This window comes from Dama dama, chromosome 31 (assembly GCF_033118175.1).
Source record: "Dama dama isolate Ldn47 chromosome 31, ASM3311817v1, whole genome shotgun sequence".
Taxonomy (NCBI): domain Eukaryota; kingdom Metazoa; phylum Chordata; class Mammalia; order Artiodactyla; family Cervidae; genus Dama; species Dama dama.
Genome location: NC_083711.1, coordinates 7128464 through 7200381, shown reverse-complemented (window position 1 = coordinate 7200381; position 71918 = coordinate 7128464). Strand labels below are relative to the sequence as shown.

Sequence of the window (71918 nt, the reverse complement as noted above, 5' to 3'; positions counted from 1 at the left end):
CTGGACATCAACATGACATCCCCCATGGGCACCAAGTCCATCCTGCTGAGCCACCGCACCTGAGACTACGACGCCAATGTGGGCTTAGACAAGTGGCCTTTCATGACCACCCACACTTGGGGGGAGGACTCCCAGGGCACCTGGACCCTGGAGCTGGGCTTCGTGGGGAGCGTGCCCCAGAAGGGGGTGCTGAAGGAGTGGACGCTGATGCTGTATTGCACACAGAGTGCCCCCTACATTGACCAGGTGATGCGGGATCACCAGTCCAAGCTGGCCATGTCCAAGAAGGAGGAGCTGGAGGAAGAGCTGGACAAGGCCATGCAGAGAAGCCTGAAGAGCATCCTTGGCAAGGACTAGCACCCAGCCCCCTCCGCTGTCCCCACCGCCTCTTCCAGGAGAGTAGCAGTGACCCTCCCCCCACACCAGCCATGCCCATGTCTAGATCTGAAGCTTCGCTCACTGTCAGTGATTCTTTTCATTCCTATGGAGGCAACCTTTTCTATTCTGTGCCCTAAATACAGTGCTCCCACCCACACCTCTGTCCTGTTTGTGACTTTAAGCCCTTCATTTCTGTCCTTCAGATAGGTGATATCATGCCAACCCCTCCATTTCTTTCATAAAAGAGCTATGCATTCTCTTAAGAGAATACATTTAAATAAGTCAGGCCTGGGGACTCCAAGGACGTTTTATTCATGATCTCAAGGGAGGACCCGTTATGTAAAAGGAGGAGCCAGGTTTATGACAGAGGTGAGCTCTGAGTCTCTTCAAGCCCAGATGCTGTAAATCCTTTGGGGAAAGATGTGTTGACTTTTAGGAAGCTTTTCCAGGGATGTAAATGAAGGTGGTGCTAATCGAAAGGTCCCCTAGTTACCAGATGGGTAGGAGAGAGTCCAAAAGCATGATCGCAGGAAATCTTACCACCATGGTCAGCGTTGTAGCTTGTCTGGCTCGTAATAGGCGTAAGATCTCAGTGGCCTGGCTGCCTTTTCATCAGCCGCTGCTCTGAGTTATGATAAACTCTGGGAGATGCCCCTGTCACTCTCCATGTGCCTAGCCTTTCTCCAACCCCATTTTTCTGGGACTCCTCCCATAGTTAGGCAGAGGAAAAAAGAAAGGAAGGCAGGATGGAGACACATCTAGGAAAGAGTAGTTTAGTAGTTCTTAGCACAGGGATGTTCCTTTCCGACGCTGCTCTGGGGCTGCTTAATCTGATGGAGGGGAGAGAAGGTGAGCATTTCGAGAGCTTTCCATACACGATTGGAGGAAAACAGCTTCTGCAGTTGATGAGTTGGGGAAATGGCCTCTCTTCTGGAAGAGGTGTGTGAGGGTGAGGGGTCAGGTTTGGAGAGGTGGGCAGCCACTTCACCGGAACCCCCATTTGTATGGAGCCCTTCCCACTGAAGGGGGAAAAGCTAGCTCGTCTCCCTGTAACTTGAGACCCAAAGGAGGCAGAAGCCCTTCGCACAGAAAGCGCTACAGTCAGCTACAGGTGTGGCAGCCAAGCAGTCCAGGAGGAGCTTTAACCTGCAACCCAAAGGTGACATGCCCCCTTCCCCCGGTCACCCCCAGAGACAGCATCTCATCACCAAGTAGAAAGGTGTTCCAAGAGGCTGTCACTTTGTTCTCCTACCCAAGGAATATCTCACCAGTGCCCACCCGACCCCCCAAAACTGATGTGCTGGTTTGATTTGATTCCCAAGAACTGATCCATCCCTTCTGACTACATTTCTCCCTTCCCGTGGGAGCAGCCTGGAGTTCCTCGCCTCTAAGTTGGCAACACAGAGCCAGAGGGCCCTTTCTTGAAGGCAGAAAAGCCTGGAAAACCCGTGTTCTTTCTCTTTTCTCCCATGTTGGCATGGATTTCTACCTTCTCTAACTCCATATGATCTTCTCTATAGAATGCTTTATGATGTGATATATTTATGATTTTTAAAAGAAATTTATTACATGTTGCAAAGGCCTTTTTAAGCCAGTTTAGACTTAAAGCAAAAATAAATGGAAATCATCAAAATTTCATTTCTCATTAACAGTCTGAAAATAAACCAAAAGACATTAAGTGTGCATGTGTGTTTAAGTGCACGCAGAAATATATATACATATGTAGACTAATACACGTGTGTATATATCTGTATATACACCTGTATAACTGTATATACACACATATACCTAAAATGTGTGTGTGTGTATTTACTGAAGAAATAGATACCACATTCATTTCTAAAAGCATATTCAGAGGATATCAAAATGATTCTGGCTGAAGAAAAAGGCCAGTGGAAATTCAGGTGAAATGTTCATGAGTTGTCATTACTTCATCTCTGTAATTTTGCACCTTTCTGTATAAACTTTAAGCATCTTATATAGCAGCACAGATACAAAATAGTCGTCCATATTTTCACAGTTGTAGTCTAATTTATGAAATTAGAGAGTAACTTATCAGCTTCTTAATAGAAATAGCAAGTTTTGATATGAGTATACAGTACATCAAATATATATAGTGCTATTTAAAAATATTTGGTCTCTATTTCATTTTTTGCACCAGTATTAACACTAAAATATGTTCAGCTAGTGAGGTTTTTGTGATATCCTGATTCTAATGCAAGAGATAGTTATTTATAGACATTCATTTTTAAAAAAAGAAAATAAGTGAATAATAATCACGTTAACATTGTTATTCCATGTGACAACATTTTATAAGTAAATTTAAAAATACATGATGTAAATTAGGAGATTCAACAATAAAACATTAACTTCCAGAAATTATGTGGGATGTGATATGTATTACATAAAAACACTTCCATCCATTCTGGGAGAGAAAATTAAAAGTTGCCAGAGGAAGAGCTAAAAAGCTTGCCTTCATAAATATGCATGAGAGATTTAGAATTAGCAAATAAATCATACACAAATTATGATCTACAGCAGCATTTTTCAGACTCAGGTCATACCCTATTGGCAGTTGTCATATAAATTTAGGAAGTTAAAACCAGCATTTTGGAGTAGAATAGGAGAGCAAAACAAGAAATCATGCATATTAATGATAACAATTGTTTCCCAATTTTTTTTTTTTTTTCCAGAAATGTGTGTGTATACGTGTCTGAGTGTGTTGGCTCACGACGTGTAATACATTTCTTACTGGAGTCATCATCAAAGATCTTTCAGAACACTCTTCTAGAATATATTCGCCAACTAGACAAGTTCTACTATAGTAAAACAGCCCCCAGATCGCAGAGGTTTCACAAAACAAAGGTGTGTTTATCATTTACACAAATTTCATGGAGGAACGGGGTAACTCCTCAAGACCATAGATTGCCATGCAGTGACTCAGAGATTCAGGCTGCTCCGACCTTCACCCTTAGGTCTGTCATCACAGCACGAGGCTGTGATGGTCGGTAGGCGAGAGAAAGAACGCGTGAAGACTCACACCCTCTTCTATGTTCAGTACGAAGGAGACACACGAGTCATTTGACCTACCGTGTGCTGGCCAGTCCTGGTCAATGACGCTGCTACTCAGGAAGCAACTGAGAGATAACAGGACCACTAGCAGAATCCTCGGTGAGCACCGGGGTCTCTGCCACAGAGAGGACTTGATAATCCCTTAAAACATATTCTTACATACTGACTTACATGGCAATCTGTTCATGAAAAGTGTCTCAAACTGGCTCCACCCATGTGACCACACACCATTCTAGCAAATCTGGAGAGTTATTCATAAAAATACAAATATCTTACATTTATCATATTTGTTGTAAAAATAATTTTCAGTTTTGTACTGTGATCCACTACTTACAAAACCCAACTAGTAAAATTATAAAACAAGCCTGTGGTTGAAAACACATACTTGAAAGGCATAAGGTCCAACCTGACCTTGTGACAGACTGAACGCTGCTTTTCAACACTTAAGTCCAAAGAATGATTTCCCAAAGATAAAGTTTAAAAACTGATAATTCTTGGGACTACCCTGGTGGTTCAGTGGTTAAGACTTCATTTTCCAGTGCAGGGGTTGAAGGTTTGATCTCCTGGTTGGGGAGCTAAGACCCCACATGACTCAGGGCCAAAAAACCAAAACATACAACAGAAGTGATATTGTAACAAATTCAGTTTAAAAATAGTCACATCATAAAATATTTTTTAAAAAACTGATAATTCTTATAGAGTCACTACCATGCGTCATTGTTGCCGTCACTTATAAATTACAAAGAGTGGTTTTCATGAGAGTATGCCTTCATGGGTTGGCATCACCTGAGAACCACACATTACAAAGCCTTTAGGAAACGCAGCCAAGCATTTCCTATTTAGAGAGAAAAGTGCATTGGGAGGATTGGTGAACTCATAACCAGAGTAAGTTTTTGGATGCCAAGAGTCTAATTTGATAGAAATTTCTAGAACTCAGAATGCCAAGATTAGAGACACTGGCTGTGCGAGAGGACAAGGGGATTGAAAAACGTGGGAGTTTGCAGTAAACATGAGCACAGGATGGGTCTTGGGCCAGCGAAGGTGATTTGATTGTGGCTGCCATGTGGTCTTCTGTCAAAGAAGGACCGAGTTGTGGGCGGGGGCAGGATGGCGGGGTGCGGGCATTCAGCACGTGGGAGCTTAGGAAATGCAGAGTCATGATGGAAGTTGGGGACAGTATCTGAGTGCTCAGTGTAGGGGAACACAGAGGCCTGTGTAAAGGGGGATTCTAGCCTCTGAAGAGCTGATGTCAGTTGAAGACCAGGCACAGGGAAGCCAGCCCCAGGCGCGCTCCTAGAAACCCCTCCACCTGCCAATGGTGAGTCCAAGCCCACGCACAGCCTCCCAGTACCTTATTCAGCTTCCGAAGGACACTGGCACGGGAGAGAGGGTGACCAGCACCTGGATGTCTAGGAGAGAGGCTCCCTCTCTGCTTTACAAATTAATCAACTCCTGCATGAGTTGGTCCACTATTCTCTCGTGTATTTAGTTGCCAAGAGGCCCTTTTCTTGGGTTCAAACACCTCTCTGTTGAATTTGGTTTTGAGCTTATAAGCCAGGAATCAAAATCTGACCTGAGGCAAATTTTCCAAGCCAGCCTGCCAGCTTCAGTTTTCTTTTAGAACTCTTTCAGTTTTAGTTTCTCCTCCTCATTTTTTGTTTTCTCCCATTTTCCCCTTCTTCTTCTCATTTTATCTTATTATTTTTTTTAATTAGTGTTGCTAGTATTGTATAGAGAGCACCATTGATATAGTTAGAAGAGTTGGTACGGCTAACAGTTTGCTAGCACAGATAGTACAGTCGGTGTGAGCGCTGTGAGTGTCCTCGGCGTGGTTAGTGTGGTAGGCACAGTTACCAGTCTCCTGGCACAGTCGGTGTTAGCGCTGTGGGTATCCTCGGCATGGTTAGTGCAGTAGGCACAGTTACCAGTCTCCTGGCACAGTCGGTGCTAGCGCTGTGAGTGTCCTTGGCGTGGTTAGTGCGATAGGCACAGTTACCAGTCTCCTGGCACAGTCGGTGTTAGCGCTGTGAGTGTCCTCGGCGTGGTTAGTGCAGTAGGCACAGTTACCAGTCTCCTGGCACTGTCGGTGTTAGCACTGTGAGTGTCCTCGGCATAGTTAGTGCAGTAGGCACAGTTACCAGTCTCCTGGCACAGTCGGTGTTAGCGCTGTGACTGTCCTTGGTGTGGTTAGTGCAGTAGGCAGAGTAACCAGTCTCCTGGCACAGTCGGTGTTAGCGCTGTGAGTGTCCTCGGCGTGGTTAGTGCAGTAGGCACAGTTACCAGTCTCCTGGCACAGTCGGTGTTAGCGCTGTGAGTGTCCTCAGCATGGTTAGTGCAGTAGGCACAGTTACCAGTCTCCTGGCACAGTCGGTGTTAGCGCTGTGGGTATCCTCGGCATAGTTAGTGCAGTAGGCACAGTTACCAGTCTCCTGGCACAGTCGGTGTTAGCGCTGTGGGTATCCTCGGCGTGGTTAGTGCAGTAGGCACAGTTACCAGTCTTCTGGCACAGTTGGTGTTAGCGCTGTGAGTGTCCTCGGCGTAGTTAGCGCAGTAGGAACAGTTACCAGTCTCCTGGCACAGTCGGTGTTAGTGCTGTGCGTGTCCTCAGCGTGGTTAGTGCGGTAGGCAGTTACCAGTCTCCTGGCACAGTCGGTGTTAGTGCTGTGCGTGTCCTCGACGTGGTTAGTGCAGTAGGCAGTTACCAGTCTCCTGGCACAGTCGGTGTTAGTGCTGTGCGTGTCCTCGGCGTGGTTAGTGCGGTAGGCAGTTACCAGTCTCCTGGCAGAGTCGGTGTTAGCGCTGTGAGTGTCCTCGGCGCGGTTAGCGCAGTAGGCACAGTTACCAGTCTCCTGGCACAGTCGGTGTTAGTGCTGTGAGTGTCCTCGGCGTGGTTAGTGCAGTGGGCACAGTTACCAGTCTCCTGGCACAGTCGGTGTTTGCGCTGTGAGTGTCCTCGGCGTGGTTAGCGCAGTAGGCACAGTTACCAGTCTCCTGGCACAGGCGGTGTTAGCGCTGTGAGTGTCCTCGGCGTGGTTAGTGCGGTAGGCACAGTTACCAGTCTCCTGGCACAGTCGGTGTTAGTGCTGTGCGTGTACTCGGCGTGGTTAGTGCAGTAGGCACAGTTACCAGTCTCCTGGCACAGTTGGTGTTAGCGCTGTGAGTGTCCTCGGCGTGGTTAGCGCAGTAGGCACAGTTACCAGTCTCCTGGCACAGGCGGTGTTAGCGCTGTGAGTGTCCTCGGCGTGGTTAGTGCGGTAGGCATAGTTACCAGTCTCCTGGCACAGTCGGTGTTAGTGCTGTGCGTGTACTCGGCGTGGTTAGTGCAGTAGGCACAGTTACCAGTCTCCTGGCACAGTTGGTGTTAGCGCTGTGAGTGTCCTCGGCGCGGTTAGCGCAGTAGGCACAGTTACCAGTCTCCTGGCACAGGCGGTGTTAGCGCTGTGAGTGTCCTCGGCGTACTTAGTGCAGTAGGCACAGTTACCAGTCTCCTGGCACAGTCGGTGTTAGCGCTGTGCGTGTCCTTGGCGTGGTTAGTGCGGTAGGCACAGTTACCAGTCTTCTGGCACAGGCGGTGTTAGTGCTGTCCATGTCCTCGGCGCGGTTAGTGCAGTAGGCACAGTTACCAGTCTCCTGGCACAGTCAGTGTTAGCGCTGTGAGGGTCCTCGGTGTGGTTTGCGCGGTAGGCACAGTTACCAGTCTCCTGGCACAGTCGGTGTTAGCGCTGTGAGTGTCCTCGGCGTAGTTAGTGCGGTAGGCACAGTTACCAGTCTCCTGGCACAGGCGGTGTTAGCTCTGTGAGTGTCCTCGGCGTAGTTAGCGCAGTAGGCACAGTTACCAGTCTCCTGCACAGTCGGTGTTAGTGCTGTGAGTGTCCTCGGCGTGGTTAGCGCAGTAGGCACAGTTACCAGTCTCCTGGCACAGTCGGTGTTAGTGCTGTGCGTGTCCTCAGCGTGGTTAGTGCAGTGGTCACAGTTACCAGTCTCCTGGCACAGTCGGTGTTAGCGCTGTGAGTGTCCTCGGCGTAGTTAGTGCGGTAGGCACAGTTACCAGTCTCCTGGCACAGGCGGTGTTAGCGCTGTGAGTGTCCTCGGCGTGGATAGTGCGGTGGGCACAGTTACCAGTCTCCTGGCACAGTCGGTATTAGCACTGTGAGTGTCCTCGGCGTCGTTAGTGCAGTGGGCACAGTTACCAGTCTCCTGGCACAGTCAGTGTTAGCGCTGTGAGTGTCCTCGGCGTGGTTAGTGCGGTGGGCACAGTTACCAGTCTCCTGGCACAGTCTGTGTTAGTGCTGTGAGTGTCCTCGGTGTGGTTAGCGCGGTAGGCACAGTTACCAGTCTCCTGGCACAGGCGGTGTTAGCGCTGTGAGTGTCCTCGGCGTGGTTAGTGCGGTGGGCACAGTTACCAGTCTCCTGGCACAGTCGGTGTTAGCGCTGTGAGTGTCCTCGGCGTGGTTAGCGCGGTAGGCACAGGTACCAGTCTCCTGGCACAGGCGGTGTTAGCGCTGTGAGTGTCCTCGGTGTACTTAGTGCAGTAGGCACAGTTACCAGTCTCCTGGCACAGTCGGTGTTAGCGCTGTGAGTGTCCTCGGCATGGTTAGTGCAGTAGGCAGAGTAACCAGTCTCCTGGCACAGTCGGTGTTAGCGCTGTGAGTGTCCTCGGCGTGGTTAGTGCAGTAGGCAGAGTAACCAGTCTCCTGGCACAGTCGGTGTTAGCGCTGTGAGTGTCCTCGGCGTGGTTAGTGCAGTAGGCACAATTACCAGTCTCCTGGCACAGTCAGTATTAGCGCTGTCAGTGTCCTCGGCGTAGTTAGCACAGTAGGCACAGGTACCAGTCTCCTGGCGCAGTCGGTGTTAGCGCTGTGAGTGTCCTCGGCGTAGTTAGTGCGGTAGGCACAGTTACCAGTCTCCTGGCACAGGCGGTGTTAGCTCTGTGAGTGTCCTCGGCGTAGTTAGCGCAGTAGGCACAGTTACCAGTCTCCTGCACAGTCGGTGTTAGTGCTGTGAGTGTCCTCGGCGTGGTTAGCGCAGTAGGCACAGTTACCAGTCTCCTGGCACAGTCGGTGTTAGTGCTGTGCGTGTCCTCAGCGTGGTTAGTGCAGTAGGCACAGTTACCAGTCTCCTGGCACAGTCGGTGTTAGCGCTGTGAGTGTCCTCGGCGCGGTTAGCGCAGTAGGCACAGTTACCAGTCTCCTGGCGCAGTCGGTGTTAGCGCTGTGAGTGTCCTCGGCGTACTTAGTGCAGTAGGCACAGTTACCAGTCTCCTGGCACAGTCGGTGTTAGCGCTGTGAGTGTCCTCGGCGTGGTTAGTGCAGTAGGCAGAGTAACCAGTCTCCTGGCACAGTCGGTGTTAGCGCTGTGAGTGTCCTCGGCGTGGTTAGTGCAGTAGGCACAGTTACCAGTCTCCTGGCACATTCGGTGTTAGCGCTGTGAGTGTCCTCGGCGTGGTTAGTGCAGTAGGCACAGTTACCAGTCTCCTGGCACAGGCGGTGTTAGCTCTGTGAGTGTCCTCGGTGTGGTTAGCGCAGTAGGCAGAGTAACCAGTCTCCTGGCACAGTCGGTGTTAGCGCTGTGAGTGTCCTCGGCGTAGTTAGTGCAGTAGGCACAGTTACCGTCTCCTGGCACAGTCGGTGTTAGCGCTGTGAGTGTCCTCAGCGCGGTTAGTGCGGTAGGCACAGTTACCGTCTCCTGGCACAGGCGGTGTTAGCGCTGTGAGTGTCCTCAGCGCGGTTAGTGCGGTAGGCACAGTTACCGTCTCCTGGCACAGGCGGTGTTAGCGCTGTTACCACAGCTGTTAGCAGGAACACTTGTGTAGCACTGTTAGCATGCGCAGTATTGTTAGAACAGTTAGCGTTCTTAGTGAGGGCTTCGTGGTAGTAGAGTTAGTGGTAGAGTTAGTATAGTTAGGTCATTAATATAGCTTAGTGGTGGTTAGTATAGTTAGGGATGCAGGACTTCGTAGCCATCTCTGCTAACAAGATGGCTCGTATCAAAAATTATGAGATCCTTCACACAATTGGTGAAGGCCACTTCGCCAAAGTGAAGTTGGCCCGGCATGTTCTGACGAAGGTAGCCGTCAAGGTCATTGAGAAGACACACCAGAGGTTCCCCAGCCTCCAGGAAGGATTTCCAGAGGCTAAGTGTACGGGAATCGTGAACCACCCGAATATCGTGAAACTCCTGGAGGTTATCGATACACCGGAGACTCTGTTTGCAGTAATGGAGTACCTCAGCGGGGGAGACTTACCCAGCTGCTTGGAGGCCCAAGGCCGCCTGGCGGAGGGGCGGCCCGAGGCGCGTCCCGCCAGCTGGTCTCGGCCCTGCGGCACTGCCCGCTGCGGGGCGTGGTGCACCGGGACGTGGAGCTGAGCAGCCTGCTCCTCGACGCCAACAACAACAGCAAGAGCTCGGACTTCGGCCTTCGCAACCCTTGGCACCCAAGAAAGAAGCTCGACGCTTTCTGCGGCAGCCCTGCGTTCACGGCCCCAGAACTCTTCCTGGGGCTGCCCTACACAGGCCCAGAGGTGGATGTGTGAGCCTCGGCGTCGGCCTGTACACCATGCTGACTGGATCCCTCCCCTCAGGGGACGAGATCTCTGGGAGCTGCGGGAGTGCGTCCGCACAGGGCAGTGCCGTGTGCCCAAACGCCTATCAAGGGAAATAACAGGTTTAATACAGAGGATGTTAACGCTCAACCCTACCAACAGAGCGACTTTAGATGAGGTTTGGCAGCATCCGTGGGTGAACATGGGCCAGGAGGAGCCACTCCCGCCAGCCTGTGGAGAGAACCCTGGGGTGACAGTGGGGATGATGCTGGGCTGGTGGAGGGACCAGATCCAGGGCGGGCTTACTAGCAGTGGCAGTGACACGAACGAACCCAAGGTGGGGGCCCGCACCATCATTGTGAGGCCGGCCGTTTCCTCCGACCTCAGCAGCCAAGAACACATGCCTCCCGCCAGCCCTGAAGTGTCCATGCTTATTCCCGACTGGCTTTGGGAGACCATGGAGCAGGAGAACCAGGAGTCAAGGAGAAGACCAGAGAGCCTGCCACTCCCTACCCTGCCCGGAGGCGAGGACCGTCACCCCCAGCTCAGCCCCCTCCACTCGCAACACCCGTGAGGACAGCAGCACCCGAGCCACCGATCACGGCGGTGACCCCCACGACACGTGCGGGACCACGGCCGCGGGGACTACGCTGAGGCAAGCGCTGCGCTCGCGGGCAGGACCGGCCCCGGCCCCCCGGCCCCCCGGCCCCGCCGCCTACCACAAGCAGGTGTCGCTGTCGCACGTGTAGGAGGGGGCGGCCAAGGGACCAGGAGCCGGCGGGAGTTGAGGGAGCTAGGTTGTTTTCCTTTGGTAGCTTTGCCAAGGTCACTTCCGTCTTACCTTAACGGTGCTGATGCCCCCTCCTGGGGCAACTTGGAGCGGAGGGGAAGGGGCTGCTTCCAGGGGGGCACCTGTCCCAGGACTTCTCAGAGGGGCTCAGCTGACGTCTGCTCTGTCTTCCTGCCTTGTTGAGGGGAACCATGTTTTTAATTTATATGTCGTTTTCTTAATTTTTAACTTTGTTGCATTTTGGCAACAAAACTTACCTTTGCTTTGGGGGGGCGGTTACAATCCTGAGGTTGGCATTATAATGAAGGTCCACTTGGTTCAGAGTTCTGTGAACTGTGTGGTCTCAATTGGGAAAATGTATTTCCTATACTTGTGTCTTTAAAAATAATGTGAACAGTGAAAGTTTAGGTCGCTGTGAGCGGGAAGTTTCCCGTGGGCTTCTCCAGCTTACCTCTCCTTCCACTGCTTAAAGTGTCCCAGATGCTTTAAGATGAGCTGCTTGGCCCTTTCCCTAACTTTGGGGACACCCTAAGTCATACTGAGGAGGGGGAGCATAATGGGTTTACGCCTCCGGAAAGTGACAAGGTTAGGAAGTGTTGAGAGTTTCTGTGTGCGTCCTAGCTTTGTTTAGCAAGGTTGAGTTTCTTTTCTGTAGTCCTTGTAATCATTCTCATTCCTAACGGTGCCAGCTTTGCTTGAATGACTTAGAGGTAGCATTGTAAGTGTCCAGAATAAATGTTTGGAATAGTGCTAACCTGAGGGATGGCGCTTGGTTGAACTTCAATTCCAGACTGTTAAGATGGCAGCTTTGTGCTGGAGGAGTGGGTGGTTCTTAACAGACTCTAGTGATCTTACTTAAAAAAAAAAAAAAAACAACTTGTGTTATATTTTGGTAAAAATGAGCCCACTTCCTTCTTCTGAAAGTACTTAGTGATAGTGTTGCAGGAAGGGGGACCCCTTCCAGGGCCCGAAACTGGGCTCTTGTCTAACACTCGGAAATGAATTGTCCGAGGAGACACATGCTGACAAAGCAAGAGATTTTATTGGGAAAGGGCACCCGGGTGGAGAGCAGTAGGTAAGGGAACCCAGGAGAACTGCTCTGCCGCGTGGCTCGCAGTCTTGGGTTTTATGGTGATGGGATTCGTTTCCAGGTAGTCTTTGGCCAATCATCCTAATTCAGAGTCTTTCCTGGTGGCGCACGCATCGCTCAGCCAAGATGGATGCTAGCAAGAGGGATTCTGGGAAGTGGACGGACAGGTAGTGTCTCCTCTCGATCTTTCCCGAACTCTTCCGGCTGGTGGTGGCCTATTAGTTCCGTATTCCTTATCAGGATCTCCTGCCATAAAACAACTCATGCAAATGGTTACTATGGTGCCTGGCCAGGGTGGGCGGTTTCAATCAATAGAGCTGAAGGGGTCTCCTTTTTACATTTAAGGACTAAACTGGATATACCTCCTGTAATTAAGTAAGTTTCCAACACTTCTCTTATCTGCTCCTCCCCCATCCCACGTCCTTTATCATGTTAAACAGTCCTTTTGCTTTTCTTATTCCTCCTCTCCTGGAGAGCTGTGATTAGAAACCACACCCATCCTTGAATGAGGTGCTTGAAAGGGAGGCTGGCTACCTGTGAACAAACATTGGCAGCAATGAGGGAAAATGACTGTCCCTGGACATTGGACTAGATTACAGCCAGATATTTCAAAAGCAGCGAGACACTGCTCTCTGCAGCCTCTGACAACAAATGAGACCCATAACACACTTGCTTAAGCTTTTGAAACGTGAATCAGTGTAGCAAAAGGAAAGCCGTTTTCCCCACCCCACCTCAATATATTTTTCTTTTCCTACTCTTCTGAGAAAGCCTGTATATTGGTGAGCACACCCTCACACACTTTGTAAGGCATAGTTCCGGCGAGGCAGAAAAGGAAAGGCGACCTCAACAGAAGTAGGTTACCTTTATTCAGGCAAGGAGGGGCGACAGTCGGCCTAACGACCAGGCTGAGCGCAGAAAGGGATCAGGGAGGCTTCATACTTATAGGGAGGTTTGTGGAAGCGATAAGGGAAACGTCAATCAGGCGGGATATTTTGAATATTCTTTTGTTGAGATGACACTTGTAGTTGGGCAGGGGGTGATAAGTCTTCTGGGCGGGTGTAAGGGGTGGTAGGTTTTTGGACAGGGGGTGATAAGTCCCCGATAGATGTAACCAGCCTGGAGCATCAGGGTGGAACTAAAGTTATACTTTGTTTTCTCCGAAGTTAGATGATTCAGCAAGGGGCCTTTAAGACTGTTGTTCTCTTTTCTAGGCCCAGAAGACTCCTTCATTCCAGACCCTGAAATCGTAAGAAAAAGGGGAAAAGGGCGCCGTATCTCTCTGGCTACTTCCTGCTGGATAGGGGCGCCGGTTTTGGGTCTGGAATGGAGGATCGTCCTAGGGCCCACAGTCTCCTTTTTCTGAGCTTGAGGTGAGGCTCTCGAGAAGAAGAATGGTCTTGACCTGATCTCGAGAGATGGCCCGAATCTGTTCTTGGAGAAACCTTTGAAAGAGATTAAAGAGACAGGGTCCAAATAAGAGGAATAGAATGATAAGCACCAATGGTCCCAGGAAAGGGAGCAACCAAGGGAGTATCTGTTGGAACAGGTTTTGGGGAATGTAAAGGTTTTGTAACTCTTTTCTGCGGCGTTCAATTCTGTCTCTAAGTTCTTTGACTCGGCCCTGGACTATGCCCGTTTCATTAACAAAATAGCAGCAGTTCTCCCTAGGAAAAGGCAGGTTTTTCCCTTTTCTGCGGTGAGAAGGTCCTGAGGGGAGACAGTTACTAGGCCTATGGCAAGGATTAAGATTAGGAGTGCAGTTATAGTTAGAGAGACAGGGAGAGGCCAGTCGCGGTGAGGGGCAGAAGGCCCCAAGTTGGTGGTCGTTTGAATCTGAGGAGGAACAGTGCTCATTAGGATGTAGAATGATGTAGAGAATGAGAGTAAAGAAATCAATTTCGTCTGGAGTCAGGTTGTAGAAGGTTCCCTGGAGCCACAGTTGAGACACCAGTGTAGTCAGGTCTTTGGAGGAGGTTTCTGTTGGGGCGCTGATCTAGAGGTCTTGTAGTAGTTGGGTCAGGAACAGTAGTAGGTTGAAGAGAGTCCAGGTCATTCAGTTTCCTCTCGGATGGTTGACAGGGGTGGTCGCCTGGTGAACTTTAAGGAGGTGGGTCCTGTGAGGGAGACCTGATAGGTGTCATTTAAGGAGGGCAGCGCAGGATTAGAGGTGACCTGTTTTAGACAAGAGAGGTGTACCCAGGAGGTGACCTTTTCGAGTTTAGCTGCAGTTGGGGTAAGGAGGATGACTTTGAATGGTCCCTGCCACTTTGGGGTTAGGTCACCCTGGGGATTATCAGACAGATAGACCATGTCCCCAGTTTGTAAAGGGGGCAGGGAGGCTTGGGGGTCAGGGGCAGGCAGATTGTGGTTGACGTATCTCCAGAGGGCATTGCGGAGTTGCGCCAGCAGAGGGGAGTGTAGGAAGCTTGGTATGGGAGGAGGTTCAGGGGGGAGTCCAGGAGGGAGCACGGGCCTTCCACACATCACCTCAAAGGGGCTCAGCCCCAGGGGCTTTCTGGGCAAAGCCCGTATTCTGAGGAGAACAATTGGTAAAAGTTTAGTCCAATCCAGATGTACCTTGAGGGTTAATTTGGTAAGGGTTTCTTTGATTATTCTATTCATCCTTTTTACCTTTCCTGAGGACTGGGGACGGTATGGAATGTGAAATTTCCAGGGTATCTGTAAGAATTGGACAAGTTGCTGGGTGACTTTGGATGTAAATTCTGGGCCATTATCAGACTGTAGGGATGAAGGCAGCCCAAACCTGGGGATAATTTCTGTGAGGAGGATTTGGGCCACTGTGTGGGCTCTTTTGTTTGTAGTGGGAAATGCTTCTACCCATCCCGAAAAGGTGTCTACAAGGACTAGTAGGTATCTGACTCTCCGGACCCGGGGCATATGAGTAAAGTCTATCTGCCAATCCTGTGCTGGGAGGCTGCCTCGCATTTGATGGATTGGAAAGGATGTCGGTTTAAGGTTGGAATTGGGGTTAGTACGTTGACATGTTTGACAGGAGCGGGTAAGGTTATCTAAATATTGTTGGTCAGCAGTGGATATGGGGAAGTGGTTACGGAGGAACTGCTGGAGTGTCTTGGATGAGGGATGAAAAAGTGAGTGTAGATAAGAGAGGATTTCTCTGGTGGTGGGAGGGTCGGGTGGAGTCAAAGATAAGATAACAGGGGACTGGAGGGAAGGATGGGACAGTGCTATCTCTTTTGCCTTCTGGTCTGCAGCATTGTTGTAGGCTGATATGAGACTTCCCTTTTGATGTCCCCTACAGTGGAGGACTGCGACTTTGTTTGGTAAGAGTGCTGCCTCTAGAAGTTTGTGAATCAGGTCTGAATTAATAATAGGGGATCTCTTTTGGGTTAGGAAACCTCTTTTTCTCCATATTAGGATGTTTGAGTGAAGTATGTTATAGGCATATTTGGAGTCTGTGTGGATGTTAACCCTTAGATTTTTAGCCAGAGTTAAAGCTCTGGTGAGAGCTATCAGTTCTGCCTGTTGGGAGGTGGTGTGAGGTGGCAGTGGTGAAGCTTCAATTGTCTGGGTTTTATGATTGTGACGAAGGTCCCCCTGGATGATGGCATATCCTGCTGCAAACGGTGGGGATTTTTGAGAGCTGCCATCAACGAACCAGTGTGGGGTGTCTGGGTCTAGGATGGGATGATCTGTTACATGTTGGAAGGGGTTTTGGGTAAGATCTACTGTTAGGCTGCAGCTATGTAAGAGGGAGTCTATTGTAGAGGACGTGGGTAATAAGCTGGCCGGGTTAAGGGGAGAGCAGGGGGAGAATGAGAGCTGAGGGTTGAGGAGAAAGGCATGTAGGACCTGTACCCTGGAAGGGGGAAGGGAGAGGAAAGCCCGATGTGACAGCAAGTCTCGGAAGGTGTGTGGAGAACAGACTGTTAAAGGGGCATGTCTAGAGAGTTTATTTGCTTCGGGTACGAGGGCTGCGATAGTAGCCATGTATGCAGTATGTAGTAGTATGCAGGGAGGCCACCCCTTGGTCACCATGTCCAGCTGTTTTGATAGATAGGCTATGGGAGCCCAGGTGTCTCCAGCCCGCTGACATAGAAGCCCCAGGGCCTGTCCTTGGTTGGAATGTGCAAAGAGAAAGAATGGTCTGGTGTGATCTGGCAGGTGGAGAGTTGGCACTCGGAGGAGGCTCTGGGTGAGTTGGTGAAGAGGATTGGCCAGCGAGGAACGATTAAAGAGGGGCTCATCTAGACATCCTTTAGTTGCCTCATAGAGCGGCTTTGCAATGAGGGAGAAGTTGGGGATCCAGATACGGAAAAAATTTAGGAGGCCGAGGATAGATAGGAGTTCCCTTTTTGTTTTTGGAAGTGGACAGTTAGTTAAGGCCTGGATTCTATCTGGGGGAATAGTTCTTTGTTGATGGGATATGGAAAGTCCCAGGTAGGTGACTTTTGTCTGGACTATTTGGGCCTTAGATTGGGATACCCGATAACCCCAGGATCCCAGGGCCCCAAGGAGTTTGGCAGGATGTTGGAGGCAGAGTTTTCGGGTTGAGCTACCAAGGAGGAGGTCATCTACGTATTGGAGGAGATGACTCGGGGCTAGGTTGAGAGTCTGTAGGTCCTTTTGTAAAGCCTGTCCAAAAAAGTGGGGACTGTCTCTAAACCCCTGGGGGAGAACTGTCCATGTTAGCTGTTGGGAAACGTGAATCTCGGGGTCTTGCCAGGTGAAGGCGAAAAGAGGTTGGGAGAGGGGGTGGAGGGGGATGGTGAAAAAAGCGTCTTTGAGATCTAATACTGTGAACTGGGTTGCAGTCGGGGGTATGGTAGACAGAAGGGTGTAAGGGTTAGGGACTACTGGGAATGTCGGCATAATAGCCTCATTGATTTTTTTCAGGTCCTGGACCAGTCTCCAAGAGTTTGGTCCCTTTCTTACTGCCAGAATAGGGGTGTTGTGTGGTGAATGGGTAGGAATTAGGATAGAGGCTTGAAGAAGACGGTCTATGATAGGCTTAAGTCCCTTGTGGGCCTCTGGGGTGAGAGAATACTGTTGTTGGGTGATTATAGTCGAGGGGTCTTTTAGGGTAATGTGGACTGGGGGATGATGTTTGGCTATTGATGGGTGATCAGTGTCCCAGACTTGGGGGTCTAAGGCAGGTAGATCTAAGGGAAGGTCAGGGGTGAGGGATAGGGACTGTCCAGGTGCCATTTGCATGCAGAATATAGAGACTGTATCGAGGGGGGGTATGGTAATAAAGACCCCCAATTTGGATAACAAATCTCTCCCTAGAAGTGCCATTGGGCACTGAGGCATTATGAGGAATGAGTGTATAACGGTTGATTTTCCAAATTGACAGAGTAATGGAGGGCTGATTTTTGGCCTTAGGGGAACTCCAGAGACGCCCTTGATTGTGATTTCTGAGTCTTGAGTTGGGCCAGAGTAGGAAGTTAAGAGAGAGAAAGTGGCTCCAGTGTCTATTATAAAAGAGGTCTCTTTTCCAGCCACTACCCCGTCTACCCTAAGTTCTGAGCTCGTGTTCAAGACACGGGCCGGGGGGCTGGAACCTGGGCCCCATCATTGGAACAATTCTTGTAGAGTTGGGCTGGGGTTCCCGGGAGAAGTGGGGATCTCCTCAGATGCGCCAGGGCATCCCTGTGGACATTCCACTCTCCAGGTCTGGGAGGTGGGGACCTCCCCAGGGGTGCCAGGGCACTCCCGGGGACAGTCTATCTTCCAGTGTCCCCATTGGCCACAGGTTGGGCATGCTTTTGTGGGGGGCCGCGGGTTTGGGCATGTCTTTGCCCAGTGTCCTGACTGGTTGCATCGGAAGCAGGGTCCGGGGGGAGTCTTAAGACCCGTTCTGGGATGACTTGGGCCAGGCTGATCTCTTTCTTTAATTGCTGCTGCCAAAAGAGCATATTTAGCTTTTCTCTCACGTTTTTTTTCTCTCTTAGCCTCCTCTTCTCTATTATTGAACACCTTGAAGGCTACTTCTAAAAGGTCTCTCTGGGGGGTCTCAGGGCCCTTTTCTAGTTGTCGAAGCTTGCGTCTGATGTCAGGGGCAGATTGACTGATGAACTGAACGTGAAGGTACAGTAATCCAGCAGGGGTAGTGATATCTAGGTTGGTATGTTTCTGGACTGCCTCTGTGAGGCGTGCCAAGAATAAGGCTGGATTTTCATCTGCCCCTTAGGTGACTTCCCTGACTCTATCATAATTGACATGGATATGAGTATTTTTCTGCATTCCTTTTAGAATGCAGGTGATCATATGATTGAGTCTCCTGATACCTGGGTCACCGGGCTGGTAAGTCCAGTGGGGATCTAACTGAGGCACCGCCTCATCTGCAACTGGGCTGTCCCGGTCTTGGTTATGTAAATGATCAGCGTGGGCTTTTGCCGCTTGCCAGATAGGGTCTTTTTCATCTGGGGTGAGAGTGGCATTTAGGATATAATATACGTCACTCCATGTGAGGTTATAGGCCTGGGAGAGTCTCAGGAATTCTTTTCTGTATCTGGTAGGATTTTCAGAAAATGATCCTAACTTTTCTTCTATCTGGCTCATATCTGACAATGAAAATGGCACATGGACTCGGGTGGGGCCCTCTGGTCCTGCGACCTCTCTTAGGGGAAACTTGTGCTGGGTACGTGACCGTGTGGCAGGGGGGGAAGGAAGGGGGGAGGGGGAGTCGGGGAGATGGGGTAGTGGGGCTGAGGGGGAGTCAGGAGAGGTTTCGGTGCCAGTAGGTGAGTTGGATGAAGGGGAAGGAGAGGGGCGGCGGGGTGGCGGGTAGGGAGGGGGCTCGTCCGCGGGGTCGAACTCTGGGGGTGCAGAAGGTTGCAGTCTGCGGTTAGTTGAGGAAGAAGAGCCCTTTTGCTTGGGAGGCAAGGTGCATAGAAGGACTTCGTGGGTGGAGCAGGCCTGGCATAGGGAGGGCCTGCTCCGAAGGGCCCAAAAGGCTTGGGCATAGGGGATCTCCGACCACTTGCCATTCCGTTTAAGGAAGTCAGTGAGATTTTGGAGAATGTTAAAGTCAAATGTGCCGACCTCAGGCCAGCGGTCTTGATTGTCTAATGGATATTGAGGCCAAATCTGTGTACAGAGTTGCTTTAAGCGGTTAGCTTTGAGTTCAGTGAGTGAGAGTGGTTTGAGCTTTTTGAGAACACAGGCCAGAGTGGCCAGACCCCATAATTGAAAGGCAAGCAGAGGCTCCTATTGGGAACTCGAGTCGTCACCCGCAGTCGCAATAGGAGTTATGAGAAGAGAGCTCTGTGTCGAGGTGGAGCGTCCCCCACCGTCGCCCACAGAGTGGCCCTGGGCCGGGGGTCCCGGGACCCGGAGAGGACTGAATTCTAGGGTGCCTCTAGAACTCTGTCCGGATCGGATCTTACCTTAATCTAGGGGCCGGCTGGAGTGGAGTGTTGCATGTGGAGTGGTCGAATGGCAAGAGGTCCCTATTCTGGAGGTCGTCAGAGAGAGAGAGAAAAGGGGGTAAAGCCGAGGCCTGGGGGTACGCAAATCATCAATAAAGCCTTAGCACAAGGCTTGCACCGCTCACGACAGCACAAGGCATCCCCGAGGGGAACTTAAGAGCCCTGGCAGAGAAGTGAGCTCGGAGGAAGTTTGCGCTCCCAGACTCCGGGGAAAAGGGGAAAACAGTGAGAGGGAGGGAGAGTGAGAGAGAGTGAGACGACTGCCTCGCCCCCTCCCGGGTTTCGGCACCAAAAATGTAAGGTACAGTTGCGGCGAGGCAGAAAAGGAAAGGCGACCTCAACAGAAGTAGGTTACCTTCATTCAGGCAAGGAGGGGCGACAGTCGGCCTAACGACCAGGCTGAGCGCAGAAAGGGATCAGGCAGGCTTCATGCTTATAGGGAGGTTTGTGGAAGCGATAAGGGAAACGTCAATCAGGCGGGATATTTTGAGTATTCTTTTGTTGAGATGACACTTGTAGTTGGGCAGGGGGTGATAAGTCTTCTGGGCGGGTGTAGGGGGTGGTAGGTTTCCGGACAGGGGGTGATAAGTTCCAGATAGATGCAGCTGGCCTGGAGCATCAGGATGGAACTAAAGTTATGCTTTGTTTTCTCCGAAGTTAGATGATTCAGCAAGGGGCCCTTGAGACTGTTGTTCTCTTTTCTAGGCCCAAAAGACTCCTTCACACTTTACTGTTAGAGAATTCTGTTTGCTTTTCTAATCTGTTGAACCATTCCCTCATTCTTATATGAAAGCCTGCGTATTGTTGAATACACACATACACACACTACACACACACACTTTACTATTAAAAATGCTGTTTGCTTTTCTAATCTGTTTAACCATTCATTCAAGAAGAGTGTGAGGCTATAGTTGGGGAAGGGAGTGACAGTGCATTTTCCGGTAAAATACTGGGGACTAGATTTAAGAAGCTAAAATGGCAAATGCAATTAAAATTTGGGAAGGCCTCTCTAGAAAAATGACAAGTATAACGATTTGCACTTCATTTATACCAAAGTTGGAAAAGTAAGATTTAAGCCCAGGTCAGCTTTTACTTTATGGATATTAAGTAAACAAGTGTGTATTTTCCACAATGGATTTAAGCACTATGCTGATGGAAAGAAGCATGATGTTAATAGTTTTCATGAACTTTCAAAGGCTGTTCATGTTTATAAAAATGCACTGCTCTTAAACACTCATCTAAATCAAAATTAAATTTCAGTATATTTGACAAAACCTGGTACACCGAGCTACAGAACTTTCTGCACATCTAATTCGTCTGCTTTTTCTGCAGCTGCTTAGAACCTTGAAATAGATCCCCTGCCTGAGGGCCAGTTCCTCTCCTGTTTTTCAAATGAGGACCTTTTCTGATCACCTTGACCTCTTCCCAGAAAGTACATAGATTATTCTGCTGCCTTCAGTCATTGTGTCTAATTTGGGTTGTTCCTTTTCCTTTTTTTTTTTGTGGAAGAGTGTAAAGATGATGCAGAATTTATCTACAAGTTGTGAGAGGATGTGGTTGAAGTGATTTAATTCCTACTTTTAAAACAATTATTTTTTTATTTCGGCAACATACCAAACCTAAAAAGAACAACCAATTTACTTTAAAAACAATTTAAGACAGTTAAGAGAAAGGATACTAAGGCAAAGAGCAGTAATAGAGGTAATGCACTGGAGGTTTTTTAGGTTCATCCCAGTTCTTAGCGTTGCCTGTTTTCAGTCTATCTCTCTCTCTCACCCCTGCTCTCCCTTCCCTCAAAGATTAAGCCCACTGCTTCCTGAAGTCTTGCATCAACCACCCCTCCCCCTACCCAGGCAGAGAAACCCATCTATTTATGCTCACCCCCTGCTTCCATCTCATACTCAGTTCTCTGCTGATTTTTATTTTCATTAGGCAGACCATCCATACTCATGAAAGCAATTATAAAATGAAAGGTTGTGAGGTAGTTTAGCAGCTTCTTTACAGCTAGCTCTGATTTTAGTGAGGATTTAAGGCCCAGCTTTTGGGCTGTCCCTTTCGTGGTTCAATTTTAAGCAATGTCTCTCAGCATAGACAGGAGGGTGAAGATTTAGAAGGAACTAATATGCGACCTATCAGTGAATCAGCTGACAAGAGCCTTAGGAAGTCTTTTTACTGTGTATTATTAACCTCACATTCTGAAGCTGTCTAAATTGACTGGAAGAAAGTTCTCTTGGTGCCTTATTGGTTTATCCTTGCAAACCTTTGTCATACTTTCTTGCCGTCGCTTTCAACGACAGGCCCATGTGTGTGCTGTGTGTCACTGTGCGCATGTACAGGCTTAAATAATGTGCCAGCAGCCCTGTTTCCAAGTTGGTATTCATTAGGCCCTTTCCTCCTGGGCTAGGGCTGCACTAATCCTGACACCGGCTGCCAGGAGAAAACCTCATGGATCCCACACCGAACCTTAGTAACAGCATCCGTGACCTGCAGTCTCAAGTACAGAATGGGAACCCCAGAGCTAGGAGACGAAATTGTATATTTTAATGAACTGCCACCCCTGCTAAAGAGGCTTCTTTCACTTTTGTGCTCTACAGAAAGACCAAGGGGGGTAGGAGGGACAAAGCTTTGAATCACTGCTTTCTAACACCGAATGGGGCCAACAGGACAGAGAACATCACAAATCTAGGCAGGTGTGAGGTACAGTGGCTGAGAATTGCCTGCTCCCTCTGCGTGCCCTTTCTTGCCTCCAAAGTCCAATCAAGTGATCCTGGGAAAGAAATCTGCCTGGGTTGAGGAGGGTGGTTCTGAAAGAAAAAGCTACCAGGACATGAAAGCAGGGTGAAGGGTAGGCAGGATGAAAGTAACTAAGTAACCCGACTCAGAACTCCCAGAACCTTCTAGCAGCTTGATGACCATTACAGGATTTATTTCAGCCAGGATAATGTCTGTGGTACATCATTTGAAGACAATATTACTTCATGTTCTTAAAAACTGTATCCATAGTATGTATGTGTTGTGGGTGTATATAAATAATTTATATATATGGGAGATTTAGTGACTTTTGATACGGGTTTGGTGCAGGTGAATTTATTACTGAGCCAAATGAGGCACATACCGAGTCAGTAGTTTGAGCCCAGGGCATTCACTACTTTTTCTGATTTCCACATATGTGTATTGCCTGTCCCATGAGGTATTGTCGATGTCATGTCAAATCCAGAACTCATAAAGCAATGCCAGTGGTATTTTATTTGTAGACAATTAACTCAAATCTATAAATTATTACTGGCAGATGATTACAATATTGAATCTCTTAACACTAACAAAAGGAAATCCAGAGCATCTTGATAAAGAGTTTTTTGTTTTGTTCCTGGAAGTCAGTAGAACAGCAGTTGTATGTGGTTATGTTAGTTTCAAGGTACTTAATTTGCTGACACTATTTCAGATAAAAAATCTGTATGTATTATATTTGTGGCAAGCTAAAATAATGGTTTGAGATTTTTATCAAATATGGAGAGTAGCTATTTATGAAAAACAAAGAAATGTCTGTTTTTGTTTCTTTGTTCCCAATTAACATAGATAAATTTTAAAGTGCATTAAAGCAATGGTAAAGTAAGTAAAAAGATGCTACACAAGTATTTTTCTCCTCATGCTTTTACAAAGAGACACACTGCTTTCTAAGTGATTCCCTGGAGTAGGAAATGGCAAACCACTCCAGTATTCTTGCCTGAAAAATTCCAAGGACAGAGGAGCCTGGTGGGCTACAGTTCACGGCATCTCACAGAGTTGGACATGAATGAGCATGCGCTGGCTGAAGGCCCTATGTGGATTCTAACTTAATTATCAGATTTTTCAGATATGAGTGGCAACCTTTTTATTGATAATGAAATTAAGCAAACTCCAATCACAGAAGCAGAACTAATGAAAACATGTTTTACTTGAATATACTTCTTAGGTTTCTCCTGCCAATCCTGTGATTGTTTTATGATTCACTGGAAGAAGGGAAATACACAAGAACAGAGGCACTGCCTGACATTGTGTTGTTTCGTCAGCTCTGTCTAGACTGCTGAAGCAATTCGGATGGAAGCGGTGCTGTTCTGTGTGTCTGCTTGGCAGTCATGAACTCCCCAAACTTGATCATTCAATTTACAACTTGGTATGAAGGCCTCCCAGGTGGCTCAGACGGTAAATTATGTGCCTGCAATGCTGGAGACCTGGGTTCAATCCCTGGGTCTGGAAGATCCCCTGGAGAAGGAAATGGCAACCTACTCCAGTATTCTTGCCTGGAGAATTCCATGGACAGAGGAGCCTGGCGGGCTATAGTCCATGGGGTCACAAAGAGTTGGACATGACTGAGCAACTAACACCTTCACTTTCATTAAGGTCTAAACACCAGTCAAGGAGCCCAGATAAGGAGATATATATTCTCCCTCTATATTTGTGGAGAACTGGTTCCAGGAACTTTCCCTCCTGCAAATACCAAAATCCACAGATGCTCAAGTCCTTTATGTAAAATGGTGCAATATTTCCATATAACCTACACACAGTCCTTCCGTCTTCCCCCTGCATCCTCCCATATACTTTAAATCATGACTAGATTACTTCTAATGTCTAAAACAAATCCTCAGTAAGGAGTTGTTTTAAGTATAATGCAAATGGTTGGTGGTATGCAGCAAATTAAAGTTTTGTTTTTCGGAACTTTCTTAAATTTTTTCCCCAAGTATTTCCAACCCATGGTGATTGAATCCACTGATCAGAACCTGTGGGTACAGAGGACCTATTGTAAGTTGATTTAAAGTTGCCACTTCCCTGACAATATGGACAGATGCTTAGCAAACCTGAGAGAATGTAGTGTCAAAGTAAGATGAGCATTGTTAGACTGGTACACATTAGGGCATTTGAGAGAATAGGAAATACAGCAGTTGAGCTGGATCCTGGTAGAAGAGCCACTGTGCCTTCCCCATACAGGTCGCCATAGTTGACACATCTTCCTGATGCTTTCTCATTGCTTATTCCCCACCAGTAGAAAAGGGGCCTGTTAGACTTGGGTGGCTAGAGAAACAGGTCATACTGCATTTTTAGTGCTTAGTTGCACAGCTCTTTAACTGGTCACATCCAGCAGGAGAGGCAGTGTGATTGTTCTATGCAGAGATTTGGGAGCTAGACTGACTAGGGACTCAAACTCCAGCTCCATCAGTCACGGGCTGCTTGATCCTAGACAGATTGTTTGACCTTTTAGTACTCTCATCTTAGTACTTTCTCATCTGTGAAAGGGCGATAATGATAGTATTTATATTTTAGAGTTGAGAGGATCTGAAGGATTAAACCAGGTTAAGGTAAGTATCAATAAAATGAGGAGGAAGCAGCCATTCAGGCATGGGATGGGAGAGAATTGAAAGACTAGTTTTCAAGTTTGTGTCTGTGTAAGAATCATTGGGGGTTCCTATTAGAAATGTAGATTTCCTGGCTTCGCTCCAGGAACTGAGATTCCTTTAGTCTAGGGTCCAAGAAGTGGTTCTTTTTGTTTTGTTTGCTTGTTTAAACTTTTAGAATTATTTTAGGTTTACACAGAAGTTGCAAAAATATATACATCTTGCCCTAACATCTTATCATAGCACTTTTGTTAAACTGAAGTCAAGATTATCATATTACTATTAACTCCAGACTTCATTTGGATCTCACCAGATTTTCTACCAATGTTTCTTTATCTGTTCCAGGATTCCACTCATTTCTTACAGGTTTTCAGCCCATGAGAGGCAGATGGTCTAGGGACCACATCTTGTGAAATACTGGGACACGTAAAAGACCAAGCAAGGTCAAACTGCCCTATCCTCATGTTGGGAAGATGAATGCAATTTTGAAGCAGAAGGGAATAAACTGGTGAGGCTCTGGAGGGGATGGGGGTGGATATAGCAGTTTGATTTTAAGCCTTGGGATGGAATTGCCTCCGTTGGATGAGAGGGGTTACCTGAAGAGTGAGGCATCGGTTCCTAACGCCAGGTGAGACAAGTTGTGGAGTCTGGAACGTGGGGTTGCTGCTTAGCCTGAGGTGATACGTCTAGAATTGTGGGCAGGTCAGGGGACTGAGTGCAGCAGATGGGGAACAAGCACCTTGAGGAGGGCCCAAGTAGTTGATTAAAGGGGATCACAGGGACCAGTTAGCCTGTGAGCCATATAAATCCTGTACTTCCTGGAACCTGCTAAGGCTTTGGAAGTGGATCACAGTAGTAACCAGCATCAAGCACTGCCACATTTGGCACCAGCAGAAAGTCAGAGGGTGAAGCTGAGATGATCCTCTTGAGAGAGGCCAGTGGGAGGTGACCAAACACTGAAACTTTGCCCTTGGAAGAGTCAGCTCCCACAGGGAGGAAATACAGGGCCACCGTCTGGGGAGCCAGAAGTAAAGGTTGGAAATGAGAATGCCAGGATGAAGGAATAGATGTTTTAAGAAAAAGTTAGGAGAACAATCTGAGTAGATATGGACACATTCTTGAGTACCTTAGGTTCTGAGGCTGTCGCTGAATTTTTCTAATATTCAAATCACTAGCTCCCTTCACATTTACCTGGGCCTTTTTTAAAGAATGTTAACCACTTTTCATTTGCCTCTGGATTCCTCTTAATTTCTATTTCACTTTCCTAGTTCTTTCTGCATCCCAGAGTTCCCTAAACCACAAACTGGTATTCTTAAAATTTGTTTCACACTAAGTAAATTGTTCTCTCATCTGCCAAACCCATTTAAAATAGACTAAATTGCCTCAGAAACCAGACTGCACCTGTGTACAAGGGACCAGACTTTGCTGAAGGGCTCCTGGATTTTATTTTTGCTGGCAGTGTCAGGCCGGCCAGGGTGGTAAGTGGCCAACAGTTGAGATCTTAGGTGATCTAATCCTTGGTAGATGCTAGGGATAATCAACAGATTCTGCACAGAAACTAGCGCTTGCCTGAGAGAGGCTCTGCCAGCCATCAGGTGCTTTACCTAGTAGCTCTGAACTCACAGACCACAGCTTCTGGGCGAGGAACAGTCCTAGTCACTCTACACGTGGTTAGAAGGCTTGTGTGATCAAAGAGTTCAGGTAACCTACATGCTGTATGGAAACACTTCCCAAAACATTGCATAACCTGAAATATAGAGGGAATGATTTTCCAGTAAATACTGACTTCATCAGCACTTTAAAAAAATCAAGTAATGGGATATCTTATAAAATGGGAAAACTAACAAATGAAACATGAGTTGTTATAAAACCAGGATTTAGTAATGTTGAATTTCAATAATGGGCATACAGGGTACTTTAGATGTGATAGAATAGGGTCATGATAGAATCTGATACAGAATGGAAAAAACTTCTCAGAAACACTGGGCCCTAAGTTGTCTTAGGGTGAACCACGTGAATTTAATGTAGAAAAATGACAATTTCATTTGGTTCAAACATAGATTTGAAACCTTTGTCTTGTCCTTATAAAGTTCAGTTCACAGTATTCCAGTTAAAATTGCACCGTCAGTATATTCCAAAAACTAAAAATGAAAATAAATTTGAGTTGAGGTATTCTTTTATAGTCTTAGTACTTTAGGGAATAAACTCTTCCTAGGTATAAAATCTCAACAATACCCTATTGCCCCTACTAGGAGCTAGTTTTCATGCCCTATAGTACTTATGAGAACCTTTAAGTTTTCCATTTATCAAAATGGCTGTAATTGTCTCTAGAATTAACACTGAAAGAGCAGTTTTTGGTGATTCTAACTTGTCTTCAAACTACAGTCGTGTCCAAGCAGTGTTCCTACCCCCACTTTTTTTTAACCTTTGACCACTCGAGATGTGACAGCATTTCTGCTTAGTAACTGGCATATTATTACATGGTACAAACTATCTTAGTGATTTGTCATAGTTTTTCTCTCCTTCTGCACTAATTCAGATTATTTCTCCTAATCAACAACTTACCAAGAGCAAAGTTAAAAGATCTGACCTTAGGTAGTGAATGAAGGTGGATGAAGACACAACAGTACTATCAGGAGTGATGGAGTATTGTGTGAGTGCAGTGACCAGGGCCTTAGAGAAACCTGACGGTGACCTGGTACATCACATGGCTTGTTTAACATCACCCTCTTTATAACAACACAGTTCTACTTCCTCTTATTCCATTTTCTCTCCTGTTCAGTGGCTTGAAATCCTCAAGTAACTCATGTTCTGATTCAACAGTATTTCTGTAACTCCTTTCTGTGTTTTACCTTTTATCTTCCAGTGTGCTTTTTTCCCGTTGGTACAATAACACACAATTCCAAAGTGCCATCTAACGCACCATGCCACTGAGCACCACAGCCAGTGATTTTAAGTGTACTAAATTATCTTCTGGTTGAAAAGAACATAAGCCGAAGAAATAAATGCCTCTTAACTAAAGGCAACGGTCAAAGAAACTTTTGAATGGGGAGTCGGAAAATGCTTTTAGGCCTGCCTATCAGAGCGGACTGAGAACATTTGCGCTAAGCAGAGCCGTGATGTTACGGGAGCAGTGAGAAGGTGCACAACAGCCATGTATTTTAATTAAAATAGAGTTTATTAGCTTTTCTTTTAATATAAACACGAGGAAGAAAAACCACACAAGTTGTAGCATCCTTTTCAAAATAAAACTGCAATCGATACTTGAATCTCCAAGCTCCATAAACAACATTTTTTGAGGTGGTAGACTGTAATATTTTATATCCATTATTTATCATTTATGTCTCTGTCCTTTAAAAATGATGGAACCTGTGGCACTCAATATAATGTGAAGCCTTGCTATAAAGAGAGAAAGTATTTCTAGCCCAGAAATGCTTTGTTTACAGGCAAAATTCCTAGGATTATGTTTGAGAAGGTAGGAGAAAGATTTTACATAGTTGAGAACACTTTTTTTTTTTTAATGTTTCAAGTTTAGGTGACATCATTACCAATTTCCTAAAAGACTGATTACTGGACCTCCCTGTCTTTTAATGGGCTTCCTGGTGGCTAAGCGGTACCCTGTGTTTTAAAAAGCCTGAGGTAAGGGTTCCTAAGATTTATCTTTCCTCAAGTAACAACTTGAAGTGACACACCTACAGCCAGGTTAACACGCAGAACAGAAAAGCTGTTTCATGTCGCTTACTTTCCTGTCACTACTGCTAGGGTCCAGTTCCTTTCAGTTTATTACCGAGAACTATTGCTATTGTTCATTATTCCTTTACCAAACCTAGAAAAAAGAAACTTCCCTGTTCAAGCTGATCAACAGCCCAGCCAGGCAAAGGACTATTTTAAAAAGAGGAGGCCAGGTCTATAAAGATACAAGATATCCTCCTGAAGTCTTTGTGCAATTTGAAGCTTTGATACTTGTAGAAATATAAATGCTACAAACTTAGAAAACATCACCTGAGAGTTTACTTGAATTTCTTCTAAACTCATTTAGTTTTGTAAATTTTAAACATTAAGCTCTTAATTTTAACCTTTTGTTTCAGCCTATTGTTTGCCATCTTCAAGAGGGACTGAAACAAAAAATTCAAATTAAAAGCTTAACATCTAAGATTTACAAAACTAAATGAGTTTAGAAGAAATTCAAGTAAACTTTCAAGTCACATTTTGCGTCTGTAGCATTTATACTTCTGCGGCAGTGTCCTGGAGTGTCCAAGCACACTGTATTAAAGCTTAAAATTGCACCAAGACTTCTGGGACACCTTCTATTTCACTATCTGCTTATTTCTGGACTAACAGGTTGGCTAGAATTATGAAAATATCCTTTAATACAAGTATTTAACAAAGAGGAAAATCATCAGAAAATGAGAAGCACCATTAGCGTTAACAAGAAACGCAGCTCGGACCCAATAGAAGTAGGTAACAACATACTTTCTCTGCTTATGATCCCAAACATGCTAATATGCTAATAAGTAGTGCTTGCAAAAAAACTGAATGACAAGTGTTATTCAGCAGCTTTTTGGTTTAAACTGATTGCCAAAAATGACTAGCAGCTTCAATGAAATAGGGAGGAAGAATCCTTCAAAACCTAACAGTGCTACAGCAGTCTGTTCCTAAGTGGCTTTATGAGTCGTCAGGAGTCCCGTGTTTGAACGGCAATACTGCAGTGATTCTAAAGGAATATGCAGCAATATGGGCGAGAAAAATAGGAAAAAGTAAAAGTTATACAGTTAGTGTCTTTAAAGTCTAAAAATTTAAACTATTAAAAAAACCTCACATAGTTCACAGTTATCGGCCTACACAGTAAGCAAATATCTGTGGGTGGGTTGGAAGCTTTTAGCTTTGGAGTGGTTTTTGTAACTCTGTTTCCATTAAAAAGGACAGAAGAGTGTGTTGCCTTGACAAGGTCCAGTTTTTCCTATGACCATAACCTTTGCTGTCTGCAAGTCTCTTGAATTCAGTGTCTTTCTTCTAGGTGAAAATACTAACTTTGCTGGTTTCTGAGCAGGAGAGGTGGTATTTCTCCAGTCCTTGTTACCAGGGGTTCATGATGCTGCAACCCCTCACCTCTCTCTGTTCATGAGAGGATGGCATTGGAGCGCTGAATACCAATGAAATTATCAGTGCTGAAAGACCTTCTCACAGCAACTCTGCCCAAGTCTTTGTATTTGTCTTCACACAGTCTGGAGATGGCCTAAGAAAGTCAATCAGATAGAACGTAAGTATAATTGGGGGAAAAAAGTTCCAACCTTAAAGAAAGCAGCATTGATAAGCCACACATCTGCATTCATTTAGGTTGACAGTTGCTGCTACTTTGGATAGCTCATATCTACACTGCTGTTTCCCTAAGATAATATTCTTCAAGGGCTATGATGAGATTGCTGGGGCAGGGAGGAACATATTTAACAACCGGGTTCCCAAAATAGGCCCCATCTAACAGCAATATGATGTTACCTACATACTAGGTCCTTAAGCATAATGAACACACCTGAGCAAAACCAGTGTTTACCCAGCTATTCAACTTCTATTCAGTCTTCATTATTTACTACACACTAAGAACATTTTAATGAGGTAGGTGTGTGTTGAAGGCAAGAAAGGTCTAGTGATGAAGCACTACAAGGTGCTATTTCACATGCATGTAAATTATTGTAGAAAAATGTCTTATTTCTAAAGTACCAAGGTACCAAAAGAGTGTCAACTTTATATGTATTCATTTCAGTGGCACATTCTGCTGTATACCCACCAGAAATCACAAACGACTTCAAATTACTCTGCAAACCACTACTACAAATGCCTTCATCCCATGTCTGTTACCACTTCCATTAAAAACCCACCTACTTTCTACATCCAGTTTCTGAACCCACATTATAATTTCCAAGTATAGGTCTCACAGGTTAGCCCCTGATGCTTCTGGTCTAATAAACTCATGGGGCTGAACTGTGATACACACAAACACACACTACAAGCTCAGGCAGTTAAGAGTGGTAAGTAATTATCAATGTACATATGATTAGGGATACAATTATAAGAAATTATTCCTGTATGGTTATATGTAAGTGTGGAGGTTCAAATGGAAAACCATTAAGAACAGTTAAATCTGATTTAAAATATTCTGAATTATGGTTACATAAGAGATATCTGTAATTTTTTTTAAAAAAATAATGGGATATCTCTGTCTAACCCATAAAAGACACAGGGAATAAGATGCCAATGGGTTAATAAGCTCTTCAAACTGTTAGTCACGGCGTAGTGTAAGTCAGCCACAGATGCTGGCTTTGGTGGCTGACAGAAAACCCAGTTAGTGAATCCCCAGTCTTACCTCTAGGCTCTGTGCTCTTTCTTTGCTAAGAGGAGCAGTTAGAAAACTCAGGTTGTTGTCATCTGCTAAGGAGCAAAGGTCAAAGTAGTATTTGGCATAAACACTGGCGGAAACATTAATATTAAACTGAAGGAGCTCCAGAAAGTGCCTTTCCATCTCATTCCTGGGGGAGGAGAAGACAAAACCAACATAGGACAATTTTAGTCAACTGGGCTATCTTCAGAAACCCCATTCTGTGCCACAACAGCTCTAAATACAGTTTGGAAATAAATAATGGCTCCCCAGCTGGATTAATACACTAATGTTCAAACAAGGTGCAGCTCTTTGTGGTTCTTCCTGCGTCCTGGCACTTGGAGTTTGGGACAAGGGGGGGAGGTTACGGCCCTCTTATGCACCCATGCTGCTGACTCGGGGGCTCATTCTTCAGAGTTCCATTAGTGCAGCTGTGCATTCATGCTCCACGCTCACTCACAAGGCCCCGCTATAGTCATCAGATGAAAGGAATGATGTATGCTATTTATTAGCTCTGGAGAACTTGCAGACATTTTCACCGATAACAGGAAGGGGCTTACTGAAGTAGAGACACGCCAACAAAAGCAGTAGGCACATCACCACGGCAACAAATGGGGCCATGGAGAGCCACTGCTATTATCTCTGAGGGGAGAAGACTCTTGAGGCAACAAGGATTCATCTCAGATAAATAAATAAATAAGCTACACTCCATGTGAAAGGGAATCCCCTCCCCCCGCTCCAGTGCAGGGGACTGTGGCAAAGGGCAGAATGCAAGTTTCTGTTCCTCTTAATCCCAGTAGGACCAGAAGGTGTTCCTGGGACAGGATGGGATACACTTTTTAAGCTATGGGAGGCAGTAGGATTAAGGGGAGACATCTTGGCTAGACTAAATGCACCTGAGCAATGACCCCGATGGAGCACTTCCCCCTGTGCTCCGTCCGCCGGCCCTGACTAGGACAGAAGGTGCATAGGCACGCAGGGGGCGAATTCAATGAAGTGGGAAAGTAGGGTCCTGGGAGCAGGTCTTTCCTGTGGGACCATACACAGTCATTAGCTTGTCTAATGTTTAAGTAAATAAAATCAGAGTAAGTCTTACCACTTTCACACCAATCACTTTAAAGAGTTAATTATATAAAAATGATAAATACCCAGACAAATGAAAGTGACTTATTTTTCAAAATATTTGTTTCCTGGTTTTAAAGTGTTACTATTTTATCCATTGGTAAGTCATCAAATGTTTGATGTTCTCCTGCGTGGAGAGCAGAGTGTGAGCAGAAATGAGGTTTCTCATTTGTCGAACTTTAAACCTAACTGAACCTACCTCCAAAATTAATTTCCTGTTCATATGGCCATAAGTCTATAGAAATGTAAATCAGATAATGTTTTGATAATCAGCTAATCAGGACTTAATTTACTACGGGAATAAATGCACTTCACTATCCCTTTTATATTCTCTTCCACTAATACATTTTAATTGTGTGGAAACACAGTACTTCATAGGATTAACATGTCTATTAACAGAGCTTTACTTACTGAAGAAAAAAGCATTAGGACTACAGAATACGCTTCTGCGTTGTTTTTTTTTTTAAATGACTAGATGACTGAAGAGCATGCCATTGATAGGCGCAGCAAATTTTCTGAACAGCAGCTGCTCAATATATTCAAACAAGATACATGGATGTTAGAAAACTTTTAAGGAAAAGCTGATAGATGCCAATTTTTCAATTTAGACTCAAAATGAGACCATTACAAATAGCAGCCAACAGCAGGGGGATGAGACAAATGTGACTTGAACACTTGGCTGTAATGCTCTCCAGTTTCCAAAGATCATAAACAAAAGCAACCTATTACGAACATAGCTCCTGGTGATTCTGTTGTACACAGAAAAGTGCTGTTTACAATTAGCTTCTTCCTGTAGCTAGACACTGCCATCAGTACTACTGGGCTCACATCTATGAACATCCACACACTTCCCTGCATGTTCTCTGATGCTGTAACTGGACCCAGAGCCCCCATTAGCTTGGCTGCAGGTTCTGAGAAAATTTCAGCTGCCATCATGGCAGACCTGGTGTTTATGATTACACATTTTCCTTCCTTCAAGGAACCAGTTTAAAGATGGATGATAGTGGTGCTCAATGTCACCTTAGTTTCTACAAATTCCAAAAGTACTTCTACTTATCTCGAATTATCTGCCGTAACACTAAGGTGGCTACCAGCATTATCACCATGACACTTTTTATCATCAAAGTGGACATTTTCACCAAAAGCCACTTGGACAGCTACCAACAATCACTGGTCCCTTCTCTTAGTCACAAGGTTCTTTGCTTCAGTTGTAAATATGCACTTTGGTAAATCTGAATTAAGAGTCAGGGGCAAAGGTAACAAAAACAAACTCTTGCCACTGCCTGCCATGACCTTGATTGTCCTCTGCTGTTCACTATAATAAAGAGGGGCCCCTTTACGTTTTCCTAAATGCCACCCACAAGGACATTTTTGCTGTCAAGTGAGCACTTCTAGAGTCTGCTGCAAATACCTCTCTGGTTCCTGCTGCCTCCCACCCTCGGGGCCCTTCCCTGCAGCCAGACAGCAAGCCTGATGTTTCACGCCCATGGGAGCATGCCATCTGTGAGGAACCCCCCAAGTTAACTCGAGGCCCCACCAAGTACCGCTGTGGTTGCTGAGTGCCCCGGGTGAGGCCCACTGACACTTCCTGGGCTACCGGAGACAAAGGAGTTTCCTAACTCAGCAGACCTACTTCTAAACATGGGGAACACTCCTGACAGTGGAGGAGACAGAACACAGAGATCTGAAACCTTTCTATTTGGTCATCTGTATATCACGGTTTCCGTAACAACAGAACCTTAGAGACAACCTCAGATTACAAAAGAAGAAAAGACCTGCAAAAACAAATATACAATGTGTGACTCAAGTTGAAGTTATAACCTCAGCAGTCTGGAGGTGCTAAGACCTCAGCAGTGACCACTTAACTTCCAAGGCCAGACATGTGTCTCTTAAAAACAGACTGGACCTGGTAGACAGCTTTAAGAAAGACGTGAAGTTCTTTACTGCATCATGTTGTTCTGGTAGTGAGCTTGTAAAACGGCAAAAACCACCAGAAAAGTAATTTCAATTTATCAAGCAGAATATTACAACAGTAACACACCAAGATTTAACTAATTAATGATGGGAAATACAAATGGTTACACTACAGCTAGACAGAAAGAGGTCTAATTTTATATTTATACCTAATGCAGCTCTCTGCGCAACGTAACCTTTCTTTTTAAAATGTAACATTTCTTAGGCTGTAAACTTTATGGGAGCAAATAAGGTATTGGAAAATGGTTAGACAGTTCACCGTAACCTTACAAACTCACATGTCCTCAACTGTAATGTCCTTTAGGATCTGGGAGTAGTCCACATTCCAAATAGCCTGATCGTCCCAAACCTTGGAGGCAAGAAGAATGGCTCCCAAAACAATTCTTTTCCAGTTAGTGGGGCAAATGTCGATCTCAGCATAAGTTAAAAGCCTTTCTAAGTAAACCTGCAAAAGTAGAAGACTGACCTTTGATTTTAGTTCAGTTTAAGGGCCGTGATAGAATTGTTAGGAATGATAGGTTTCATCTGTTTTTAACATGTCTTTTATTTTTTGGTTCTACAGATACTTTTGCTCGGCCAGCCAAGGCCAAAGGCCAGGTCACAGTTGTAAGGCAAATATTTCTCAGTCTGGTATTTCTACTCTGCCCATGTGAATTTCCAACCCAATTTTGGTCGCAGGAATGAAAGGACATCTCAGCATTCTAAAGACAGGCATTGTGTTATTACCTTCCCACTTGTAAAAGGCAGCACGTATAGCCCAGCATCGATTCAACCGTTCAGTAAATGCTTGAGTGCCTACCGTGTGCAATGTACCTACCATACTGGTGGTGGGTACATGGCAATTTTACATAAAGCTTGAGTATGTAAAACTCTGGTAAGACTGAGCATTTCTTTATCTTCTCTTCAGAGGGTGAACTTGAAGATAATAACTGGTGGTCAAGAGAGCCTCCCAGGTCAAGGAGCCTCCCTGCTGTGCCACGCAGGACAGGCAGCACAAAGCAGCTGTGCTTTCCATTTAGTGCCTTTTTAGGGAAGATTCATGCACAGAAGAGCTCTTTGTTCATATCCCCGATTTTTCACATCTCCATTATTTCATAACTCATTGGTCTTACATATTCTGCAACTTAGTCAATTTGTTTGGTTCTAAGGTGGTTAAGAGCTGCCGGTGTCTGAATCCCTGGGGCTCCTCTAAATCAGCCAGGTAGTTTGTGGGATGACTTCATGGCTTCTTTTATATGTGTCAAATGGCTATTCTATAAAGAACCAGACCAAGTTAACAGCTGAGTAAAGATTAAAGACATAAGTTGTGATGGTGTTACCTCTGCAGAAGAAAATATATGCCATTGGACAAAAAGAAAAATGTCCCGTTATCAGACTGACAGCTCCGATCTGCCAAAGCTCTCCAAACTCAATTGTGTTTCAAACACGGTTACTGAGATTATATACCCTTAGTGAACTTCTGCCCCCCACTCCCCAGAGAACTCCGCATGCGGCAGTACTCTCTAAGAACGAGTCTCCCACAGGGTCCGCCCCTCTGCTGTATTATGGCACTGACAGAGGCAGTTCAGCCTCAGGGGCAGTCCCTCAGCTTCCTCTCAGCTTCACTAAAGGCAAACCTGGTCTCATTTACACCACTTGCCCTCCTGTCTCAGTGGAAGTGACATCTCTTTCTTTTCCCTGAAGCTAACTCTTCTATGAATGAAGTCAGTCCCACCTCTCATTTCTGCAGAACACTGTTCCCACAATTCATCTCTTCTTGAACAAACCCCCTTCTCTGTCAGAGATTTTCTCCAATGTTCTCTTACACGTTCTCAGCCCATCCGTCACCACCCCTTAGAACACTTCCTTCAGGAAATGTTCTGACACTGGCTCCTCACGACCCATCCTCTCCTTAGCCCATTTAGTCTGCCCCTGGCCGCCACTGCCCCGCTGAAACTACTGAGGCATGGTCACTGCTGCCTTCATGACAAACAGCCAGCACTCTTCATCACAGCGCCCCACTCCCCAGGCCTGCCCTCAGAGCTGAGAGACACTGCCACACGCCTGGCTGCCGGGACCAAAGACCTCCACTTGAGTTATCTCACTACCATCTGTTGGGAATTCTTATCTCCACTTTCACTGGTCACCTGCCGGCTCTGCTCTTCTGTCCGACACTTCTGGCTTCTATCACTGCCGTTGCCTCCTAACTTCTCTGCTTCCACTGACCGCCAACCACAGTCTGTTCTCCCCAGAGCAGCCAGGAGAGCCTCTTAGATTAAGTGCACTTCACGGGCCTGCCCAACATCTGCCAGGGCTCTCCCATCAAACAGGTCACTTCTGTGGCCTGCTAGCTACGAGGCCCTGTGTGAGATGCCATCGTCCTTCTGTGCCCTCATCGCCTGTGCCTTCCCTCATTCCCTACTCTGATCACAGCGGCGCTTTGCTGATCCCTCAGCACAGAACCGCTCCTGTCTGTGCCTCGTGATCTGCCCCCTGCCTGTGCTATCAGGCCCCTCATCTTCCTCAGTCCAGCCAGGTCCTGGTTCAGATCTCACCTCTGTAAAGAGGCTCTTCCTGGTCTTTCTAGCGTGCATGCCTTAAGTCGCTCAGTCGTGTCTGACTCTGTGACCCCATGGACCCGTCTGGCTCCTCTGTCCATGGGGAGTTCTCCAGGCAAGAATACTGCAGTGGGTTGCCACTCCCTTCTCCAGGGGATCTTCCCAAACCAGGGATGGAACCCAGGTCTCCTGCACTGCAGGCAGACTGCTTCCTGTCTGAGCCACCAGGGAAGCCCCTCTAATCTCTCCATCCCGTTACCTTGCTTTCTCTTTCTAGCTTTCACTACTACTTCAAACAGTCATCTTTTTAAAAATACTCATTTTAAAAAGTCTTACACTCTGTGGTACACCCGATACTTACACACACTGTAAATGAACCATACTCCATAAAAACTAGAGAAAAACAAAACCCTTATGTCTGCTATACTTACCTCAGAAAGGCAAGAACTCTCCTCTATGCCCAGCACTGAGAACCGTGACACGGGCAGGCATTTGGTGCCTATGTATGCCCTAAGGAGCTCCTTGGCAGCACTCAGCACATGCACCATGCTCTCCTTCTTCAAGCTCTCCTGGCAGCTCTTCTGATTCTCTCCTGGGTTTCCTACCGCTCCGAGTGGCCACTCCTCTGGGGATGTGTCCTGTAAGTGCTGACAGTCCCCACAGATCTATCTTCTCCTCAACTTTTATTTAACGTACTTTCTCTGCATTTGAACAGCTACACGTAATTCCCTGCCTCTCGCTCAGCTTCGGGCTCCAATCCCGTACAGTCAAATGACTGCTAGACACGGTCACTCTGCTGTCGCACAGGTCCATCGGGCTTCACTTGTCCACAAAGAAATGCCCCTCTTCCAACCCACACACCCTCTCCTGCCTGCATTTCCCAGCTCTCCACGTGCCAGCGCCACTCCTGCCTCTCTCAAGCACATGCTAACTGAGCACTGTAACTGGCTCGCAGCTCCAAGAAGAGGCCTGCGTCTGACCCGGGGCCCACTGGGGGGAAGCCTCCTCTCCTACACTCTGCCTGCAGGGGCGCAGGCAGCGGTGGACGCAGGCCCTCCCTTCAGACCATGCAGCTGACCTTCCCCTATAGGTTTGCTATAGGGAGGAGTTAGGCAATCCCAACTACCTCTCAGCTGAATATGATGTATTATTCAAATAATAAAATCTTACCATAGGAATTCAGTATGGATGACAGAAAGGTCCTCACATAGCTGGAGCTCGGCAGGCTAACCTGAGTAAAGCCTTTCCAAGCACTGCTGACACCCCAGTCCTGGGTACCTTCACACGCAGGCACCAGGGGACAGCAGAGATGGTTAACACTGTCGTCCAAGGTCAGGGAGGTGAAGGCAGTCGGTCTCAATCAAGACACACATCACAACTGCCTAGGCAACACAGCCTGAGACTCAGAAACACACTGAATCTACACCTGCCGTGGGCCAGGAAGTTCAGTGATCGCCTCCATCCTACCACCCAGCACACTTTGCCGGTGTGTACCTGAGTGCACTGTGTGTGCATGCATCCTGAGGTGTGGAAGGAGAAACCAGAAGTCTCTCCTGCTGCCTTTAACATCAACTGTTTTGTGATGAGAAAAGCAATGGCAACATTGTAAATCATGATGATTACTAAAGCTCAAATCTGTATGTTTTAATTCTTTTTGATACATTTCTCTTTAATAAAGTTCTGATGATCATTTCAGGAACCTACTTTCATTTGAAAAACAGGCCCATACCTTCTGTACAAGAAAAAAATTTCTAGAGATGCTTCTATTAAGAGAAAAATATATTACCAAAGTCACTACTGCACATTCAGCAGTCAGCTGGGCGGCACTGAAAAGAGTATGAACAAATCTGTAAATGAATTTGTGTTCAGGATCATGCTTAAAGTACTCCTCCGGAACCCTTTCTCGCTGAAAGAAGAAAAAACACAATGTTAAGTATCCACTGAAGAAAAATACTTAAAAGTACCCTCAAGATAGCAATCTTCACACGTGGGCCCACGTGCTACTTAAAATAATTTTGACTAGGTGACATATCTTGTAGTCTTTTAAATATAAACAATTGGATCCTAAAGTACCATAGTGATTCAATACTCACTACCATTCATTAAAGAAAAATGCAAGCACAACCTCAGAAAATGTATTTTCACCTTCTTCCCCAAAGAATTCTAACCAAATGCAAACTCTTTTTAGGCTCAAAGTCTTGCTGATCATTGTACGTCATCAGACTTTTCTGCAGTCAACTATGAAAACCCCTCTCCAGTGTCCTGTAACCAGAGGCTCTAAGAGTGTGCTCTCTTACACAGCGGTCACCAGCCACATGTGTCTACTGAGCACCTGAAGAAGTGAGTTTTTAAACCCTGTCATTTTAATTAGTTTAAAATTTAAACAGTTTTTAAATTTTCTCCTTAGAGGTCTTACATATGTGTTAGGAAATGTTTCTATTGTGTGATGCTATGGAAAATCATCCTTTAAAAACCTACATTTTCTGTTACTTGGGTATGTTTACTTACCTGCTCATTCATCATACAAAGCGTAACTTGGTTCTTATCAGTCACACCCCTGACACAACATGCTTTTGGTAAAATTACTTGACATAATATGGGGTGGGGGAAGAAGACTTAAAGGAAGACAACCTTGGCTTTGAGCTGGAGGCAATAATTTTCTTCTAGTAATTAACTTCAAAGCAAATCAGCATGAAATAAACACAACTGTAATAAGAGAAAAATACACCTTCAAGAAAAGTGACACTTACTGTGAGTGGATGTGATCTCTCATCAAAAATGTCCAAGGACCTATTGGCATCTCTATAAAATAAGAATGTGTATTTTAAAAATTAATTCAGGAGTTACTAGCTTAGTAAAACATCTGCTAAAAGTAGAGAGAGGAGTAGAGGAAGCTTAACCTTAATGAAGCAAACAGTTTTACATATTCTCCTGGATTCTGCCCTTAGAAAGGTTTTCTGACCTATTTTATACTCAGCACACCAAGCTGCATGAAATCTCTTCTACAACCAGCCAGACCTGCCTTTACCCACACAGACCCCTTCTAACAGGCAATGTTCGTAGACCAATACATTTCCACTTCACTAACCTCACAATGGAATATACAAGGACATTTTATAAAGTGGTAGTAGTGGGCAATAAAGTCTTCTAACTTCAATGAATGTAAATATGAGATTCATGATTTTTTCTTGTCTCCACCCCCTTTTGTTCTTCATATTATAGTCTTATTGTTTATTTCTTCTTGTCTCTTTTAAATAGTTTGAGTTAAAAATTTTAATTGTCTTTTAAGAGAGACCAGGCTTTTTCTTTTAAATTCCACCACACTACTACACTGTGCCCATTTAAACAGCAGTTCTGCAAATGTGGTCTATAGGCCTCTGGGAATCTCCCCTGGCCCCTCTTCAGAAATCCTGTAAGTCCAAGAGGTCAAAACTTTTTTTATAAGAATACCAAGACATCACCTGCCTCTACACTGTTTGACACTTAACTATGATGGTATAAAAGCAAAAGTGGGTAAAATTGCTCATTTCTGAGTGTGAATCAAGGCAGTGGTATGAAACTAAATTAGAAGTCATTCACTTATTCCTGGCCAAATGAATGTAAAAAATCTGCTTCACTTAAGAACATCCATGATGAAAGAGTAAACATTAAGTGTTCTCAAACCTGTACTCTTCTTCCTCATACTCTGAGTAAGCGGAAAGGATGCATTAAGCACTTGCATGGACTGAAACATGGCCGTGCCAAGGAAGAGCACTTGTAACTCACCGGGAACCACGTCACTTTTCCCCTAGAACATATTTAAACCACTTTTTTCATGAAACACCAACTGACAGTCATTTTTTCAAAAATGAACAAAGTGAGCCTGTCACTTCAAAGAAAACTCTAAACTATTTGTTGCCAATGATAAAATTCAAACCATCAAGCTAAAAATATTAGGATTTTTGGAAAATTTGTACCTTCCAGTGTGTTATTTATGGTGAGCTTGATTTATCAATACTTAAAGACTTTTCTGATAAGACTGGTAGTGATACTAACAACAGTGAGTTTTTGACGCTGTCTGAAGACAAGTGAACCAATACTTGGCAAATGACAATGTATAATATTATAAAATCATGTACAGATAAAAAGGTCCACTCAGTATGCATGACAGATCAACGGGCATTAATTTAACATAGTATCTACCTCAAGTTCACTGATAATGACTTGGAACTCCATCTTAACTAATTTAATAAACTGGCACATGTGGATTTTGGGGACAGTATCAAAGAATATGCCCAATTATCTCAAGGCTTTAAAAATTCACCTTTTCCCAACTATATGTCTGCATGTAGCTGGATCTTCATATTGCTTCTTCAAAGCAAATGACTGAAGACAATGTTGACATGAGAATCAACTGTCTCCTATTAATGAGATACTATCCTCTCCACTATTTTGTTGTGGAAAATGGTTATTTTTCATTAAAAAAATGACTTATGTTAAACACTGGGGTCCCCAGTCAGATGGTGATCTCATCCCTCAGGAGACAGTTTTCCTGTCCTAATGTGGAGAGAAGCAGAACACCTTACTTGCACCTACAGAGCAGAGGCCGGGGTGCTGCTAAATACTCTGCGACACACAGGGTGGCACCCCACACCAAAGCCTCATCCAGCTCAAAACTTCAGCAGTGCTAAGGAAAGCCTGTTTTAACATACAGTGGATTTAATTTTTTAAATTTTAAATTTCAATTTCTAATACAGTAAATATCCATATAAACCACATAAAACTTAAAGAATTAAGAGTCCCAAAATAAAAATAAATGATTCACTTCAATACTGTAATGAAAGCACTCTAACAGTAAAAGCTTACTCTAATACTGTCTATTGTTATTAACACTAAACTTGATACTGTGTAAATTAATTAGCTGGAATAACAAGACAGGTTTTAAAAGAGCTCACCTGTTCTTTATGTGGTAATATATTGCTAAGATCACACTGTGGAGGGAAAAAAAATATTGTAATAATTGGTTTTTATCACATTAGGCTTGAAGACATTTTAAAGGGTTGGCAGAGAGGTAAGACCATCCAGATGCCCAGTGGCCCCCACACACCCTAATTCAGAGCAGTACCCATAGGTGGTATCCCCCATGTTTTAGGTTCTTTGGCTTTTAGCAAAATTAGGAGACCCAAAATATAGATGTGCTCTTAGAAGACATGTTTGGGTTGATTATTATAATATATAAATTACTATATATGTCCCCGGTCATTTGTCCTTCTGTGCAAAGAATCTTTCATCCCATACAAGTTACATCATCTATCCACATGGTTACATTTAAGCCATACAGATTTTGTGTGTGTGGCTTTTTGTTAGGCACTGCATTTCAGTTGATTCCGTTCGGTATTCCCCCTAAAACATCTATTTTCCATTATTTCTCTAAAAGTAAGTAATACGAATACTCCATATCAAATAAAATGGATTTAAAATCACTTTCACACATAATTATTAGAAAATTTAATAGCAAAATTTTATAGTCACAAAATTGATGATAGGCCTAGTTATCCTGAAATAAGCACTGCTAATAAGGCAGCACAATACAGCACAGTACACTATTAATGACAGGTATTTCCACATTATTTTAAATAAGGTATTAACTAACCAACAGGTACAAGTCCTCAGATAGTTTTTACATTACTATAGCCCTAAGTTATTCACAGATGCTGTGTATTAGGCAATTAAGGGGTTCTCTGGTTAAGTTATTTGCTTCCCTTTGTCCTCAGTATCTAAAATGAAACTCAAAATAATAGAGAGAAGGCAAACCTGAATTTTGTAACTCTGTCTATAGAATCTTAGCATTTGCAGAAAGGCCTGTAACACTGTTAGCATCAAAGATGGATACTTCTATAGTGCTTCAAAGTTTCTTCAAATTGATTTTAAAGTCACAGAATTAAAAGTTACATGATAAAAAGGGCAACTGGACCTAATATGATACTTAACCCATTTTACAAATAAGAGAATCAAGGCTTAAAATTGACTTACTCAAGGTCCCACCAATTATCAGAAGTAGTTCTCTTTCTCCTACCCTCAAAGCAGAGAGTGGTTCCCAAGGTCAGCTGCACACTGGATTACCGGGGACGCTTTAAACACTGCCTGGCTTCTGCTTCAAAATGTTCTGATTTAACTGCATTAGGTACGACCTGGGCAACAGGATTGTATTTAAAGCTCCCCAGGGGACTGCAACGTGCAGCCACGTCTAGGAATGAATGAGTCAGGGTTAAGATCAGAATCTCTCAGGATGCTTTTGTCTATGAAATCATGCCTCACACATCATTCCTCAGCTCGTCAAAAGGGGTTTGTGTGTGAGAGAAAGAGACACAGGGACAGAGAGGCAGATAGACCCACAGACTGTGTCTTGAGGGCAGGGAGGAAAGGTGGAATTCATGTATGTGTTCAGAGACATACATCTTGAAAAAGTTGCATAAGTGATTCTAGTAAGGCTCACCTACCCCAAATGAAAACTAATCCCATCGTATTTTTCAAAATCATTCCTAAAAGCCAATTTGCCCTATTAATTTTCTCAGTAAACCTTTATTTCATCAATAATGAATGTGAATGGTCATTTTTAAAACTTAATGAGAAAAAAATTTACTGTATTTCCAAACACTAAGACTAGGTTGAGAATAAAAAGCATGAAACCTACTTGTCTGAGCAAGGTTAATCTTTAAAACTACTTCTGAATTATATACTGGAACATCAGGCTCTTCTGAATTCAAAAGAAGCTGTGAGTCTAGCCACAGTGAGAGCAGTTTTTAACCCACAGATTTAGAGTCTTGGCTGAATAAAAACATTCAGTGATTATGACAGAAGTGCCAAAACTCAGGACTTTAAAGAGCAATGGGGCTCACTTTTTGTTGAAATACGATTTGACTGAAACTAATATTATAAGAAAGTTACATTATTATGATTGTGAACTGGTTGTTTTTAATTAAAGTTAGAAGTTACTGATCATTTAAATAGCTAAAAAATAAAAAGACTTGCACATTAAAAATTAAATTAAATTCATAAGCTAATTATATTTTTAAGACAGAAAAGTAAAATTAATGATAAGGATACTAATATTTTCAAGTAGCATTTCCCAAACTGTTCTGGAAAGTCAACATTCATATGCTAAGAAGACATTAGCTAATGTTCCATGGACAACCCCAAGGGAGGTAGGAAGCTCTGCATCCTGTCTGGTTTTTAATTCTCTCTCTTAAATAAACTTGAACATTCCCATGATTAGGGCGTTTTGGACTGTGCATCTCCAATTGTGGACTATGAGGGGCTTCCAGAAGTTGAGGAATAGTTTTCATCATCGTAACACTGTTCGTGTCTTCTTAAGTATAAGCCTGGCCACAGCCTTCTTTCTGAAACTTCATCTCTTTTTTTGTTCTCTGCTTTGATTGATACAGTGTGTTAGAGATACACATATATAAACAAAAATTAAAAACAAACAAAAACAAAAATTAAATGTGTCTATTAAGTTAAAATCTCAGTTGAACAAATTTCATCTATGGAGAAATTAAGCTTGAGAGTATGCCCCTTAAAACGGTTTTGATATATTTTCCCCCTCTTTGGGGGAGAGGAAGGAGAAGTAAAATTTCCTACAGAAATACTACAGGAAAAAAATGCACAGTGGGATAAATCTGACCAAGTCCAGTTAAATTTAACTGCAGATTCACTTCAGTGCCAGTAGGGGACAAGCTGTTCCTTCTTCTAATGGTAGCTTCCAAACTAGTCTACATAGTTGTAGGACTCTCCCAACTCATAAAGAAATAATTTTTTTCTAGAAACATACAATAAACAGGTACCTCTGTTTCTCATTATGTTCAACATTGTCTTAACAATAGAAATGAATCAAATGAGGTTTACATTTTTCCTGGGATTTCTCACTTGCTAACTGACTTTCCCTTCTATCATGTACTCTAGGATTAACATGGAAACGGAAGACTCATATTGAGAGGTCCTTGAAACCAACATAGAGTTGACACCAGTTTCTTAACCTGATCACTGAAAAGGACAAAACAAAGGAATGAAATTATGTATGGCGAGGATGCTTTCAGCATGAACGGGGTCTGCCACTCAGCCTTGGCAACCTAGCTGTACTCACCATTTTATTGTGGTTCTAAGATTAGGCTGGCTGACTGTGCTGTCATCTAGAAATACGGTTGGGCATGAGCTATACTTTTTAGTAAGCTGCCCTGAAGGTACCTGAAGGGGAAGGGAGATAGGAGAAAATGTCACAGTAAGTTAAACCTATAAAAGTGTGTTTTTTCCTTGGTTAAAATGTCCAGCGATAAAGCATTAAGATTTTCCTTATACTCCATGAACTGCTGAGTGTTGCATCACGGGCAGCTCCATGGGAAACCTCTGTACTCTAACTTCCACAGGCAAGATCTGAGAAATGTGGTATCAACTGCTGCTCTTGAAAAAGGACCCACAAATGAACCTGGAAAGCACCTGTTATAAATTGCCTTTATAGTAATGAGAAAGCTTTTAGTAAGACTTCAGTGTTTCTTCCTTAAGCAATGAAATGCAGCGGAGATTTCTATTTCTATTCATTTACTACAATTAAATGCAATGCTTTATATAATATCGATGTGAGAGCATTTCATTGCAGTAAATGAACGCCAATCATAAATGTATTAGTTTGGGAGACAGTGTGAGGAAACAAGCGTTTTTGAATCAGAGGCTGGGCATGCCAGGGCTGCTCTATCACTAGTGACCTGAAGGCCATAGATCTCTTTGAGCCTCAGCTTCCTTATCTGGAGGATGAAAGGGTATAGCTTTAAGATTCTCTCACAGCCAAGAAACAGACAAAGCAGCTCTGAGAATTTCACGGTTAAGTAAGACTGCCACTATATTACACAAGGGAGAGCCTCAGAGAATACTTTCCACTCATCTCACAGTTTTATTCATTCTACTCTACATGTTATCTGCCACTCATCATGCCACTCTGCTGCCTTGCGCATGCTGCTCTCTGCCTGCAGTGGCTTCTTCCTCCTCCTTGTCCCAGCAAGCTTGACCCCATCGACCTCCAGCAAACCTCAGCCAGCAGCCACACCACCAAACTTCTACCTTTCTGCACACTTACACCTCGGTTTCACCACCTGTTACATGGTCTCAACTGCTTGCCTGGTATCCCCCTCCTAAGTAAGCAAGCAAGCTCCTCCAGGTGACAGATTCTTACTGCTCCTCCTCCAGCTGCTGAGGACAGAATCTGGGACAAATTAGGAATCAAGAAGCATTTGACCAATTATTTAAGATCGATTACAACTGGAAGGTAAATCATGCTAATGATACACATTCAAACTATCTGCAGTGGTGCTGGGTAGGTGACAAAGAGCTTTGTCAGACCCTCTAGAGAATAAGCTATCTTTAAAACACTTTAGAGTATCCACTTATTTGTGAAGAGCCCAAAACACAGCCATAGTCAAATACTAAAACAGCCTGAACTATGTGAGGACAATTCTCTTCCTTTAAGTAAAGGCCAATAATCAAATCCCAGTCACTGTCAGTAGCTCTGAGTAATAGCATTCTTTAATACCACACAACACAAACAGTTTTAACACTTGGTTTTCTTGGTTTTTGTTTACTAATTCAGATGAGCCTTCCTTCCTTCTATTAAAATAAAGTAGTTTTCACCACGCTGTCACACTCTATCCGTGTCCTCCACAAACGCATCAAAGGTGAAACAAGGAGAAAATCTAGTCAATGTTTTTTTTAAATACAGAGCATTTAAATAAACATTGCCAGTAGCCAATAATAAGAACTATCCAAATGGGTGTATAAGCCACCGTTTTGCTTGTTTCAGGTATTTTATGGCAAGGCCACTTACTCCTTATTAACAAAAAGTTCTACACATAACATACCTGAAAAGTACCACTATTTGGAAGAATTTCTCCTTCAAGCTAGAAATGATTTCAACTGAAACTCATATATTCCTTAAGCCATCTGGTTAATGTGTAATTTTAGAATCTCAAAAGAGACATAGCATGAAAACTGTTCATTCAAACAGTTGCATTCTAAATGAAGTTATCTTTTAAAAGGTCACCACTATTAAGAGTATGACACATTACACACAGTAAAAGTCAGTTCTGACTATAAAATCTATCTATGAGGGGAATAAAAATAGTAAGAAAATGCACCAAAATATAGACTAGTTTGTAGAGCTTTGGCTTTGGGTAACATTTGTCCCGTTTTTCTCTATTAAAACTTTTTCTTTATTATGAATTATATCTGTTTATCTTTGGAAATATTAGTGCTGAAACGTTTAAGAAGTTTCATCAGACGTAGCCCTACAGACTACGGGTGCTCATTTAGTCTATCAGTAACCTACAGACTACTGGCTAGATCCTACCAAAGAAATAGTGAACACTTCTCCAGGCCTACTCCTGAAGCGATTCAAACTTCTGGCATCTACTATTCACTAAAGGATGGCAGAATTAAAGCCTCTGAGCAAAGCCTGGATGTGTTAGCTGCCAACAGGTTACTTTCCCCTCATCTCACTTTAAAATTTAAGGTAACTGTCCTTTATGATTAAAGCCTTATCATCACTGGCTCAAACCCTCAATAAACTACACTGACAAAGATTAATGATATAAAATGCAAATACAAAAATCAAACAGCAGAACCCACTCACTGATAGTTTAATGTTCAATGAAGAAGAGTATTTACCTTCATTCAGAGCTAAGGACAGAACAGATGGACTTCTACAATCTTTACAAGAAGGGAAAAGGCTTACTTAGTAGACTTCAGGTTTAATGGCAAAGACTAGAAAATCATCATACTGGAAGACTAATAAGTAACAATCTCCCCCAAAACTTATCATTAAAAGTCAAGCACCTTTTGAAATTCTGCCTCCACCCAAGTGAATCTTCCCATCCTGCCTACTGCCTGAGTTTAACCCATCAAAAAAATTAAGCAGAAATTCACTTTTTTCTTCCCCTTTCCACAAGCTTTAGATGTGTTTATTAATAATTATTAAGACTTTAACTTAAAATTTTGTAATATTCTATGCATTAGCCTGGGGCTTCCCTGGTGGCTCAGTGGGCGAAGAATCCACCTGCCAATGCAGGAGACGCAGGTTTGATCCCTCAATCAGGAAGATCCCCTGAAGAAGGAAATAGCAACCCACTCCAGTATTCTTGCCTGGAAAAGTCCATGAACAGGGGAGCCTGGTGGGATACAGTCCCTGGGGTCGCAGAAGAGTCATGTCTGACTTAGCAACAAAACAACAAGAAGTGCATTAGGGTAAACTACTCCATCCACATTACTGCACATTAATGGACAACGTGGCAGGATGAGTAGTTTGAACAGGATTCTTAATCAAGGCCCTAGTAGAAATGTACAGTATTTTAATTGTAGGTATAATAGAAAGTATTGTCTGAATCACTATCATTAACTATACTGAATCAAAACTTTTAAACTCAGAATTTACATTCAAAGTATAAATCCAACTTTGAGTGGACCAACCACAAATCTACTTCTTTTCCCACCTTCTTTCAGAGATATCATCTCATTAGAATTAAAAGTATTTTTTTAAAAAAGCTGTACCCAAGACAGGATAAACTGCAGATGATTTTTGATGTTTGAAAGATGAAAAATGAGATAAAGGAGTAGTAACTGACATGGCATAACAGAGGAAGCACAACCTTGGAACTACAGAGTGACTGGGCCAGGAACAACAAAACCAATCTGGCTTACAGAACCCAAGGCAGGTTCAAAATTCAGAGACGTGGTCGCCAAATCCGTGCAGTGAGGTCTATCAGTTAGCAAAGTGATGCTTCCAATTAGATCTTAACAGACAGCGAGGGACCATCACATGTTTGAGGGAAACCTCCAAGAAGTCACAGATCAAAGCAGGGAGAAGGAACTGATGGGAATGATAAAAATCCAGGAGCAAATAAAAACTTAAAAAAAAATCTTCAACATCTACAGAAAGATGAGAAATTGCATCAGTGAAAAAAAGAATGAAAGGATGGAAGAGAACTCTAAAAAATAAGGTAGACAAAACAATATATTCAATAGAAGGATTACAGCAGAGTCAAGGAAACCTCCATGAAGTAGGACAAGAAGACAAAATGGAAAACAGAAGGGGAAAAAAATCTGTGCAGAAATATTGCTCTAAAATTTTCAACATCTAACAGGAATCCAAAAGAAAAAAATAGAAAATACCAAAGCAGCACACAAAAAAATTCACTAGAAGAAAAGATGTTCTGCATGTTTAAATGCCCCAATAGCGTGACAAGGTCTATATCAAACCATGTTATGAAATTTCAAAACCCCACAAAGACAGAGGGTACTACAAGGTTCCATAGGAGGAAGGAATGGAGCAAAGACTAACTTGGTAATATACAATGTATCAAATTCAATAGATTTAAGAGCAGAACTGTAAATGAGAAGACAAGAGGGAAATGTCTCTAAAACTGCAAAAATTAGTTTCGACCTAGAATTCTACACTTTATCAAACAGAAGGAGTTTCACAGAGGCTAGGTCTTTATAAAATTTTTGCTCATGTGCCTTTTTCCAGGATAACGTGCTCCAGTAAAACAAGACAGAGGGAAACAGAATCTAGGACATAGGGGATCCAACACGAGAGAGCAGTGATGTGAGATCCCAGGTGACTTCACACAGATATCCCAGGAAAACAGGCACAGAGCCAGTCCAGGAATCATTGGTATGTAGGGGGTAGGAAGACAAAAGGTTGGCGAAGAGTGTCTCCAAGAAGAAATGGAACAGATATGGTTTTGTGGATGGTAAATATTTTTGATAGGCATGTGACAAATGTTACAACATTTGGGGGAAAAAAATAGCTGTTAGAAAACAGGCAAGTGAATATAGTCAGGAAATTAATTCCACAGAAAAAAAATGAAGAATGTGAAAACAGGGAGACTGGCCAGGGAGCTACTCAACTATGCTGGGCTGTGTGAGATCATGTTTGCTAGAAAAAGCAGAACTGGATTATCCTGAGAAGTGTGGAAGTGCTCAGATTTCATTAACATTGAAGAAGAAGAATGAAAGGTGCGTAAGGAGGTGGCACAGAGAACTACATGGCTCAGCAATGAACAACACTTGCTTAGTCATAATAATGTAAACAGGGATTCCGATTTAATAAAAACTGATGCGTGTAAAGGGAACAGAAGGAGGGAAATAAAATCACGGTGGACGAGGAAGTTACGCTTTCACCTGTTGTGCCAAGAAGTCAATGGACGGCGCTAAAAATTAAATTACCTATTACACTTTTATTACTTTGGTTAAAAACTAAGATAAAAAATTTAAGGCAAAAGAATTTAAGGTAGATCTTCATGCTATAACCATATTATTGAAATTTAACTTAAATGTCAGGACCCTTAAAAAAAAAAAAGGGTACTACTAAGTCAAAAACCTTTCTGAATATACTTGATAATTAGGAACTAGAGATTCAGAAATTTTATAAATAAGAGGTTAATGCTAACAGTATTGGATCCATCATACTTTTTAGGAATCATGGCAGACATGCTTTTAATTAATCAAACTATTGATTTCTTAACTTTTCAACTATTTACTTACATGGTTTAAATGGTTGCTCTTCCTCTTTTCTCGCACTAAGAATAAAAAAAAAATTAACTGATGAATTCTGATAAAACTGCCATAGAAAAATAAGTCACTAATTATCTGATGGATTACCAATATACACAATGAGTTAAAATTTCATTCTGTTTTTTAAAATAATTTCCAACAAAATATATAATTTAAACCACCCAGCAAAATGAATCCTATAAATAATATCTAAAAACTTAGTTTTACTATTTGACTAATACTAACAGATACTCTGTATTAGGTACAAATCAAAGACTCTCCATTTACAAAAGAAAAGGACAAAGCAAATTAGGCCAGGTGAGATATTTAGCTAATAAAATTTACCAGCTGCACAGTATGTAGTATTTTCTAGTTCTACATGTACTTTAGTCACCAGGATTAACAGATGACAACTCCAAGTTCCAGTTTCTGGTCAAGCACCCGTGTCTCTGGAAGCATCCTGAACCACTTATTGGTCACCTACTCAAACACCCAACTTAAAAAATACAGGTTCTTTACACACTGGAAAGTAATCTATGAATTTTAACATACGTGCTGACCTCACTGAACATACATCGACAGCACATAGAACTGTTTTGCTCCAACAAAGGCCAGAAGAATATAAGCTCAAAGAGGGTCTTAGGCCACACACTTTCCCATGGCATCACAAGCACGAATTCCTTTAGACTGAGGAGAGACAGGGGCATGGGAGAGTGTTTCTTTTACTCTCTCCACCGTCTCTCTACAGTGTGAGCAGCTCATGAGTCTGGAAAAGACTGAGAAATACAGTAATCCTAACTAAAAATAATTGCCTCAAGGCAAAGTACACACACTTTAAGAACATGCAAACTAGAAACCCCAGGAGCTCCCAGGTTGGAGAACATGTGGTACACTCCGGGCCCTGCCCCATGCCTGGCCCTCTTCCGTCTGGCTGTTCCTGAGACAGACCCTTTGATAAAAACCAGTAATCTAATGAAAATAAAAGAGGAAAAGAACCCTCTATTTTTTACTGTGCTGCATTACTTCAAATATTATAGAACGTTCACTTCTGGTATTCCTGCTCTCATAAACAACCGAAAAACCTGATCATATATGGCTTTTTAGCAAATGAACTAGGATTTAACATATATTAAGGAAGACAAGCAGGCAAGACAAGCAGGAGTGCAAAAACTTCTGATTCTCATCTTAAAACAAGCAGGACACTAGAAATTTACACAAGGTTTCCCATACTGAGGATAACCTTCTGGAAAATCCCATATGGCAGGCACATTGGTCTGATTACCCTGACCCAGCACTACATCAGGATGAAAGAACTTCTTTTAAAAGAACTTAAAAATTCACATGAATCTGGATGTGAGAGAGGTTCACCCGGTTGAGCACTGTGCAAAATGGTGCCGAAATCCCAAGCCTCGACTCCCATACATAAAAACTGATTATGCAAACCTAACTGTGACCTAAACCGTATCATTCATCTTTAACTCATGTGCTCTTGGAGCGAAAGGAAAAGGACAAAGTAGCATGGAAAAACAGACCACAACTAAACCATGTGGCAAGCTGACTGCGGATAAAGAAATAGCAAAGTGTATAAACAGATGGTCTAAGTGTTTCTCCTCATTAAAACAGTGACACCTAAATGAAAAATGTATCATCACATATTAAAATAAAACATCACATATTAAAGTATTATCACATATGAAAACAAAAAATTTCAACCATTCTAAGTGCTTTTCTGTATCTTCCTGTAATACACAAAACAAAAACAGTTTTCAATCTTTTTCTCAGGGGGGGAAAACACTGTCTTACCGTCCGTTTGAGATTTGCTCAGGAAAATTGTGCTTGCCCTTGGGTGGTCAGAAGGGTTTGATTCCAAAGCTAAGTCTGCAGAGGAAAAAGAGAAAAAGGTGTGACAATTTAGTTGAGTAGAAAAAGACATGACTTTTAAAACAGCTACACGCTGATTTTAATCAAGTTTAATAGTCTTAAGAAGAGCGTTTAGCAATGACAAGAAGGAAACTGTAGTAAAGGCAACAATACAAAAATTCTATTGGGAAACAGAAAAATTGTAGAAATTCTCCATATATGTGGAATAAAACCAGGGCTATGTCTTAGGCTTTTTTTTTTTAACTTGCACCTAATCTATGCCACTTTTAGGCGAATCATGTATGTGATTCCCCTCCTACGTATTGATTAAAAATTCAGTCACCTCTCTTTAAGCTGATATTACTAGCACATTTCAGGAAGTCTCAAGAAGCAAGTTATGCTGTAGTCAATTACTATCAGATACCAGCTCAATCAATCAAATATGCTATAACCAAATGAGCTGCTTTTGGCAAACGTTCTTCAGACAATCTAATGGCTAATTCCAACTACACTCAACAAACAAACTCATTTAGTTGGCTGCCGTTTATCTAGGGGCTATTCATCATGGCAGATTTAAGAGGATTACATAAGAGTTCAATGTTCTGATCCATAGGAACACTTCCAGGATAGTGAGTTTTAACTTTGCCCTCTATTTCCAAAGCTAAACTCTCACTTCTTCCTTTCATGCTGCATGATTAATAGAGGGCTTCAGTAAGAGTACTTCCTGGAGCACATCAAAGGGCTGCTTGAAAAAAATTTTGCCCATACCTACATAAAAAAGGTGGGTCTGCTGGCAGTTCACCTTGCACCAAGGTGGGACAGTCTTCTATTTAGGCAGAAATATCAAGCAAGCACAAGCTGCCATGCTGGACAGTAAGGTTGTTGTTTAAAACAAACCTAAAAGCCCTGTGGGCAGTTACTTAGTGAAGTCCACCTCAAACCAATTAAACAATCTTTTAAGAAACTGGACCAAGAGTTTTAAAGAGCAACAGTTAAGGCAGCATTTCCCAAACCACATAATAATTGGCCTATTTTTAAAGGCGACTTTGGTGGTCAACGTGACTTACACATTATCGCTGAGAATCAAAAGAATATATACACTGAGATATTAAAAACTAACCAGGTGTTCCCCATCCCGTATGGCAAAAACTACTACAATATTGTAAAGTAATTAGCCTCCAACTAATAAAAATAAATGAAAAAATAAATAAATAAAAACTAACCAGTCCCACAGTGAATTCTGTCTGACCCAGCATTTCACAAATGTTATCTACCTAGAATCCTTTTCTTCCCCAAAGAAAGAATTTTGCATGAACAGTAATTTGGGACTTCCTGGTTTAATGGGAATTTAATTGTTACTGCCAGCACTAGAAATTTACATAGCTAAACCGACTGCTTTGTTCTTCGTGAAAATTCCTTCACTGCATTTGGAGTTTATTAAGCTGGTTTTGGAGAAAATATTCTACTCAACAGTTTTATGTAAAAGACCCATAAAATTATTTTAAAGTTTTCTCCCCCCTACAGATTTGAAAAGTGGGACACTGGGAAAATAAATTATTTCAGTTATACACAAAGTTGACAGGCACAGACTTTCAACCTAAGGCTTCTGAAAGGATTCATGACTACTTACCTGTACCAGAAAGTAAACAGACTACACTGGAATCTAAAAAATAAACAGAAATGCTTGCAAAGTAGCCATATTTTTCATCAGGGTTTATGGAATGGTAAAATTTAACAAGAGTCAATGGAAGTCCAGGAAAAATAAGTGTCAGGATCAAAGAGAAGCAAGCTTTAACACACACACACACACACACACACACACACACACGCACACACACACACACACACAGGGTGTGTTACAGGTATGCTATGATGTGCTACTACGGATCTATATACAGAAAGCAAGAAGGCTGGGATAAAAGAAATGACAACACGCAGGAAAAAAGTAAACTTGCCCAAGTGATCAGAAAAGAGCTGGCACTCCCCCTACCCTACCCTAGAGGTTTCAAGGGTGGGCACATGACCCAGAACTGACTGATAGATCACAGCTTTCCTGGAACTTCCCAAGAAGCAGAAGAAGGCAGAGGGGTGCCCTAGGACCCTTAGCTAGTCTGGGGCTGCTGGACACTCCTCTTGCCATCATGAGGGGAAAGAAAGGCTTTTCAGGAGAGATCAACAGAGGACAGCAGAACTGAGATAGGCTGCGAGGTCATTGAACTCCTGGGTCAAGTACTGCTTAATTTACTCATTCAACTCCAGTTATATAAAAGTCAATATATATATACTTTTTAATTTAAGCTATTCTGAGACATTTTCTCAAACTTGCAACTGAAAGAGACCTGGTTAACCAGCAGTACTGATGATCACAATGAAGGTGGGGAAAGCTAAAAGTCACTTGTTCATTCCTTTAACAAATGTCATGAACAAAAATTTGCATGAGCCAAAATGACCCTATTTAAAAATTAACCCACAGACTTACAACCCTTACTTTTAGTTGTTTTCCTTATACATTAGAAAAAGCTCTAATTAGTGTATAATTTATGTCTTCTTGTTACTAACAACCCTTCTACATCTGACTGTTGCATATTTACTGTTTAATGAATACACAACAGCCCATCAAGCGTTATTCCTGTGCTGGACTTAGCCAATCCCCTATTGCTGGGGTTTAGGTACTTACAACATTCTATTCTTTGATGAGGAAACTTTTCATCTATTGTTATACAGCTTTTTAAATAAATAATGGTTTTATCTCCTTAGCAGAGATCTTCAAAAGTGGGATATCTAAGCCAAAAGGTTAGATCATTTTCATGGCTCAAGGTACAGGGCTAAACTGCTTCCTGAAGAAGGTGGGGCCACATTAATGTATAATACTACCAATCATGACAGTTTTAGTTCCGACCCCTACTCTGTACAGTTGGGCGGGGGGGGTGTCTTACTAATATAAATAAGGAACAGCACTGTAGATCTAATCTGTATTTCCTTCGATTACACAGTTTTTACTACTTTCCCATAATTATCAGCATCATTTCCACTTTGGTGAGCTGCCTATCATTCATACATACTAAACATACCAGGGCCTTACTGCTGTCAATTTGCATGAGGTTTTCAGAAAATATTAATCTTCTGTTTACAGCCCATATAACAATTTTCTATACAACTTGCACTTTTTGCCAGTGAAAACTACATCACTATTTTATAATAGACTTGACAGGTAAGCCATTAGACAGTAAACTCACACATACACACAATATTTCTGCACACTCCATTAACTGTTTTGCCAAGAGTCTAAGGAGACGATGAAAAAAATGTACCGTACTCTTCACTGTCACAAAGGAAAGACTGTCAACTCTGAACCAAAGCATTACCACCCACACCTCCCCTCATCCCCTCTCCCACAAGCACACACAGTAATGTTAGAGGTATTTTGAGAAATTACTGTGCATTTTATATGTGAATTCTTCCTAAAATTACTTCTCTAGCAATCTTTAAGAATGTTTTAACCCAGGAGAAATACTCTTGAGCTTATGATTAGGGGTTATCATTAAAGTTATATTTTAAGACCCATTACTTTTATATTACCAATTTAAATTGCAACTTATTTGACAGCATGATACTTATGTGGAAAAAGGATGACTAAAAAAATTTAAGTTCGGGTCTTAATATAAACACTCCCAGGAGGAAACCTGTAAAATACCAGGTCACTGAACATTACTTTTCCTCCAACCTAACATTCTATCAATCGTGAGATCCATCTCAATTGCAGATGTTAAAAATATGAAAATAAAGGCAACTTAGGACAAACAAGATGCATTACTGAAGCCTAAAAGTGTTAAAATTATGCTGTCAAACTGTCAATAAATGATTTTTCCCTGTCAAAATATCAGAGAGAGGGTAGTGACCAAGAAATCATCTGACAGGAGGAGACTAATGCCAACATACTGACTTCAGTTCAGTGCAGTTCAGGCGAGTCCGACTCTTTGCGACCCCATGAATCGCAGCATGCCAGGCCTCCCTGTCCATCACCAACTCCCGGAGTCCACCCAAACCCATGTCCATTGTGCCGGTGATTCCATCCAACCATCTCATCCTCTGTCGTCCCCTTCTCTGCCTGCCCTCAATCTTTCCCAGCATCAGGGTCTTTTCAAATGAGTCAGCTCTCTGCATCAGGTGGCCAGAGTATTAGAGTTTCACCTTCAACATCAGTCCTTCCAATGAACATCCAGGACTCATCTCCTTTAGGATGGACTGGTTGGGTCTCCTTGCAGTTCAAGGGACTCTCAGGAGTCTCCTCCAACACCACAGTTCAAAAGCATCAATTCTTTGGCACTCAGCTTTCTGTATAGTCCAACTCTCACATCCATACATGACCAGTGAAAAACCATGGCCTTGACTAGATGGACCTTTGTTGGCAAAGTAATGTCTCTGCTTTTTAGTATGCTGTCTAGGTTGGTCATAACTTTTCTTCTAAGGAGCAAGCGTCTTTTAATTTCATGGCTGCAGTCACCATCCGCAGTGATTTTGGAGCCCAGAAAAATAAAGTCAGCCACTGTTTCCACATCTATTTGCCATGAAGTGATGGGACTGTATGCAATGATCTTAGTTTTCTGAATGTTGAGCTTTAAGCCAACTTTTTCACTCTCCTCTTTCACTTTCACCTTCATCAAGAGGCTCTTTAGTTCTTCTTCACTTCATATATTGCAACTAAACAGGACTGTCAGCATTTTCTGGGCCAACTTCTGGGCTCCAGTTTACTTAAAGGTTTACTCCATTTACTGAACTGCCCTATCACCACTAGTACTACAGTACATTAGTTTTATGGCTAATAATACATTTCATGTCTTACAGTCAGCCGGTGATTTCATCTGAGTCCACACTTGACACCCTAGCCAAGCGGTTCCTGCCAGCAGATGCTGACCTGGGCTGTCTCACCGGAGGGCACACAGCATGCTCCTGCAACCCCCTCAACTGACCTGCTTCCCCAGTTTCTGACCAACCTGGCTTCCAAACTGCTTCTCAGCTTGCCTCTAACTTGGTTCTCAGTCCTGCCTTACCTTAATCCTCAATCAAATGCTGTAATGATGATGACCAAGAGATGATATCCAGGTAAGTATACCTGGCTTTATGTATTTCTAAAGAGTACTTAGCTCGGGCTTCTTGGACTTTTAAGAACCTTTCTGGGTTGCAAGCTACGGTGATTTCATTTCACATCATACAATGTTACTGTTTTAACTCTTCAAGTTTTATTACTTTAATATCCTAAAAATAAACAATTTTTCTAAAAGGGGCGAGAAAAAAGGTAGTATTTCAAAGCAGAGCACAAAATGACATCAATACATTCTATCCCTATATGTCATGTATATGGAATTTACAGTCCTGATCTATCAAGGTTTTAAAAATGAGTAAAACCTTGGACAATTCTATACCTCAGAGAAGAATCCCTACACTGCCTAACTCAGAACATGATAAGAATCAAATGAAATTCAAGAGCAATCCATACACTATAGCTTCACTGAGTTACACAAGCCCCTTCACCATGACAAGGCTGCAATCCATGAGGGGATATACTATATAAAGCATAATAAATGACACATCACAGCTTTCACAAATTAACTCAAAAGCCAAAAGTGAACATTTAGCATTTCATAGGAAAATTGATGTCCACTTATCACCCTCAGCCAAATAACATCTTAAATAGATAGTGCTTTGTTGTTGTTCAGTCACTAACTTGTGTCTGACTTTGCAACTCCATGGACTGCAGCACGCCAGGCTTCCCAGTCCTACATGATTCTGTTTGTGCAAACTCATGTCATTGAGTCAGGCCACCCACTAAAGGAAAGAGGATAAGAGTACCCAAGGGCAAGCATTTCTCCTAGTGTTCTTCCTTTTTCTTCTTTAATAAGCAAATACATATCCTTTCTCCTGCTTCTGTCATGGAGATTAGTGTATATTTTCTCCCCATTTTTTTTCAGGTTAACATCCCCTGCAGATGAAGTCATTAACAGTGGAGAGAGCTCCTTCACAGCTCCCTAATTCTTCAGTGTCTGGATGTGCTAGTTTACCAGTCCCTTACTGGACATCTGAATTATTTCCAGTATTTTGCTACTGAAGATAATGCAACATATGCAGCCTATACCTTCAGAATAAATTCCTTTAGTAGGATCTCTGGATTAAGTGAGACTGTGCAAACTTCCCCTTCAAGGGTTGACCAATTTCCCATTTTTACCAGCAATATATGAATGGAACTTTCTTCAGTATCACCAAAGAATTCAGTGCCAAGTTTCTGAATTTTCTCCCAACCCAAGCTACAGTCGTTGTATTTTCATTTCTCTTGTGTGTGAGGATATGCTTAAAAGCCATCTGCATTTCTTTTTCTGTGACTTATCCCATTCATATTGTTGTTAGCCTACTTTTAGATTCACTCAGTTTCTTCAAGTCAGCCTGTTTTAGGCCCTTATTAATGTTGCTTTTTTGTTCAAACCACTGTTGGCTCTCAGCTGAGTGACTACACCAGCCTCCTAACTTGTCTCCCTGCTTCATTCTGCCCCTGCCCACGTTAGAGTAGCTCGTCTGATCTCCCTCCCCTCTCCCCACGTCTCCTTCCCCTTCTTTAAGAATTATCACCATTCCCTTGCATATAACCTTTCAATGGTTTCCCATTACAATTAGACTAAAATCCGTATTTTTTCTTGTCAAGGTCTACTAGACACAAGGCCTTAACCCCCTGATATTCCTCCTGGCATTCTTTCACTCAGCTGCAGCCACCCTCTTTCTGTCCTCTGCCTACACCGAGCATATTTCCTTCTGAGGACCTCACAAGGCTCCCCCTCACTCCTAGGATGCTCACTGTCACTTAAGGAGACCACCCCCAGTAACACTGCCCCCTCCCCAGTCCGTGACCATCATTTTCTTTCTTCTCAGTGTCTCGCTACTTGACATTATTCCTGTGTCAACGGGCCCCAGGTACCTCTAGGAAGTAAAGACCAGAGTTAGGGTTTGGGTTTTGTCAGTATAACCTCTGTTTGTCCTGCCCCTAAATTGTGCCCAATAATCATCCATTTCAGTGTGCCCCAAATCATTTATGCTTCTCCCAATTTTCCTTCATCATCTAAGATTTCTTCTAATGCTGTCCTTTGATGTGTCTGTCACCCAACACCAGCATTAATTTCAGATCTCTTCGAGTGGTAGTTTAGTTACTCAGACTCAAAGACACCGACAGGTTACCAAGACCCACAAAAACCTAAGAGAGGAAATCTACTGTTCAGTGAAAAATCAATGGTAACTTCAATTTGGGGAAAGAACATTTAATGTTAAAATACCTTAACTACAAAATGACTCACCCTATGAATTTAATTAAGTCGTAAGACAAAGCCACAAGACCAGAATTCTACAGGGAAGTAGGATACATCACTTTTTATGTCTGTGCCCAGATTAAAGCAATATGATGAAATTATAAAAGACAACCATAAAGGGTGGGTAAATGAATGATGCTCCAACCATTAAACAGGTGGTAAAAAGCAGACTGCACAGCTACATGCAGCTGCGTGGAAATACATCCTGGAGCACGCTTCAGGTGTCAGCGCGGTTCCAGGAGCTTCCCGTCTTCACTTTACAAGAGAAAGTCACAACGTGGCACACAAAGAACAATCTCATACAATAAACACAACATTCTGTTTATTCGTATACAAAAGGTTCAGGAAGAACCAACACCAAAATATTAGTGAAAATTCTGGATATTCTGAGTATGAGTGAATGACTTTTTAGTATTTTGCAAATCTTTTACCTCAAATGTTTACTGTTATCAAAAAAGTAAAAAAAAAAAGTGTTTATAATAGCTACTGAAAGGAGGAAAAACCTGTTGCTCAGAGGTTTTCCCCCATTACGTTGTCAATTCCTTCCCTACCCACTCCTTGGAGGATGGAAGGAAGGAATCACCTGAGAGAGCAGCTTGCACCAGAGAATGAGCAAAGGTCCTGAGAGGAGAATATAAAGGCCGTTTGAAAAGCTGATGCATAGTAGTAAAATCAGGTAACAGGACCTCAGCACCTTATTTTCTATTATTGACACGAACATCAGCTACATTGGATACACTGCGAAAGGCAAGATAGCGACGAAATTCTTTTGAGTCTATCTGATATTTATACTAGGTTCTTAGGAGTTAACTGAAACAGCTTGAAGAAACCATGTTCTTCTCAAAGGTTTCCGAAAAAAACACACACAGCATCATTTATGTTTGGTTTTGTCTAAGTAACCAAATAATTCTTCATTGCAGAAAAGCCAAAATGTTTTATATCAATGCAGGTATTTCTCAGTTTCCAGGGAAACTGATATAAAATTGTCTGAAATAAAAACATTAAGAGCAAACTTCCAATGTGCTTGCACTTTACATTCGTGTTCTGACCTCCTATCTATGGAAACTTAACAATAGGCAAATGCTGAAATTGAGGTTTCTCTCATCACTTTATTGAATGCCAAAAAAGAGAGACAAATTTAAGTAAAATTTTAACAATCATGTCAAACATAAAAAGGTAAATTCTGTGCTCATGAACTCTCTTTTTCTAGTTCCCGACTCAGCACTCCCCCTCACTAAATGCTTCGTACCTTACCTGCCCGCTTACCAGTTTCTCCTAATGTCCCCTCTGTCCAGGGCATTCTCGGCTTCAATTCGAGTCAGAAGAACAAACTCTTTAAAATATACCAACACGTTTACCTGACTGGTAAATTGAGGCTATTTCACGACTTCTTTTATTCCTATCCATTGTAATAAATGTACAGACACAGAATGGAGAGGTATGTGTTGCTTCTGAGTTGTGAACAATAAACTCAAATGGAAATAACCAAACTGAAGTTGAGTTAGGCCTATCTTATGGATAAATTATAAAATAAAAAGTGCATTCCAAACTTTTTTTTAAGCACCCAACAACTGAATTTGGTGTATCTACCATTCTCAAGTCTGTCTCTTCTGTTCAGTAGCTATGTTACAGAGTTATTTCAGGGCTCTAAGTCTTGGCTTCTTCATTGGCCTCACAGGGAGAATATTCACAGGCCTTATTTATAGATGGAAGGGTCAGCTGAAATACACCCGAAAATACGTTGTAAATCGTAAAAGAATCATACAGAAGTCCAACTTTGGTCTCCATACACTAGCCTACTACTGTTTTTTAACATCACTTAGAGGCTTACCTTATAGCAACAAGCTGAGCAGTTTTCACAGGTATGCACAAGCTTTGTTTTTAAAGCTACAGTTAATTCACATAATTTGTTCTTTCACAGTATCTGACTATTCTGAAAAGGGAGTACTTTCCACTTACAAAGCCATGTCCATCATATGGGTGAGTTCACAGGCTTACCTATCCTAACTTTGAAAGAAATTAAGTAAACCCAAATAAAATTTAAATAGAAGAGCTATAAGACATATCCTCTATGAAATAAAGAAATACTCTCTGGCATTTAAATGAAACAAGTGGGCCAGTGGGGCTTTAACATCTTCACGGCACAATGTTTTCTACTTTAAAGAACACAGTCTTTATTAATGAGCCACAGTGTTATCCAGAATCTTTTTTTTTAAAAACCTAGAGCCGTCCAGTTTCAAAATTCTAGAGGAAAAAAAAAAAATCAAACATTTCCTCTCCTCTCTCTCCTCTTCTCCATGACAACCCACCCCCACCCCCAGCCACTTCGTCTTCAGAATTTTCCCTGAACACTATAAAAGTTGAATAGGATTCCACCGGCAGGAGGGGGTTGGAAGGAGAGGTAGCCATGGAGACAACTTTCCTGCAGGATCTGCCATCTTAACTGCCAAATCTTTGTATTACAAATTAAAGTCTGAATTTCTTTTTTCTCCTTTGAAACTTTTGACCAACAGTCTCAGGAACCACCCCCAATCCTCCCTTAGAAGAGGCAACATGCAAGTGAAGTTGGTTAAAGCTGGGGAGCTGAAGACATTTTTGTGTCAAAGTGGGAATCTTAACCAGAGCTCCCTGGGATCGTCTTTGGGTAAAAACAACAACAACAACAAAACTATTCCCTGCAGCCGTTGCAGTAACGTTTCACACCGTTCAGTTATTTTAAGACCCCCTCTAACCTTTTTCTTTCTTATCGTTTTCAGATTATAGTTAGAATAAGGTCGCTTCAATCAGGACAACTCTAGACAGTATATTACTTAACGCCACACTAATTCTGTCGATATCAGTTTTGATTTTAAATAACAAACCCTAAAATCTGTCTTAATTGTCCCGAGTATCAACTATCCTAACGAGTGGAAGTGTATCTAGATCCTTACCTCGTTCCTTCTCTTAGGTACCATCTGAAGAGGTAAGGATAGGAAGATGGGATGGATATCGCCGAAGTTGGGAGTATTTAAGTTTTCATTGAGAAACGAGAGAATACATCAGAAAGTCTTTACAAAGTCCCACGAGATGTTAAATAGAATCACGAACAGGAGCCACAGACTTGAGGGTCTTGGGTCGGGTTGCGAAAAGGGAATGGGGAAGAATTGGCCGTTCGGGTAGAGAAGAGGGAGAAAGACTGGCCGGACGCGACGGAGAAAGAATAAGGGGTGGGGACGCCAGGCAGGGCCAGCCTCCGTCCTTGGTGCCCAGCCCCGAGAGAGCCAACTCCAGGCAGGAAGGAGCCCTAGGCGGCGGCTTCCTCCCGGGGGACCTGGGGGTCGGCGGAGGCCAGAGGTAAGCCCGAGAGCAGACGGCGCCGGCCGCTTCCTTACCTTCGGGCATCTCCCGGTCGCTGATGTGCTGCAGGTGGCGGCCTTCACCCGCTCGGAAATCCAACTCGGTGGGTTCCACGGCAGCCGGCGCCGGTGCTACGGCCACCGCGTCTCCGGCCGCCGCCTCGTAGACCTCAGACTCGTAGTCTGGCTCCGCCGGCCCCGCGCGCCGGCCCAGCTTGGGGCTGGCACTGGGGGACACGCAACAGGTCAGCGTGTTCCCCATGGGGCGCCTCCGCTCCTCGCCGCCGTCGCCTCCGCTCGGCCCCGGACTCCGCCAAGCTCAGAGGCCGCCCCCTCCCCCAACAAGGGCGCGGCGGGCACCGGCCGACCCGGGCTATGCCGGGGCTGCGCCGCACATGGAGACGCGGCCTCGCCTGCCTCTCTCCTGTCCGCCCCGCCGCCGGGCCCGGGGCAGGGCTCCGGGCCCGGCCGCACCCGCGCTGTCTCGCCGCCGCCGCCTCCCCGGAGTCAACCAGTCAGTGAAGGCGGCGACCAGCCCGGCTTATTTAAAATGGGTGGGGACCCGACGAGCGCTGAGACGCGCAGCCACTGCCGGGAGAGAGCGCGGTCGGAGCCCCTCCTCCTTCCGCCGCCGCCTCCCGACTGAAGGCCGCTCGCCTGGCTGGCCCTTGCCAACCGGAACGCGTCCTTCGGGCACCTGGTTACCGCGGACCAATCACACACAGAGTTTCCTCCCAGCGCCCGCCTCAGAGAGCAGGCACGTGACTCACGATGCCCCGCCCCCACCCCGCGACTGCTCCGCCCCTCGAGTGGCGCGCCCCGGACTCCTGTTTCCATTCCTCGTGCGGCGCTCGGAGCTTTCCGGTCCTTCGGGAAGCATTGCGGGAGTTTGTGAATCGAAGCTAGAGAGCCAGTGGACTCTGTAGAAGGCTTGTTAGTAAAGAGTCAGTTCCGTTAAGCAACTCGGTTTCACCGGGTCTGACAGCTGACTCATTTGATGCATTCCTCAACGAACTTGGTTACACCCGAATTGTTGACAGTTTTTTGTAACTAAATGCTCCTCTCGAACGGACTACGAAAGAGTGTTAGTTTCCGCCTTCAGTTTAACCATAGCAATGCCCCGGGTCCTCAATAAAGAGCTGTGTCCGTGTCTTGAATGAGACTCGAGGACGCGTCACCCCCCGCTTCCTCATCGGTAAATTAGGGACCGAACGCCTCCCTCCCAACTCTGAAACGCTGGGATTCAGCCACTCGATTTTCTCGCTGTTTCTTCCACGGCACGAGTCTCCAGGTTTCCCTACTTTCACCGGTCACATAAAGCATAAAGCACGATTTTCTCATACAAAACTGAAGAGTCGCAAAGTGAAGTACCACGGTTTTGATTTAATGAAGGTGATGGTAAAGAGATGTTCCCAAGGTCACATGATTGCTCAGGGGTATGGCCAGGATTTGGTCTCCGATTGTTTGGATCCGCAAAGGCACCTAATTGTGATCATAAGAAAATAAAGGTAGAAGTCAAGTTTGATTGGAAGTGGCATAGGATTTTCTCTAAGGGAGAACAATTTTTTGAAGTGGATTTTAAAATTCTTTCCCTTCGTTCAACATTGGTTAGTCCCTCCCACTTTCTAGGCACTGTGTTCCTGCAATAGCCCTGCCCTCGATGAGCTCCGTCAGGCACATGAGAAAACAAAGGCTTAGAAAGTCCAGTTGTCTGAGGTCACTCACACTGCTGCCAAGTACTTGAACCTGAAATTCAAACCTAGATCTGTCTAACCCCAAAGTAGGTTCTGGGGTAAAGAGCTTGACTTTTTTCCCCCCAGAAACATGAAAGCCTTTGAATGTTGTGACGTTAAGGAGTCACAATCAGGTGGTTTCTAGTGAGGTCACTCAGGACAATAAGGAGGATTGATGGGAGAAACAAGAGCAATGAAGAGACTTTATATTCATCTAAGAGCGGAGTGAGAGTTTAAACTGAAGGCAGTGGCAGAGACTGGTGTGGTGGGAAGGGATTTGAGGTCATTTGGTGACTAGATACGGAGCAAGAGGGGGAAAAGAGAGGTAAAAATGGCTGCTAGGGTTCTGACTTAGGGAACTAGGGAGAGCACAGTGACTTTTTCCTAGATAGTGCAGAAAGAGGAAGAGGTTTGAGGAGGAAGATCATTTGGGGCTCTGTTAAGGAGAGCATGGAATTAGAGCTCTCCAGTTGAAAGTTAGATGTAAACTTCTGTAGGCCAAGTCCATTTTGTGATAATCCCATCTTATGTTTTTGAAAATAACACATACTAAATCAATTTTAAAATGTAGTTGGGGAAATCCCCTAACACTGTGCTGACAGTTAAGACTATAATATTTTTCATGGAGCAAATTGGAATCTATGGTTTTAGTAAATGACATGTCCTATGTAAACTAAAGCTGTTAAATGAGAACAATATTAAAATTGTCACTGGAGTACATACAAAGTAGTTGAAGCCATGGGTGTAGAAGTAATTGCCTCGAGAAGACATGTATAATAAGGAAAGGAATGAAGGGAGGGAGAGAGGGAACTTCAAAAATAGGGACATTTAAATGGCATGTAAGTAAACCTGCCAAAGGAAGAAGTGGAAATCAAGGGACCTGTGTGTTAATCAGAAATGGCTGATCAGCTGAGTTCCATGAGGGTAGAAATCACATCTGCTCTTTTCTGGAACAGAGCACCTAGCACAGTACCTGGCCAGTAGAAGCTCTAATTTGTAATTCCCTAAACAGAGTCCAGTGTTGTCCAGAGGGCAGGAAAGTTACAAATACCACTGACCGTGGTACATGGGTAACTGAGGCTGGGTGCAAACTGGAAGGCAAGCAGTGAGTAAAAGAAATAAATAGGAGGTGAAAAAGTGGAGACAAGGATTTTCTTCCCAAACATTTGACTGAGAAGAGAGATGTACCAGTCATTAGAAGGAAATGTGCAGTTAATAATTTTTTAAGATGGAAAAAAAATGTGAGTATATTTATATGTTAAACGGTATGAGCCAATGGAGAAAAAAGGAGTTTGAGGTTAGAGGAGATGGGAAAATTGACAGAGCAAGGTCCTCAAGAAGGCAGAAGTGGATGTCCACCAGGGCAGACATAGATTAGGTTTGGATTGAGAGAAAAGCAAGGAAGGAAACAGGACCTGGGTGGCAGATGCCTGTTCTGGGTCTGTCAGAATAGAGACATTTCTGATAGAGAAGATGTTTAAGAAGAGCTCATCTGATGACCTCTATTTTTCTCTGTTATAATAGGCTTCTGTTTGGAAAGCTACTCCAGGAAAGTGAGGATAATGTGTAAAGAAGTTTAAACACTAGAAAAGCTTGATATACCTAATAAAAAGAAAATGATAGCTTCCCTCAAAATCAGAAAAGTTGAAAATAACTTTGAGCAAAAAACCAAGGAGCTAGGGTATAAAACAGGTATGTCACAAAAGTGAATGATGGGAACATTTGTTCCTCCAAATAGTAAAAAGAAATAGCAACAACTTTCAAGGGGGAAGAGTTTTTAAAAAATTAAGGAATTACATGTAATTGCCAAAAATGTGAACTTTTACAAACCCTTTCATCACACATAAGACCAAAAGGAAAGGAAAAAAACCCAGAGGGAGTATTCTCCTTTGTTAAAAGGATACCAGGATGGAAAGGTCACCTCAAAAATCAAGGAAGCAAAGATGATTAATATTTAATTGTTTAAAAGATATAAGTGAGGTTTGGATACAAAAACAGGCAATATATTGAAATGTGGGAAACCATGGTAGAATGGGAAAGGATTCAAGGAAGTTCAGTTTCAGTGAACAACTTCTCGTTAAATCCTTCGGACCTAGTGACTACATTCCATGACAATAGTAATATTGTCTGAAGTCCTAGGAATGTCATTAGCTACCATTTTGGATGATTCTTATAGACTTGGGACAATGCCTAAGATTAAGTTTCAACACACTGCCTGCATTTAACATCAGGCACATACAAAAATAGATAGGCATGACCTTGAAAATTAAAGAATTTTAAACTTGCTAAGCAGAAAAAATATTCAGAAGCACCATTATGAAAGTATTAATAGATTTGAAAATATTTTGTTTTAGAAGAACATTGGAGGGCAGTGAGAAAAAACCTTATCCTGTTATGACTGTGGCAAATCTGGGAGAGAAAAGGGAAGCAGAGCAGTAATGACGTTTGAATTAAGCTAGAGTCTGATTCTGTGATAGAACCTGATATTTGCATATGCCAACTGATGTATGAACATTCCCTGTTTTACATGGATCTGGAGTAAATGCATTCATTAATTCAACTTATTCATTTAATGGCTGTTCAATACCCTGATGACTCGGAAGGTAAAGAATCTGCCTGCAATGTGGGAGACCTAGGCTTGATCCCTGGGGTGGGGCAAAGAACCCATTCCAGTATTCTTGCCTGGAGAATCCTCATGGACAGAAGAGCCTGGCAAGCTATAGTCCATGGAGTGGCAGAGTCAGGCATGACAGAGCAATTAAGCACAGCATCTGAACTCTTGGGCTTCCCAGGTGGCGCTAGAGGTGAAAACCTGCCTGCCAATGCAGGAGATGCAGGTTCAATCCCTGGGTCAGGAAGATCCCCTGGAGGAGGGCATGACAACCCGCTCCAGTATTCTTGCCTGGAGAATCCCATGGACAGAGGAGCCTGGCAGGCTACAGTCCATATGGTCCCACAGAGTGGGATACAACTGAAGAGATAGCATGCACGCTCCCGAGCTCTTACTATAAGCCACACTTTTTAGGTTCAGGTTTAGGTTGCTTTGACCAAGAAAAGCAAGGTCCCTGTTCTCATGAAATTTATCTTCTGATAAGGGAGTCCACAAACCAGTCTTATCCATCACCCCTCAAGCTCATGGCCCAGGATGTCTATTTATCTCCAGCTATTGTGTCTTCATTCTAGACGGTAGGGTGGAGGAGTAGAAGGGAGATTTTTTCAGAAATCCTCAAAGCACAGTGCTTACATATCATTGGCTTAAAGCTTAGTCCCATGGGCATACATAGCTGCAAGGGAGGCTCAGAAAATGTAATTATATAGCTGAGTAACTAATGCAGAAGGGAGAACTAGACAGTGAAACTAGATATTGAAAGCACGCTTTGTAAGGAACAATCTGTAAGGAAAGATTAGAGAAATCTCAACTTAAAGCAAGAAAGATCATGATAAAATGTCATAGCCTTTTGCAAGCATATTTGAAAAAGTTATACAAGGAGTTCTATAATGATCTTTTCTTAAGTTAAAAGGACAAAAAAATGGAGAAAGACAAACTGTAGAATGAAACTAGGTCAGATGCAAGAAAGAGTCCACAATGGTCAAGTAAACAGGATTATATATTATATGTGTGTGTTGTGAGTAATTGGATTCTATCCTGAGTATTATAACTTGTTGGTCTTATAAAAGAGGATTTTGTGTGTAATAGGTACACTTTTTTTCTGGATGTAGAGTCTACCCTTATCATCATATTCTCAGTGGCATGTGTGAACAAAAAAGTTGAGAATCACTATTATACCTGATTTCATGTGGAACAACTTGACTTCTCTCATTCCCGACTTCAGAACATTATAATCCAGATTTTGGAGTAAGTGGGGGTATTAGACAATACTGGGAGTCATATTGTAATAAACTACCCCATGTCTGTTTCAGCTTTCTTCCTTCCCTACTCCTTCTGAACCGTTCTCCCACCTTCTTTCTCTTCTCACACCATCTAGGTTTCCTTCTGCCAAGTGAATCTGTTGAGATGAGAATGCAAATTTAGCTGAAATGATGCTCTAAAAAAATGAAAAAGTCGTTAGTTTACCATACCATCAGGGCAATGAATGCTCACTGGACAAGTCACTGTCCCAAATATTGAAGCATTTTCTCAGACAAGTTCTAGGAAAAGTCTGCACTTCTAGAAGAGTCAAGGGGTTTCCTTTTGCCTTCTTGGGGCCATTACTTTCCTCTGCCATTTAATGGTTTATTTACTTCTAGTTCCATTTGTCTTAAGTATGATAGGAAATCTCAAATCTTTCTCAGCCCACCAGTGCTTCCTCTGATCACCTCCAAGCGAAGGTAGAGGAGCCGTTCTCTTCTGGAAGTGCCTTGTTCAGGCTGCTGGTTTCCTAAAGCAGATGCCAGCTGCTCCTAGCTCCAAAGACTGTAACAGTATGTGGTCTGTACTTAACTGGTCTCATAAGAGAGCTCCTCCCCTCTATACTTACCCAGGAAATAATTCACTGCCAAATCCACTTAGAACAAGGCAGAGTGATTTTTAAAAACACTCACAGTAGATGCTTTCAGTTGTTTGTTCTTAATCACGCCAACGCTCTTTCCCCCCAGCATTTCCAAATTTCACTACTTCCACTTGTTTCCCTTGTGTGTTATCTTGGGATGTTTAAGACGTTTATTCTCTGCACTTCCATTTAATTTTATACACTTAAAACGGAATCCTTGGCCAAGTTGCCTTATTGAAGTTAGAACCATTTTCTCGCAGTGGTTCACCATGTTCCCCTCAGTTTCTCCTAGCCTTTTTGACAACGGCCTCCTGAAACAAAGTTGATGTTAGAAACACTGCAGAAAAAGGAGTTTCATCAAACTTGGCAGTAGGGAAAAGTCTGAAGATGTCTTTTTCACCAAGTTTGTCTCCTAGAAACAAAGCTCATGGATTTTTAGGACATGAAATGTTTCTCGTATGAATGTATTGCCCTTTTCTGGAGACAAATCAATTTTTATCCTCATAGCATGGCATTCACCCTGAAATACTTCTAGAACTTTTCTATCAAAAGGGATTAAGACAGCAAACTGGAAGGAGGTAGGGGCCAGGGAACTTGTCTGAAGAGTCAGATTTGAATAGACAGAACACTTGGAAAAAAAACAAACAAACAATAACACAGGTTACCTTGGGGGTGGGGGTGTAGGGGGTGGGGAGGGCTAAGGCCTTGTCCCCTGTGTTGAGTAAGTTTAGCTTATGTAGGGCACTTGTTTGACAAGCCTAGGTTGAGTAAGGCCATACACCGCATGACCTGTGTTTTTCCAGTCATACTTATCATGCAGATAAAACCAAATACTCATCTGAAAGTAATTCTCTGGTTATGCAATCAATGCTTTGCCCAGGAGACACGAGGAAAAGTCGAGACCACAGGAGCAGCTAAAGCTACTGTCCCAAAAATGAATTGACTGTTCTTTGTAGTCATAGAATTTGCCCTGTCCCACCTTGGCCATCTGGTAAACCTCTACTCATTCTTTTGAGGCTTATCTCAAGCAGAACCTTCTCTGCAGTGCTCTCTGACTATTAAAGCTAGGAAACCTCTGCATCTTCAGGGCAATCAGTTCCTTCTCTAAAGCAGCCTTGTATCCCATTGTATGGTAATAGCTTGACATCCTCATTAAACTAGCCATTCCCCTGAGGACAGAGCTATTTTATTCAGCTTTTTGGTATCCCCAGCACAAAGTATAATGCCTGGCTTGCAGCAGGCTCAATATGTTTTTTCTTGAATGACTAAATGAATGATAAATGTTGGAAAAGTGAAAAAGTTAGACTAAGTGTACCAGCAATCACAGTTTGAGAACTGATACAATTATTCTTTACTTTTCAGCCTTCTCTATTTTTTTTTTTTTGTGTGTGTGTGCCTCTCCTTCTAGTTTCTGTTCCTCTAGAGCATTTTTTTAAAAACAATCGTCATTTTTTAACGGTATAGATGACTATACTTACAAGGCAAAAATAGAGACACAGACATAGAGAACAGATATGGGACGCCAAGGGGGAAGGGGAGGTGGTGGGATGGGTTGGGAGACTGGGGCTGATATATACACACTACTGTATATAAAATGGATAACTAATGAGAACCGACTTTGTAGCACAGGGAAACCTACTCAGTGCTCTGTGGAGACATAAATGGGGCAGCAGTCCAAAGGTGAGGGGACATATGTATGCATGTAACTGATTCACTTTGCTGTACAATAGAAACTAACATGGCTTTGTAAAGCAGCTGTACACCAATGAAAATCTATGTAAACAACAGTCGTTTTCTAATGCTCACAATTTTGTGGGTCCTCACGGGCAGGGCACGGTGGGGACCACCCCTCTCTGACCCAGAAGAGTTCGGGCCTCATTTGGAATGGATCTAGCTGCTGGACACGGTTCATGCAGGGCCACGCAGCTGGAGGGTCTGCTCTGGCTGTCAGCTGAGTTCCTCACTCTCCCGTCAGATGCCTCGTCTCTGAAGGCTGGGACACCTGGGACTAGCCAGACAGCCATCAGCGCGTGGTGGTCTCAGGAGAGTCAGACTCCTTACTGGATGCAGGTATGTAATCCCGCTGTATTTTGCTTCCCTAGTAAGTGTATCAATCTAAGAATACAGAGGAGGAAGGGAGAGGTATGGTGAGCAACATTCCTTAAATCAGAAAAAAAAACAAAAACCTCAAAGTTAACTTATTCACCGAAGTTCATCAACCTCTGAAGATCATCCAGGCCATCACCTTATAATGTATTATGCTAAACTTATACTGTAACCAAATCTAAGTCTTATGCACTATCTGCCATTCAAACAATTCCTTTCCCTGCTTGGTCTCTGAGTTTTTTGGTAGCTAGAAAAAAACACAGATTTGTGCAGAAACAAATTTGCCATAGGTTATGTTCATTTTGTGATGTCTCCACTTGTGTGTTTGAAAACAACATGATGATAGTTGTTAGTTGCTCGGTCGTGTCCAACTCTTGCAGCCCCCATGGACTGTAGCCTGCCAGGCTCCTCTGTCCATGGGATTCTTCAGGCAAGAATGCTGGAGTGGGTACCCATTTCCTTCTCCAGGGGATCTTTCCCTCCCAGGAATCGAATCTGGATCTCCTGCACTGCAGGCAGACTGTTTCTTGAAAATAACATATAACACATTAAATGGAGAAGAGTAGTAGGAGAAATTTCCTAAAGTTTATATGCTAAGAATAGCTTATTTTTCTAGCGATTACCTTGACAGAGCAACTTAGAATCTATGGTTTCAGCACAAAAAAAAAAGTGTCCTGTAAAACGAAACCACTGATGAAAACAAAACTCCAAACATTATTATTGCTGCTACTTGTTTCCCCTTTATTTACTTCTGACTGTGCTGGATCTTTATTGCTGCACAGGCTATTCTATAATTGTGGCTAAGAGGGCTACT

At 43.4% G+C, this 71918-nt stretch overlaps 1 protein-coding gene across 4 annotated transcripts; it reads right to left on the bottom strand.

Moving 5' to 3' along the window:
• Positions 1–27810: 27810 nt before the first annotated feature.
• Positions 27811–63235, bottom strand: LOC133050097 (cyclin-Y-like protein 1). Of its 4 annotated transcripts, none has more exons than XM_061134219.1 (10): positions 62812–63235; positions 52035–52109; positions 50223–50257; positions 41594–41629; positions 40323–40446; positions 39410–39461; positions 38446–38485; positions 34401–34567; positions 31015–31177; positions 27811–29889 (listed from the first exon to the last, which is right to left on the bottom strand). In XM_061134219.1, exons 1-10 carry the CDS (start codon positions 63035–63037, stop codon positions 29773–29775), a joined length of 1035 nt encoding a protein of 344 aa, XP_060990202.1. In that variant the 5' UTR covers positions 63038–63235; the 3' UTR covers positions 27811–29772. The 4 variants fall into 4 exon arrangements, with proteins under 4 accessions (XP_060990202.1, XP_060990200.1, XP_060990203.1 ...); XM_061134217.1 differs by lacking the exon at positions 40323–40446 and adding an exon at positions 44782–44882 and having other exon boundaries at positions 38446–38565; positions 62812–63232; XM_061134220.1 differs by having other exon boundaries at positions 40425–40446; positions 62812–63232.
• Positions 63236–71918: the final 8683 nt, after the last annotated feature.

Excerpts from the sequence above, each read along its gene's own strand:
- LOC133050097 (XM_061134217.1), bottom strand. The coding sequence starts at position 63,037 with ATGGGGAACACGCTGACCTGTTGCGTGTCCCCCAGTGCCAGCCCCAAG. Across the intron at positions 52,110-62,811 it reads CGACCGGGAGATGCCCGAAG|ACTTAGCTTTGGAATCAAAC; the intron begins GTAAGGAAGCGG and ends TTTCCTCTGCAG. Across the intron at positions 31,178-34,400 it reads GACATTACAGTTGAGGACAT|GAATGAGATGGAAAGGCACT; the intron begins GTGAGTTTGTAA and ends CTCCTCCCCCAG.